Source organism: Strongylocentrotus purpuratus, unplaced genomic scaffold, assembly GCF_000002235.5.
Source record: "Strongylocentrotus purpuratus isolate Spur 01 unplaced genomic scaffold, Spur_5.0 spur5_scaffold_8, whole genome shotgun sequence".
Classification (NCBI taxonomy): domain Eukaryota; kingdom Metazoa; phylum Echinodermata; class Echinoidea; order Camarodonta; family Strongylocentrotidae; genus Strongylocentrotus; species Strongylocentrotus purpuratus.
The window spans coordinates 9,247,137-9,300,392 of record NW_022145614.1 but is presented as its reverse complement, the minus strand read 5'-3'; the positions used below and the strand labels follow the sequence as shown (position 1 = coordinate 9,300,392).

The window sequence follows — 53,256 nt, the reverse complement described above, 5'->3', positions numbered from 1 at the left end:
AAGAGATCTTAAGAGAGTATTTGTAATGTTCGAAGGGAAAAATCCAACTGCTAGAAATATTCTGACTCAAGAGATACAATGTACCACGAAAATGTTTCGAGAGGAAAATCCATGTGAAGATGAGGTAGAAGATGAGTTCGGGGGAGTATGCGGAAGAGATGGGGGAAATGGCAAAGGTGAGAAATGGTTTAGACGGAAAGTTAGACAGCCAATGAAGGAACTGTAGTTTAAAGAGACAATCTATTCCTAGAGAAGTGGATAAACAATGATATTATTTATTGAAGAGAAGTGTAGTTTATCATCAAGTTCAATACGTCAACGATTTCGACCTGAAGTGGAGAAAAGTCAAATTGATCTAGTGCCGCCTGTTTTGCAATAAGTTGCGATAAAACGCAATTCCGAAGGCGACTTGACATTCGGCCATTCCGAAAAGCGCATGTAGGATTTGTATTTAATTTTAGGGTTGCAATCGGTCACAATTATTTGTAAACTAAAAGGCGCTGTGGTCCGCACCCCGGGGTCCACCGTCCGATGCTGATGCGTTATTATCAACTTGTTTGCCAGAAACAATATTAAACGAGATTATATAAAAAATCATTGCCTGGTGTATTTTACTTTACAAAGCATGCAGTAGGCGCGATTAAAACCGATTTTTGCTAATTTTTCTGTATCCATACAAGAGCTGTTTTAAAGCACATGCAGAGTCTGCCCAACGTAGCATATTAGTTTGTTGTGTACTAAAGCGACCTGACCATTTCGACCACTGCAATGCATCCCTCCCGCCACGATCTCTGTCGACTCTTCGCGCACGGTGCAAATTGTGATATAGCGCCCCCTTGTTAAATACTTGGGAAAGTTGACCTGTATCAAGAGGTCGTTTATAAGATCAACAAATTTGTAAAACGCTTAGTTTCTCGTTAATAGTGAATTACTTTGGGGGGTATGTAATACATGACTTCGGACACTTTTCCCGTCAAAAGTATAACAATGTACACGTTCAAATTATTGTTAGTTGGAGAGATAGGATAAACAGATTCCCAAATCAAGCAATAATTGATACTCTACAGAAATTGACAATAACCAATGGCATTCTGGTGAGGGACAATTAAGAATATTGTTAAGAGTAATAGGGAAAATAGGACATGAAAGAAAGAAGGTAAGAGAGATAGAGGTAGACAGAAATGTGTCGAAAATGGTTTCCCTAGTACTAGTAGGCCTACATAACCTCTACGGAGATGGAAGCAGACATCACAGTCATCAAGAGCACGATAATTGTCTTCTTTATATATATATATATATAATTATCACATAAATTATAGACTTGGAATTTCGTGAGTCCGTTGTATCAAAAACAAAAAACACTATTAAATTGATAGGCTAGAAACTGATGTGCCGATAATATTATACCTGCTAACACAATCCACCCAGAATTATGACTCAGTCTCATTTTCATAATATATTCAGCATACCTGAGAAAAGTAGTTCCAGTATAGATATAAAAAATAGTAGGATGACATCATAGCTTCGAATTTCAATTATCTGAAGACGTGTGCTATACGAAGTAGGCCTATATTGTATAGTGATTTCTATGCAAAACTTGAGGTCGTTTGACCATTGTTTTGTTCATTTCCTCATATAGGGACTTAATTCACAAGTTCCTGATTTCCTTCAGGTATATTGTAAACAATGAATGACGGATTCGTGAAGAATTCATCTGCCATCCGACTTTAATAGAACCTAAAACAAAAGAAAATGGAAAAGAGGAAAGAGAAAGATTGAGAAAAAGATCTAAAGAGAGAGAGAGAGAGAGAGAGAGAGAGAGAGAGAGAAAGGAGCGAAAAAGAGGGAAAGAGGGGAGGAAGAGAGAGAGAGTGAAGAGAGAAGAGAGAAAGGGGATCGAAGGAATAGATAGAGAAGAAGGGGGAGGTAGAGAGAGAGAGAGGGAGAGAGGGGGGAGCAGGAATAGATTAATAAAGGCTTTTTTTTGGGGGGGGGGGTAAAGGACTCATCTTTTAGGTACGACTATCACAACTTCACTCGTTTGCTTTACAGAACTTTAAGTTTCGATGCTTCTTCATCACCACAGCAGCGTTTTCACCCCATCCCTTATAGACTACGTCATTGCAGGATGCCCCTCTCCCACTATAGTTCACACATGTTAAATGGATTTACTCCCATAAGTTTTAATGTACATGCTGTTTTAAAGAGGTGATACTTATAACTCAGTGTTGGACTCTATAATTACTTTTTTTTTTTTTTAATTATGCTAATAATGATTTATGGACATTATTGCCACCTAGTAATGAACCACGTTCTTGCTACTGCTTTATGCACTTTTTTCTGCAGGACCGTCTTGTTCGTCATTCTCTTTCCATTTAGATCCTGACCGAGATTTTCACAATAAACTGCCGTAATGAAAATAAATCAAAGACAGATCCAGGGACAAATTAAAGGGCACCTCCCCCCCCCCCCCTTATTTGGACGAGGGATTTGGCGGGAGAAATACCCACCCCCCCCCCCCCCCTCCACATCCCCTCTACACCCATGAGAGTGCATGCTCCGTTTATACAACCTTTGCATTATACACGCCATAGAGGAATTTTATGCTATCTATTATTACTTCACAGATATTATATTCGCGGAGGAAAAAATCATGAAAACGATGTCGCTCTAAACAATTTGAAAAATCACATTATAAACATATTCCGTGCATGTCTTTCTCGTAATCTTTGAATTAAGTTTTGTCACCATTTCCCTTATTGTGATGAGCCTTAATTGCCCTGCTCATTATCATCCATTCAGATGAACGTGTAAAAGGATCAAACATCGGTTGGATTCGTGAGTAGAGGTGTCGTGGACGAGTGGATATGTCACCGGACTGTGGATCATAAGGTTCGCGGTTCAAGTCCCACCGCGGCACTAATGTCCTTTGGCAAGACATTGATCTACATTTGCCACTCTCCACCCAGGTGTTAAATGGGTACCCGGTAGGATGCGAAAGCTAATGTGGTTAGATTAGCAAGTGTGCGCTCGTAAAAAAGACGCCTGGCTGGAATGCTCCCCAGGGAGTGGAGAATGTGCATACATTGTGTGCGGGTAAGCCTGAATCCTATGACCGGGGTAATTATCTGTAAAGCGCTTTGAGAGGGCCTTCGATCTTGAAAAGCGCTATATAAGAACTAGCTATTATTATTTATTATTATTCGTACAATCCAATCAAATTTATATCAATCATCGATGATTAGTTCAACAAAAATATCAAGCCCGAATTAATTCATCTCAGTTCTAGTGCACTCTATTTTACATGGCATTTTGATCGATTTTTAGGCTACTCCAAATAATCATGATCTAGATGATGACGGTCATGAGGATAGATAAGGGAAATATTCTTTTTATTTGTATTTTTTATTTGTCATGGCATGGACAGAGCTTACGAGAAACTGCATGGAAATCGAATAAGAAAAATACGAGTAACTTAATTACCAACAACAAAAAAGTAACGTGCTGAAGGAGTGGAGACTGGAGACCCCCCCCCCCCCCCCCGGGGGGGGGGTTGTGTAAATAATGAAGATGCATTTGTAAAACGATACTTCTTTGTCACCCAGGGGGGTAAATCTGTCAAAAAATCTGAATACTATACTTTTTTTTTTTTTTTTTTTTTTGTTTTTTTTGTGTTTTATTGGTTTTCAAGATACAAATCAACACATGAATCAAAGAAATCAATTTGAAAAAAAAAAAAAAAAAAAAAAAAAAAAAAAAAAAAAAAAAAGCAGCAATACAAAAATGTTAACATAGAATTGTCGCCAGAAGAATAAGACAAAATGATTTTCATTCATAAAAAAAGACATGTTAGGTGTTTTCCGCGTTACTTATATAACAAACATGGTACATAGTACATTGTACAGGGTATTTTTTTTTTTAAAGCATGTTAAAAGCAAAAATACAATTTGCAAAGGAGCTCAAAGGTAACATATTCAAATGTTAAATCTCCATTTCCGAAAATGAATAGGGAGTTTGTTATTTTTTTTGGCAATACAATACTCGAGTTCTTTATTGGCCGTAATATAGCATTTATAACCTTCGAAGTTTGGTGGTTTGCTTTGGAATTTGCATATATAAATATAATATTTAAGTAAAAGAAACAAATATGTAAGGAACCTATCAGATTCGCAACCGAACATTTTTTCAAATGTTGAGACATTTAGAGGTTTATTAGTTTTCTGAATAATAGCTTTAACAGTTTCATCCCAAATAGGCTTAACATTAGGACATTCAACAAAAATGTGACTATATGTCTCAGGGTCAGTATTACAAAATGAACAATTGGGGGAGACCTTCCTTTTAATTTTATACAAAAACTCATTCAAACCTATAGCTCTATGAAATAACTTAAAGTAGAAAGAGCGAATACGAGTACTTATAGTGCATTTAAAGTTATTCACATGAGTCTTTTCCCAATCAACTTCGTCAGGTTCTTGGAGGTCATTCCAAAATAAGATTTGACGTTCTGGAGAACATGACTCTAGCATTGTACTGTATGCATATTTTGGAATTTTTAGAGTTTTCAAGAGCTTAGTTTTAACGTCATCAAATATTTTGTCAGGGGTTAAGTCAGAAGTGACTAGCAAGTCATTTGGTATATTTCTCAATAAAAAATTGTATTTCCGCCTGTCTTTTTTACCAATATCATAATCCAGAATAAGCTCTTCAAAAAGTTTATTACCTGGGTGGGGAGGGTTGAGTAAATCACTGATATAGACAATTCCTTTGTCCAACCAATCTTCATATACAAAATAATGTTTTGATTTTGAACAGATATTTCTGTTAAACCAAATACACTGACAAGAGCCAATTGCGGAAAAGACTGTACCGAACTCAGTTTTAGCAAAATTTTCTCTAAATATATACCATGTTTGAAGGGATTCAGCTAATTGACATGAACCTAATTTGTTTAATATACTTTGAGGAGCATATGCTTTCCATAGTATATCCTCTCTGCTACTGAAATTATTTAAAATAGACATTTCAATGGACTTCCACACGCTTTGATATTTATCATCAAGAAGCATTTTGACCCATGACATTTTTTGAGCAATAGAGAATGTGTATGGATCTATCATTTTTAAACCACCCAAAGAGTAATCATTACACATGAGCCTTCTTTTGACCCTATCACTGCCACCATTCCATATAAATTTATACAGTATTGTATTTAACTGTCTAAAAAATTTCTTAGGTATTTTAATACACAACACAGAAAAAAAATAAAGAACTTGTGGCAGCAATAGGGTCTTTACGACACAGATCTTCCCGACCAGAGATAAATTTCTTGCGCGCCAACAATTTAGGGTGTTTTCAATGGATTTGAGTTTTATCTTATGGTTAAGGTCATATAAATGATCTGTGGTCAAAGAAAAGTGAATGCCTAAAGTCTTAAAAGTAAATTTATTCCACTTCAGACCTTTCTCACAAAATGGATACCTTTGACAACCCTTCAAAGAACCAATCCATATTGCCTCTGATTTTGAAATATTAAGTTTACAGCCAGAGCTCTCAGAAAAAAACCCAATAGTGTCGAATAATGATTTAAAAGAGTTATCTGAGCCATCAATAAAGCACGTAGAATCATCTGCTAACAAAGAAATTTTCAGTTCATTTTCTGCAACTGGGATACCTTGAATATTAGGATTTTGTCGAATAGCAAGAGCCATAGATTCAATAACTAGCAAAAATAAATATGGGGATATGGGACACCCTTGGAAAATACCTCTTTCCATATTAAGTGGTCTGGTCAAATTACCATAGTTAGATACATAACTTTTCCTACCGGAGTAAAATACTTTTATCCAATCAATGAATTCATTACTGAAATTGAATTTTCTTAGTACACAACATAGGAAATCATGGGAAACACTATCAAAAGCTTTTTGAATATCAAGGAGAAGGATTGCACCAGGAATTTGTTCTGATTCTGTATATTCAATTATATCAATAATTAATCTCACATTGTTTCCAATATTCCTTCCTTTTAAAAAACCAGATTGGTCTGGATGAATCAAATCTGAAAGGATTTTTTTTACACGGTTTGCTAAAGTTTTGGCTAAAATTTTGTAATCTACTGTTAACAGGGATATAGGTCTGAAATTTTTTAAGTAGGAGGCATCCCTGTCTTTTTTTGGAATCAAGGTAATAACTCCGTTTCTTTGTGAGCTAGACATTAGTCCATTCTGTAAGGAGAAATTAAATGAGTCTATAAGCATATCAGAAATATCTTTCCAAAACACAATATAAAATTCTACAGGTAATCCATCCAAACCTGGTGACTTGTTATGTTTCATTGAAGCAATTGTATCAAATAATTCCTTTTTAGAGATGGGTTTATCAAGAAGAACCTTATCAACTTCATTTAATTGAGGGAATTCAATAGAGTCTAAAAAGTCCTCCATTTCATTATCTGAATTATTGTCACCACAGTGTTTTGTGTAAAGGGTTTGATAAAATGAATTAATTTCCTCCAGTATAGCGTGTTGATTAACAATAATATCATCATCTTCATTCTTTAATTTGAAAATACTTTTCTTCTCTCCAGTTCTTTTTTCTAAATTACAAAAATATTTGGAGCTTTTTTCTCCTTCTTCAGCCCATCGAAGTCGTGAGCGAATAATTAAACCTTTGGTTTCCACATCTAAAATATCATTTAAAGCCTGGGTTAAAAAATCCTTTTCATTAATAAGCTCATTGTTATTTAAATCAGCACTTAATTTTTTCTCTATATCTTCTATTTCCGCCAAAAGGTATTTTTTTGCAAAATCCTTTTCCTTCTTTTTACGTGTACAATATTCTATACAAATGCCAGTAATGGTGCACTTTAAAGAGTCCCATAAAATATTTGGATTGCAATCGCTTTTGGAATGAATTAATTTAAAATCTTCTATTTTGTCAATGATAATTCTACTAAAGTCTGCATCATTATGTAAATATTTGCAATTCAGTTTCCAAAATCCTCGGCCCCTTAGTGGTTGAGCACCTTTAAAATTTAATGTAACAAGGGAATGGTCGGATTGGATTCCTGGGATTATTTTAGATTGCAAACAATTGGTAACAAAATTATCAGAAACAAGAATGAAATCAATCCTGGATAACACTCTAGGTTTTTTTTGATGTCTCGTATATTGCTTCAGGTTTGGATGAAAACTGCGCCAAATGTCACAAAGATTAAATTCATCCATAAGTGTTATTAACATTTCCTTTGATTTGAAATTTGAGTGGGTGTCCCTACCCCCTTGATAATCCATGGGCCCCAAAACAGCATTAAAATCCCCAGCGCATAGAATGGAGGTGTAATCGAGTTTATCCACTTTACTGAAAACTTCAAGAAAAAAATTGGGGTCATCATTATTTGGACCATAGAGATTAACTAAAATCACAGGTACCTCATTAATGGTAACAGATAAAATCAGGTATCTCCCATCGGGGTCAATAAAAGAAGAGTTAAGGACCAATGACACCCGATTTCGAATCAAAATGGCTACACCTCTACTATTTGAAGCGTGGCTAGAAAACCATGCTTTTTCACCCCATTGTTGTTTCCAAAATTGTTCATCTGATTTAGAAGAGTGAGTTTCTTGTAAAAATATTATGTCACTATTAATTGATCTTAAGTAATGAAAAATTTTTCTTCTTTTGACATGATCTTGTATACCCCGACAATTAAAAGTAGCTAACCTAACATTCATGGTATATACACATAAATACACACCAAATCACTACACTTGTAGATGAAGATAACACTGAAATAAGAATTGTGGTCATAAAAACCAGTCCTATGTAACAAAGCTGCAAAATACTGATTGCTGCATGATCATTTGAAATTAAAAAAGTAATTGACATACATGTAGATGTAAGCATCATCAAAACGACAAGATTAAGACAATAAAAAAGAGAAAAAGGTTGCACGAGAACGAACGGCAAAGGCTTCAAATCATAAAACAGCCCAAACCAAAAGTGCAAAGGCATGCAGAACAGTTCTGAGCAGAAAAAAGGGTAAAGTGACTTTTCGAACTCCCAATCTAACTAGGAAAAGAGCATTCTGCAAACATATAACAAAAAATGTCTTGTGTTGTTGGAGTCAGAGGGAGAAACAGTAAGAATTACAGACAAAATGAAAATGGCACAGAACTTTTATACTGTTGTAAATTGTAACTGACCAGGGCCACTTAAACTCCACATCTTGTAAAATAAACTTAAATTACACTCTTATATGTTTAAAAGTTCACCCTCACCAAATAAAGGAGAGTTAGACATCTGTCAATAACATCCAAGTTACTGTCAACTAGCTTGTTAATGCAAGTTCTTTTGTACAGATGACATGAACGTACGGATGTATATTCTCCAAACAAAGTAAGAAACTTTCAAATAATGTGATGAATAAAAAATGTTGAGTGCTGTAGACTCCACGGTGAAATAGCCAGAAGCAATTAATTCACACCTACGTGTATCTCCATAGACCTATATAGGAATTCTTCAGCAGAACGTCATAAAACAAACATAATAATCAGGGATGAAACTGGAATGTCACATGAATGATATTATCCCATAAAAGGAGGACAGCAGAAAGTTAAGCGATGATCATCTTTCCATCTGGATTCCTATGACATAACTTGTCCGGAAAAACGAAAAAAGGCCTTTTGCCCTCTTCCTTGAGACGCTTGAATGAACCAGCCTTAGCTTTTCTGAGTTGGAGAACACGTTGCGAGAGATCCTCCGCAACGAAAACCTTGTGGTCTTGGTATAATGATGTAGTAGCCTTAAGCTTCTTAATGCAGGCTTTTCGGGCCCTCTCTTTCGCAGTGTAGGCGCCAAAACCTAAGTGGATCCTCCTGGGATATTGTTGAGAATTCTCCTTTACCTGGGGCCGAAATGATGGTGTACGGTGACATCGTTGAATATCCTTGATAACATCCTCAGGCACCTCTGCAAAACGCATGAAATCTTGAATCACCTTCCTGCAGTCTTCCTTGTTATCTGATTCCTGGATCCCAAAGACTACGAGATTATTTCTTCTAGAACGATTTTCAAGATCGTCTAACTTGCTTTCCAGCTTTCCATTCTCTATTTGCAAGGCCTGTACAGCATCTTTCATATTATCAACTTCAAAAGACAGACATTTGATCTTCTCTTCATGATCTGCGACTTTAAAAGTAAGGTCACCCAGTTTTTTGTCGAGAAGTGACTCAATACGAGCCTCTTGTCTATTCTCAAAATCAGCAAAGAATTGTACGAACCATTGTGGTGGCTTGTTCATTGATAGGTCGGCTACTGCCGCTGGGGTAGAGTAGGAAACTGATGAGAGAATGTTCCGTTTCGCTGGGGGGTCGCACACTGTAACGTTCCCGGCGGTTGCCGGGGAAGCCTGGTGAGGAACTGCTGAGTCCGCGTGCTCATTGTTCAACTTTAGTTTCTTACTGAGTGGCGAGTTATTCTCCATGATTACGCATAAATCTGCTCGTAATATTGACTATAAGTTTAACACAGTATCACAGAAGAGTTGAAATTGATAGAATTTACCGTTTATAAGTCACACATATTCGTCACCGGTGATAAAATTCTGCTCAAAACTGCTCTCGACGCAAATCACGTCCACATGCGAAACGCGGCCATTTTCCTCCCTGAATACTATACTTAATACTACACTACTATAAAGTCTGTAGTATAGGCCCACTAATGGAGCGTAATTGAGTTCCGTCGCGAGACTTACGCTTGATTTGAGGGTATTGCAACTTTCTAGCACCGCCCCATATTTATAAGGCGCTGGATGGCCTGGCCTTGGCGAATTTACAAACACTGTACACATTACGGTATACGTACATGATTATGCATACACATGATATGTACCGCAGCGTATAGTAAACAACGTACCCGCATGTGTTTATCATGTGTAACCAACTACTTTAGGAGGTTCCAATCAATGTGAGTATACACCAAATTTCTTAATGTATACGTACATCAAGAAGAACGAAATTATAAAATTTTAGCTCCAAGTATGGTATGAATTGCATTGTTTTACACCATTGTACACTGTCATTACCAGTATCGAAACTAGACGAGTTCAACAACAAGCTAGACAAGTCCTGCAATTTGTACCCACCTAGGGCCTAGGCTTCGGCGAGGAACCTCATGTACGTGTACCGGGCTTTGTTCAGCCCTTACTTGCCTTAGGTGTAGCGCGATCCCTTTGACTGTAGCTGTAGATCACTAGAAACTTTCGCAATATGTCATATAAATAATTTTAAAAAAAACTTTCGCAATATGAAATTTGTATTGTATTGTTAACGTAGTAGAGGACGGCTGAGCAATTGCAAAAGCATTGAAGAATGTCAATTGTGATTCGAGTGAATGAGATTTGTTTTTTATTTTGCCTTTAGTGGCTTTACCTTTACCGCAAATAAATGCTGAGACAGCAGTTGAGCTTCCAGGTCTATCTTCTGTCATTCTCTTTAATAATAATTTTGCTGCTTGAAAACATCTGAATCAATAGCAGGCGCGGATCCAGGGGGGAGAGCGGGCCTTGCCCCCCCCCCCCCCCCCGCAAAAAAAAGAAAAAGAAAAAAAAGGAGAGAGAGAAAAGAGAGAGAAGGAAAAAAGGGAAAGGGAAAGAGGAGAGAAAGGGAAAAAAAGAAGAGGAAGAAGAAAAGAAAAGAGGGAAGAAGTAGATCGGGGGGGGGCAAAAGGACTTGCCTCCCAGGCTGTTGCCCCCCCCCCCCCCCCCCCCCCCCCAATCAAAAAATAAAAGAGAAGGAAGGAAAGGGAAAGAAAAAAGGAAAAGAGGAGATACAGGGAAGGAAAAAAGAGGAAGAAGAAAAGAAAAGAAGTGGGATATCAGTCGCAATTTTCTTGCCAACAACTTGTGGATCGGGGGGGGGGGGGGCAAAAGGAAGGAAGAGAACGTAGGAAAAAAACTGAATTTAGACAAAGATTAAGAGTCGATAACGACACAACAAATTGTCTTCTCTCTCTAATGATTTAATGAAACGTAAGCTTCCGCTTAGCGCGGGAGGGGGAAAACTAAATTCAGACGAGGATTATTTTTTGGGAACGGTACAACAAATCGTCTTCTTTCTCTAATAATTTATTGAAATGTCAAAGCTTCCGCGTTTCGCACCCACCAACCCCCAATTACGTCACTGCTGGTCAACCATTACGAACCAATATTTGGCTCGCATAATTTCAAATTTTGCCCCCCCCCCCCCCCTAAGAAATCCCTGGATCCGCGCCTGATGTATATACTAACGGCAACAGTTTCAATATAAAATGTAAGTTCTTCTTACTTAAATCATTGGTCTGGAAACAATTATTTGCCCATTGTTGTGTATTGTATTACATTTTCACTGACAATGAATTCACATTGTAATGCAATTTTCAAGTTTCCCAGGCTTATTGAAGATTGATATTGTTAAGTTGTACGATAACATCACTCAGTTTGATTTGATTGGAGATATATCTCATTAAAAACAGAATAAAGGCTATACAGTATCAAAAAAACCTACACCGTTAAACTTCAAGCTCACTCACACATGATTTATTGCGACACTTTCAAGGCTACTTATTATTTCAAGTTCAAAAGGGCAACAGCTTCAATATTAAACGTAATTAAATCATTGGTCTGGAAAATGTTATGCCCATTGTTGTATATTATACAACATTTTCCATAACGATGAATATACATTGTATAATGAAATTTTTTGAGGAAAACCATACTTGTCATTACTGTTATATTTGTTATATGATACTAAAGCAAATCGTTTCGCTTATCGATAAGATAAATAAATGTGAAGTACGTGTCAAATAATGAAATCATTACGTGCTATTTTTAACCGGACTAGACATTTGAAATGTATAAAAAATGTATACACTATTGACAGCAAGCAAATTTTTTAAACAAAGAATTCAAAAATTGAACAACATTGCACATTTTAGTCTACACGGCATGCTCTAGACCCTTAAACAGTTGTCTTCTCAAGTCTTCCATATAAATATAAGGAGGTCAATAATCATTGTGAAAGATTAAGAGTCGAAAACGATACGACGAATCGTTTTCCTTCTCCGACGATTTAATGAAACGTAAAAGCTTCCACGCTTCACGCAAGAGGGAAGGAGGGGGGGGAACTGAATTAAGACAAGGATTAAGAGTCGAGAACGGTACAACGAATCGTTTTCTTTCTCTAATACTTTAAGTCCTGTAGAAATTTTTCTGACCTGGAAAAGTTGATAAGTACAAGGTTTTTTGTTGATTCATGTTCTAGATGGGTATTGAAGTAAATTCAGCTTGGTTGCCAGCTCGGCAACCTTGAGCAACTTTTTTATAGCCTAATTAGCATAATCATCTAATTATGTGCAATATGTAATAATGTTGCTAATCTCAATCCAGGAAGCCTGAAAACATGGGTAATACGACTTTTCAAGGGTTTTCTATGACGAGGAATTCATTTATGACACCAGTTTTTATTTTTAAGTAATGCAATTGTCTTAAATATCATAATTAGCATAATGAGCTAATTAGGATATGTTCAATATATGGACTTCATTGTCATTGTTTATCTATAAAGCCTGAAAATGGTGCAATGCATCATTGTTAATCACTTTTGAATGACGACACATTAATTTCATGTGGGTATAGTATAATTTGCCAAATTAGCATAACAATCCAATAAGCATATATTATGTGCAATTTGTAGGCCTAATAATGTTGCTAATCTTAGTTTAGGAAGCCTGAAAACATGGATAATATGACTTTTCCAGGGTTTTGCATGGTGAGGATTTGATTTATGACACCAGTTTTTATTTTTAAGTAATGCAATTGTCTTAAAAATCATAATTAGCCTAATGAGCTCATTAGAGTCTAAGTTTACACCATTTCCAAAAGCCTTGGATGTACTACTACTAGTAATTGGTCAGGCCCAGGTCCACTCATAATATGGTTTATATGGGTGATGTTATTTGGGGATCCACTCATGTACATGTATGTATGTAGCTCCATGCCAATTTGTGATTGTCTGGGGGGAGGGGTACGGCCGGGGTAGTCTCATTTTTGCAAAAAGCCATGTATTATATGGAGTGTTTCAACAGGAATTTAGATACCGTCAAGTTCCAGATTTTTCCGGCAAGTTCACACTTCTATAAGACTAGAATACAGTAAATACACCATAATAGACCAGTTCACGGTTAGCACATTACTGCAATGACCCCGAATATCCACAGATCTTCAAAACATGAAGAGGTCCCACTTTGTACATTTTGAAATAATCACTCCTACAGCGATGGAGGTGCTTTATAAATAGCCTTTGTTTCCCCTTGTAAAGAATACTCTCCACCTGTGTATCATGGAGTGCACTAAATGTGCATTATGATTACATAACTTTCATGAGCACGTATCCAGTATATCGTCTCCGTGTATTTCAAAATTTGTTCTGCATTGACCTTTATCTGCTCATGCTCAGACTGCAACCGTGAACTAGCTTATTGGAATCCAATGACCTGAATTTATTTCATATCATGGTTTGTCAATGATTTGCATTTTTCTTTTCTTTTGATGCAGCTGGTTTGACTTTAGAAGAGACACCCTAAAATGATGCGACAATCAGATGACACAAGACCCTTTGCCCTCGTCGGTATGACGCAGGCAGAAAGGAAAGTCTTGCTGGATCTAGTTCGACAGGAGGCTCCTGATTTGCTGCACCCTGGAGCTGTTAAACGGATACGGTCTGGCACTTGGGCCCTCATCATGAAAAAATTCAACGAATCCTGCTCGTGCTATAGAACTGTGGCCCAGCTGAAGTCCTGCCTCCAGAACATCATGCGCAAAACCCTCCAGAAAAAGGCCGGAGGAGGGACCGCGCAGCAGTCATTTCGCAAGATCAACTTCACACTTTTCGAGAAGAATTTGATTCTCAATCTGGGAAAGCAGCGACCGGTTGTTTTCTCCAAGCTGAAAGACGGGCAGACGCAAGCGGTCAAGAGGAAAGCTTGGACTGAAATGATGTGGACATTCAACAGGACTCAGGGCATCAAGACACAGCGCACAGCGAGAGAGATTAAGAACTGTCTGGTCAACATGACCAACAGGAACAAAGAGGTTGATGAGTTCCTCAAGTCACAAATGCCTGAATATGCAAGGCAAAATGATATCCCTGAACAGCCACACTTAGATGGAACAGTGGTCCTTGGGGGTGTATCGCATCCTGTAACAAACGTCCATGGGACTCCTGTAACACAGAACCCAATGCAATCACCTACTAGTAGCGTGCAACGGAGAGGTACTATGGCTAACAACAAAAAATCTCAGCCGGCACAGAGTAATAAGCCTCAAGTTCCCAAACACAGATTCCTCTTGCCCAAACCTCTGAGTGCACCAGCATCTTCTTTCCCAAATAGGTCAACACCAGTTCTCATAGGTGCTGTTTCCCAAAATGTGCCAACTCCCCAAACAAGCATACCACAGAATAACCATCCCACCCTGACACACCCAGTTCGAACAATATCTGTCCCCCAAGTATCTATGAGTTCATCACAGTTATCGCCCCCAGTCTCAACTCTTCGGACACAACCTACCCAGTCAGCACTGCCTCACGTAATGCAGGCGGGTCCAGCTCAACAAGTACAATCATCACCAGCACAGCCCATAGTTCATGTCCAGACATTTTCATCATCTCAAATACAACCGTTGCAGCCCATGTCTGTTCAACAGACCCAATCTCACTGCTTGCCTCCTGCACAAGATTCTGACCTCGGATTATCCGGTTGGATTCCAGAAACTCAATCACAGCATCATCAAAACCCATCGTCCAGCAAGCCTGCAGTGGATGAGACCTTAGCGGAGACAAGAGATGATTGTATCATCGAGATCAAGGAGGAGAGTGGTTCTGATCCGGAAGAGCTGTATGGGCTTGAGCAACAGTTATCCGCAACACCAATGGAGATCCACAAATCCCCAACAGATACGTCACAGTTACCAAGATATGGAGATCAACTCATGAATTCAGGTAATCTTATTATGAAATGCTTTCCTTGGTACTCAACCACTACTCCAATATTTGTATTGCCCATAGGGATTGGGGAAATATTGACTCTTTGCTGTTTTGCAAGTACATGTACTTTAAGCATTAATTTTAAAAGCTTAATTTTCTCCTTTCATATTGTCAGCCTTGACCCACAACCTTAATGATTCCTATCCATAGAGTAAAGACTTTCTTTTGGCTAACAGCAGATGATAAACTATACAAGACAAATGTTTATTTCATGCATACATTGTACATGCAGTTGATGATTAATATGATGAAATACAGGATACTTATCATCAGAACATATGAATTTCTTCAATAGATTGTTCTTTTCTCATATATGTCTTTCTATGTCCTTCACTCTTAAATGAAATCCATCCTTAAAGCAGAAAAATCTGAGAAGTAGACTAGTGAAAGTTTGAATGAAATAAGACAAGAAATAAGAAAGTTTTGAATTTTTGAAACTTCTGATCACTACACATATATGGGAGCTTCAAATTGGCTGAATCAGTACTGTCAAGTACTGTGAAAAAGCTACGTTACGTACAACCTTTCCATCTGTCCCAACACACAAAATAAAAAAATAAATGAATAGCAACTGCAGGGTGGATATGTGCGCTATATAAATATCCAATATTATTATTATTATTTACCTACAGGTATGTCTTGTGAGATACAGAAACAGTAAGCTTAATGCATTTTATGCCATAAAAAACCTGTTGCAATTTACCAACTCATACGTGTATATGATTATAAAAGAGGCCTTAGTTTCCTAATTCGTCTATTGTCTCTCCAGGCTCTTTGTCCCTCTATCTGTCTAATTGTTTCTGTTGCTTTCCTCCTGTTCATCAATATGGCTTTTAATTAAAATCTTGCAGGTGTAAACAGAAACCAACTCCAAGTACCACCTGCCAAGTCTACGACACCGCAACAACCAGAGGAGCTTTCCAGTGAGCAAGATGGTATGGGAAATGTACAGATCAAGGTGCACAGAGATCGTGGGGAGAGCCAAGTAGGGCAGAACCAAGCTTTCCCTTCATCCAGCTTTACATCCTCACTCCCAACTGAAGAGAACCATCATCATTCCTCTGGCTATCTCATTCAGACCAGCTCTCAGTTCGCCTCTCAAAGCCAACTTCTCTCTCAAGATTCGAGCTGCTCCACGAACGGGCTAACCACCGATCTTTCCACCGAGATACAGGATAGCGGCATCCACCGGTCGGAGCCCGGCAAAGACGCAGACGGCTCTCGCAGGGCCAGGCTCAAGAGGAGAAAGGAGAGCGTCGGCACTTTGAAGAAGCGTCTTTTGCAACGGGAGCACGATCTTCGAATTCAAATGTCGAGAGAGGAGCATGCCTGGTTGTTGGAAGAACACATGTGGAAGCGAGAGGAACACGAGCTACGCATGAACATGATCAGGATCAACTCAAAATTCTCATAAATGTTTACAGAGGCTGGTGTAATATTATGGTCAACGCTTTCTCGGCTTCTGAACAAATTTGAAATTTGGAATAAATTTTGGAGTAAAGAGAGAACAATCTAGTTTTGTCACACCCACACATATAATGTAATTCTACCATTGTAACAGTAGGCCTGTCTTCGTCAGACCAAAGTTTGCAAAATAACCGCTATTTTAACTAGCCCGATCTCAAATTTTCATCAGCCAGCAGTTGCAATTAGTGGGCTATTTGGTCGAGAAAATATCCTGAAAAATTTTGGTCATGTTTCCAAAATAGCCCGATATTTAGGAAGTAGCCGGCTAATTTGCGCTAGTTTGTGATGAGCATATCGGTCTGGTGAAGACACAATTACGAGCTTCAGGAAAAAAACATCCCGAGTCTAAAGATAGCGAGTTAATTTGCAACTTCAGTGTGATATAGACAGGCCTATTGTGTCAGTCTTACCATCTTTTAATCCACAGTGAATAAAAAGCTTAAATGGCGTTATGAAGGGATTTACCACAGGAGCCGGGTTTATATGCTGAGTTCTGCTGAGCAAAGCATTCCATTTAGGTGCGCTATTAAATAAATACAGAAAGCTTGATTTTGATTGCTTGTCTATCCTTATTCTCTCAAAACTCTTGAAGGCAAAGTACTGTAGTACATGTACTTGTTGAAATAGATTTCAGTTAATGTCATATATTTAATTGGACATTATAGTGCATATTCTACAGTTGGACCATTTTCATTGCCAATTTTTAGTGTTAAACTTGCCAAGACCAAAGTTGTCATGCTGCAAATCATTGTCTTTTAAACAATAATTTAAGGTAGGTTTGTAATTGTAAGATATTATTTTTTCTCGCAAATCTTCCTTTGACTGATTTTAAAGGACAATCCAATCTCTTCTTTTGCGTGAATAGAGAGGAGAAAAATTAGAGAAACTGATTTTAACATAAGTGGACAAATTCAAAAAGGTTATAGTTAAAAGTTGAAAAGACCAATACCGGTAAGCTGCAGCCACCCACCCCCACCGAGAAATTTGAAATTCCCAGTTTCCCACTATTCGTGCTCTTGGCACCTCATTTCGGGCAGCGAGGTCGTCTGTTGATTCTTTATTATTCATGTAATATATTGTTACTACAATATTACACTTTTACAATGAAAAACTCAAAAATTTTGCTAGCTATCTCATTCTTGCAAAATTAAGAAAATGGAAGTTCATATTGAGGCACAAGACCTGTCAGTACCCTGCCGAAATGTGCATGTATACTAATGAATGGAGTAAGACTTCCCATGAATGTAGTGTACATCATTGAGTTTCCCTACATATCACCATCTCATAAGCTTGGTGACTTTCAAAGATCAATTAAACGTCCATACATTTTTTCTCCAATATCTTTTCCTAGTTTTCTACTACATTTGGAGTAACTTGTGGTCAGAAAGCCAGTTAAAAAGAAGAAAAAAATCAGTGTTTTTTCTTCATGTTTTACTTGTTTCATGTCCTGATTTTACATTTACCAGTAAACATCATTTTTACTTGTACAGTACTTTGTGCATTTTGTTATCTTTGGATTATAAGCTGTGTGATGTGATGATATATTTCTATATCATTTTATGGGGTAAACTGGTGGTCTCACATGACAAGATATTTGCTCTGTTGCTCCACACTAATGTTATTGTTGTTGCTTTAGAAGACAACAGTGCAAGGCAGTGTGTACTACAGAAAAAATAGTGGCTTGGCATCTACACAGACAGGGGAACAAAATCCTGATATCCCCCTCAAAGCCATCCAATTGAATTATAGGTTGGCTGGGAAATAAAGTAAATTGTTGTCACATGCAAATTATAGTCTGATGATCATGTGTAAATAATTATAAGAAATGTGTCTTTCAGTGAATGTTATATCCAGTGCTAGATTCTTAAATCCATTTGTACAACTCATCAACTGATCATTTCAATTTCATTACATCAACTCAAGATTAGCTTTTTAAAATCACAGATGAAATTAGATGAAAGTTTAAGAGAATTGTAATATGTTTTAAATATTTCTAAGGAAATTAAGATTTGGGCAGAATGCACATTTTTCAAATTATGTCTGAAATGTGGTTTTTCTTACAATAATGCACAAAGCAATGACAAAGAATATGTACATTTTTCATAACAAATTTATTATTGAATGTAAAAAAAAATAATGTACAGGTATGTTTATTATCCTTGAAGTAAACAGTTATTCCATTGATTCAGTAACTTTCACAACATTTATGCAGAAAGCAAAGATTGCATGCAAGTATTTTCCAAAATGACTCCTGGTAGACAGCAATTGTGAGCACTGCCAAATTCCTTTTGGTTTTATTTACTAAAATTTACACTCTAGTTACCTTAAATCAAGTCAATGTGGTGATCTGTGCAAAGGTATAACCTTCATATAATATCATGATCAAAACTAGATATTTCTGTCTACAAAATTACATAAAAACATTATCTTAAAATGTTTGACCACATTTAATTTATTACATTACCAGTACATGAATTTGAAATGTTCAAGTACATGCAATGTAACCTTGAAATTTACTCAATTCCTTATTGCCAATAAATGTATGTATTCTCCTTGATTGAAACATCTTTGTGCGTATCTTTCCATTTTTAATTGAAAAAGAAAGAGCAAATTTAGTGCAATTCTTTCTTGTAAAATTATCAGTGTACCACTAGGCGCAAAAAAGAAAGGTGTTGTATTGCTCCCTTTGCGACCGACCCAAAAATGTTAAAATCTACAGTCGGCTTTTTTTTTTTTTAATTTTCTTTTTTAACGTTTTTAGAAAAAAAATGGTTAACAGATAGAAAAAATTGTATTTAAAGCATTCAAAACTGAGAAATACCAGCCCAAAGAGGGAGAAGAAAAAAAAATTTGTTTTTTTAAATATTTCGACTGACCGACCCATGTGTTTGCACGTAAAGGGCAATACAACATCTTTTTTTTAGGCCCTTTGTTGAAACGTAACAATGGAAAATGAAATAAATACATATGTATATGTACTTTTTCCGTGTGAACATTTATCTTTTATTTGCAAATAAAGAAAGCCAGTGTTATTGAAATTAGTTATAGTTGCATTTGTCTTTTATTTCAAAGTATTCTAGACTTCAGTCAAATTAAATGGTGTTTGTTTTAAAATTGATATACTTTTTGGACAAACTTTGTGGACAGACAAGAAAAGATGAAAATTTACTCTGGATTTTCTTTTTGCTGTATCATTTGATGTTTAATAATTAACACTTCACTATTGATAAAAAATATGCCTTTTATAATCGTGTCTAGAATTACACGTCACTTTTGGTAGATCATACACATTTTTTGTTTTTTTCTATAGTGTTAATCAGAGCATTTCCTTGGTACATCTACTGTACATGGTCTGATACCAGAATGAGTGTGGTTTCTGATGCTACCCCCTTAAATCTGAGCACCTTTATTGTGGAATAAAGAAGAAAAAAATAAGAAGAATTGTGGAATAAATTGTCCAAAGAACCCTGCTCCTTTCCAAACATAAACAGGTCAAGCTCAATGCATAGTGTCTCTGTTGGTGGACGAGTAACAAAATCCTTGATCCTTGAGTTTTGTTTGAAAAGTTCATGAACGATTTTGATACAGCACCCATGGTCCCATCAGGTTCAAAGGTCATGTCTGAAGAAGGAGATCCATCTTGTGATACACAAGCCTCTGACTCATCTCCAACAGTCCACCAACTGAATGGGGAAGTGGTTTCAGCTAATTTGGTCGGGTCTTGATGCCACGCAAGTGTTAAACTAGATGGAATTCGACTGCGCGCAGTCGAAAATGATGCCTCCGTTATAGAGCAATTTTACAAACCAAAACAGAAAAAAAAAATTGAATTCACGTTCAATGGTAATCCATTGACAGGTTCTCAGAATATTGTGATTACAAGCAATTTCTCATATACATATATGACCCTTTGATCTTTGACCTCATGACCATAAAATCTACTCAGTTCATTGGCTCTGCAAGATGTTCTGAGTTAAATAGTAATCCATCTGTCAGTTCTAATGAGAATGCGTTCACAAGCTATTTTTGCATACATAATGGGCCCATGACTTTTGACCTTTGACCTTATGAACCAAGAATCTACTCAGTTCATTGGCTCTGAGAGTAACAAACATGACCTAATTTTGGCATGAATCCATCAATCGGTTCTTGAGATAACACGATCACAAGCTGTTTTTGCATTCATAATGTGCGCTGTGGCCTTTGACCTTTGACCTACGTGCTCCAAAATCTAATCAGATTGTCTTCCTATGGTGATACACACTATCATTAAGTTTGAAGTTTTTACATCTCCAGTGGTTGTTGAGATATCATGATAACAATCTCAATGTATGGAATTTCATAAGTTGACCTCTGTGACCCTTGACCTTTGACCTACGTGCTCCAAAATCTAATCAGATTGTTTTCCTATAGTGATACACACTATCACTAAGTTTGAAGTTTAAATCTCCAGTGGTTCTTGAGATATCATGATAACAATCTCAATGTATGGAATTTCATAAGTTGACCTCTGTGACCCTTGACCTTTGACATACGTGCTCCAAAATCTAATCAGATTGTTTTCCTATAGTGATACACACTATCACTAAGTTTGAAGTTTAAATCTCCAGTGCTTCTTGAGATATCATGATAACAATCTCAATGTATGGAATTTCATAAGTTGACCTCTGTGACCCTTGACCTTTGACATACGTGCTCCAAAATCTAATCAGATCGTCTTCCTATGGTGATACATACTATCCTTAAGTTTGAAGTTTAAATCTCAAATGGTTCTTGAGATATCGCGCTAACAAACTCAATACAAGGAATTTCATAAGTTGACCTCTGTGACCTGTGACCTTTGACCTACGTACTCCAAAATCTAATCAGATCGTCTTCCTATGGTGATAAATACTATTCCCGAGTCTTAAGTTTAAATCTTAAATGGTTCTTGAGATATTGTGATAACGGTCAAACGGGACGGACGTACGGACGGACGGACGGACGGACGGACGGACGGACGGACGGACGGACGGACGGACGGACGGACGGACGGACGGACGGACGGACGTACGGACGGACAACCCGAAAACATGATGCCTCCGGCACCACCTTCGGTGGCGGAGGCATAAAAAAGGTCCACTCGTCGGCTGAATTCATGAGAGGAATGTTTGAGTTCAAAGTCCTTGCGCTCTCTGGTGTCAAAACTTGTCCGGGTTGGCTTTCATTTCGTCTGTTAACCTTTTTTCAACAAGGGATACCATCAGTTGGTCTACTACGGGAAGGCTGCAACTCACGAACACCTGCTTGCCAGTCGATTTGGCTTGACAAATAAAACGATAGATATTATTATATACCTCACTTAAGAAATCCAGCCATCTGATTGGTCGAATTGCATTCATAAACTTCAACTGTTCCTGTAAAATTCCCGGTAACCATGCATAAAACATTTACTATTTTTAATAACCATGGTTATTAAAAAAATAGGTCAGCCTCCATGGTTACCCCATAGGTTTACATGTTAAAAAATGGTTTGAGCGATCGAGGATACCGTATGTGTGCGAAGGATTGGTCGGTAATTTCAATACAATTGAATCTCGATCGATCTTACCGACAATTTTATCTTGCATTGTTGACATGAAGACGAAAATAAACTTCCAAAAACAAAAAAACAACATCTGCCGATAGATCTTGATCTAAGTTCGTGCCAATATGCATTGCAAAAGTAAAAGAAGGGTGCTTTTGCGAAGCATTCATCACGCCGAAGCCGGTTTCAATCCACTTTAATGTATATATTGTACAAAACTGCCAAGCTCGCGAACAGCGCGCGATGGCCGAGTGGTGTAAGGCGTTGGTGTAAGATTCATCACTCATTGTACGCGAGAGTTCGACTCTCACCTTCGACAGAAAAAAAATTATTTTTTATTTTTTATTTTTTAGTCTATTTTTTTTCGGCATATAAAAGTATTAATGACTGCTTTAATATTCGAGAAATAGTTGTTTTCATACGCTCTCGGGAAGGTTAGAATTGGGCTATTCCCCTCGGCAAGCCTCGGGGAATAGCACAATTCTAACCTTCCCTTGAGCGTAATAAAACAACTATTTCTCTCAAAGCAGTCATTAATACTATAATACAAGATAACATTGAACATTCAGGTGCATTGATATGACTTATATTACACCTTTAGTTTTATTCAACAAAGTATATGAAACAATTGACTTTTCTTCACCACATTCTAAAAATGATTAGCTAAGTAAAGCTATCTTACTCAAGTTCGTCAAGGAACATTCTTGACGTCTTTATACATTAGCCTTGAAGACTTGATTGATATCATACATTTATTACATTATTTATGAGAAATTTTCCAGCTTTTCTTGTAATATTTCATTTTCCCTTTTTTTTTTTCTTTTCTTTTTCAATTCTGTACCTTTCCTTCAGATTATCGTAAGAGGCTTAGACGTTGCTGAGACCTCAAATCATTTGGAATGGCTTCAAATTATTGGTATTTCTGAATTTAAGCAGTTGACAGACTTGAGATGGAATTCTTCTTACCTAATTTTTGGGCCAAAGCTGTGGGCTGAAGATCTGAAACATCACCCATCAACAAGCTACTGCTGGGTACACTATCCTGTTTGAAAATGAAAGTGGAAATATTAGAAAATTATTTATAAATTCTAAAAAATTTGACTTCAATTTTTAAGTTATCATTATGAAGATTAGATATCCAAAACATCGTATTAACTGATCATCAATTGTAAAGCCTCACGAGATCATGAATATCATTGATTATAACATTTTTCTTTTCTTTTAAAATTGATTTCAGGTTGTAAATTGTAAATTTGTTTCAATGATCTTCGATTTCCACTTTGGTATTTGATATTTTGTTATGTTGTTAAACAAAGTATGAATTCAATATTAGCTGTAAAATTTTGGGGATATTGAATATGTACCCATTTCACTAAATATTTATTTCTGATGCTTAAAAAATCACATACCGGTACTTAAATATTCCATAATTTAGAACAAATTTTTCCAATTCAGTTGACTGCATCATTCCTATTCTTGTAGACATCTTATGTAAATCATGCCCAATATATATTTAGAGATTAAACTCACAAATTTGGTATCAATGGCCACTGCCAGGTTGTTCATGCTAGCTGGTTTGTTTCCAATCCATAACATGAAGCAGTCCTTCATCTTGGTCACATGAAAGAAAACCTCTTTATCCATCAAACTTTCTGAGAAACTGTGCACAGATATCCTACATTCAGCAGGTTCAATGCTTAAGGTCTCCTTTGTTTTAACTTCTTCATTCGTCATCCTGACTTGCCGTGCTGTACTGGTCTTCTCAGCAAATTCACCTCGGCTCTACAGCTGTGAGGGGCAGACAGTGTTAATATTTTGGGTAGTTACTGAACCAACTTCTGCCAGATTCAATCACTGTTACTCCCTCCTTGGTCTTTGGCTTGTATTATGAACCTTCTGTCACATTTAGTAAAGTCCTGCAAATATTAAAGAGGGAAAAGAGCGAATAAAAAGTCACATAAAAACATTCATATTATTATTTAGGTATGAATTAAAGTGCCCTAAAGTCAAGATGGCAATATACTTGCATAATATTGTGTCTTATAATCTAAAGCAATGTAACACTACTGCATGCCCCAAAGAACTGGATTTGGGAAAAGCAAAAACGACATCACAATAATTTATACCAAATCTCATAATTCAAGTACAAATTTCCAAACTTCTTTTGACCAGGACCAGATGATATCCTCTCCCCATTTAGACTCGAGGCCTAGACCGAAAAATTCTGTCTCTTTCGTTCGCCAGCCTCTAATTTGGGTAGGGTTGGCTCTAAATTTGTGTCTCTTCTCTTTCGTTCGCTAGCCTCTTATTTGGGTAGGGTCGGCTCTAAAGAAAGAAGCCTACCTAACTAACACACACACACACATATAAAATTTATCAGTGATAAAACCACATGCAAACATCACATGCCGCCAGAAGAGATTGTATGCTAACACAGTTATCAACATGTGGGGCATAAGATTGATCACACGAAATGTGACATTGGCAAATTCTTCTTTCACGAGTCATTTCGGATGTTAGACATTTTCAAGTGTGTCATGTATTCATTCAATGCATGAATTTCATAAATACCTTTGATATATTGCTCTTTTCTCCTCAAAATCTCTCGATTAATGCCGCGCCGTTGACCAAAGACTCTTTCAATTTTATGATCTTTATGCTCTAGCCTTTGTTCAAGGCAGCGAATTATTCATGTAACATACTTCTAATCAATCAAGGGTACCGGGTACAGAAAGGGTAAGAAGACATTTTTTTTTTTTTTGGTCCCAAAAATTTCGCAACGGCTCAGCCAGCCGCTGAATAAGCGGGGGGGGGGGGGAGAGGAGGGGAGGAGGGGGGAGGGGGAGGGGGGGAGGGGGAGGGGGGAGGGGGAGGGGGAGGGGGAGGGGGGGAGGGGGGGAGGGGAGGGGGAGGGGGGAGGGGGAGGGGGAGGGGGGAATAAGAGGACATTTTTTTTTGGGGGGGGGTCCCGAAATTCCAAAATTTGACCGATCGACATTCCGTTCCGTTTGGGGGGGGGGGGGGGTAAGGTCATCTTTTTTAGGTCATCCATTAGATTTTCTTTTCTTTTTCTTTTTTAATTATTACAAAAGGGTCAAAGGAGAGGTTAACCCCCCCCCCCCCCCCCCCCCCCTGCGTACGCGCCTGCTTGGCTTGATTCTCTTTTTTATTTTTTCTCCCTCGAACAAGAAATCAAGCATTCCTGAGGGATCTCCTAGAACGTCTATTGAACTTACTTTCTTTGTATTCAACTTCATACAAAGTCCTTTCAATGCTTTTAGGTCTATTTGGACTATCAATTTATCGAAAGAAGGAAATACAGATCAGGAATTATTCAATTGAGGCATGAACTTAGATCCCATATTAGCCCTCTTGAATAGCAGTGTGGTCCTAGTTACTTTCAAGATAAATGGAGGGGTGCTACAAGAATTAAATCAAATCAAATTACATTACAATTCATTTCATTTTTCATTTCATTTTATTTATTAAATTAAATTAAATTCAAATTTGATTGATTAAAATCCAAACAGATAGTATAATTTCCCGTTTTTTTTTTTCTGACAATGGATAACAAATTCCATATGTAATTGAGTGCAAAAGTCAAAATAACATAACCGGGAATGGCAAAAAATAACGTACCACTTCCCAACATTCTACCCTTCATTTGTAAAAGTTATACATTGAATTCCTCCTATTTCGCAAAAAAAGTATATACTAGTTTCACATCGTACTTTCTTCACAAGAAGGTTGATAAAATATAATATATATATATATATCATATAAGTCAATAAATGCAATGCTAGATTTTTTCCCGGGAGTTGACGTCATTTCCCCCGAACAATCTAAGCCTCTCCCCCCCCCCCCCCCCCCTCTCTCTCTCTCTCTCTCTCTCTCTCTTCTCTCTCTTTCTCTCTCTGTCTCTCTCTGTCTCTCTCACTCTCTCTCTCTCTCTGTCTCTCTCTCTCTCTCTCTCTCTCTCTCTCTCTCTCTCCCTCTATCTGTCTCCCTCTCTCTCTCTCTCTCTCTCTCTCTCTCTCTCTCTCTCGCCCTCCCTCCACCTCCCCCAACTCCCTCCCTCTCTCTCTCTCTCTCTCTCTCTCTCTCTCTCTCTTTACCCCTCTCTCACTCAACCACTATATCTCCCAAATACTTCAACCAATGTCCATGTCATGTTTTTATAGAAACTAGGCTAAGCTGGTATGTTAATCGACAGAGCGAACCTAGCCTCTTATTGGGTGAAAATAATACATCTCTAGCATCATTATACTCAAGTAAGGATCATCCCCACCCCCATCACCCTTACCCCTCCAGCCCCTAGCTAGAACGCTCATATCCCCACCAATAGCTCCCTTACCCCCTCCCCCTCCCCACCGGACTTACTATTATCCTATCTCTCTCGATGAGGCACTGTTGATGGAGGTCAACCTCGGTTTGGCAGGGGGCATGGGTTTCCTGTTTGTTTCCTGAGCGTGTAATCAGCTGTTTGAATCACCATATCAGTTAGTACCGGTCTAGCGGTGGGGCTGTTGACTATGGTGGCCCTGAAGGGACATCGCGAATAGACTAAATCGTGAAAAATATGCGATAAAATTCACGATATCGTCAATTTTATCGCATATTTTTCACGAAGAAATTCACGAAATTGACGATATCGTGAACTTTATCGTGAACTTTTCACGATGAAATTGACGATATCGTGAATTTTATCGTGAAAAGTTCACGATATAAAGTTCACGATATCGTCAATTTTATCGTGTACTCTATCGTGTACTCTATCGTGTACTCTCCTGACGGGCGCTTCGTAAACAAAACCAGCCCTAGCTGGGGGAGACAGAGAGAAGGAAAAAAGGGAAAGGGAAAGAGAAGATAAAAGGAAAGAAAGAGTAATAAGAAGAAAAGAGGGAAACGGGGGGGGGGCGAAGGGCTCTTGCCTCCTCCTCACTCCCCCCCCCCCCCCCCTCCCCGCCAAAAATAAATCAGAGAGAGAGAGAGAAGGGAAAGGGAAAGGGAAAGAGAAGATAAAAGGAAAAAAGAAGAGGAAGAAGAAGAAAAGAGGAAAACGGGGGAAGGGCGAAGGACTCTTGCCCCCCCCCCCTCCCCCCCCCCCCCCCCCCGCCAAAAAATAAATCAGAGAGAGAGAGAGAAGGGAAAGGGAAAGGGAAAGGGAAAGGGAAAGAGAAGATAACAGGAAAGAAAGAAGAGGAAGAAGAAGAAAAGAGGGAAACGGGGGCAAAGGGCTTTTGCCTCGTCCCCCCGCCCCCCGCCAAAAAATAAATAAGAGAGAGAGAGAGAGAGAAGGAAAGGGAAAGAGAAGAAAGAAAGAGAAAAACGAAAAAGAGGGAGAATAGGAAAGAAAGGAAAAGAAAGAAAAAAAAGGAGGCAAGAGCCCTTCGCCCCTGTTTCCCTCTTTTCTTATTCTTTTTTCTCTTCTTTCTTTCCTTTTATATTTTCTTTCCCTCTCCCTTCTCTTTCCCTTTATGGCGGGAGGGGGGAGGGGGAGGTAAGAGCCTTTCGCCCTTCCCCCGTTTCCCTCTTTCCGTCTTCTTCTTCTTTCTTTCCTTTTATATTTTCTTTCCCTTTCCCTTTCCCTTCTCTCTATCTCTCTCTCTCTCTCCTATTTATTTGTTGGCGCGGTAGGGGGGGAGGAGGCAAGAGCCCCTCTTTTCTTCTTATTCTTCTTCCTTTCCTTTTTTATTCTCTTTCCCTTTCCCTTCTCTCTCTCTCTCTCTTATTTATTTTTTGGGCGGGGGGATGCAAGAGCCCTTCGCCCCCGTTTCCCTCTTTTCTTCTTCTTCTTCCTCTTCTTTCTTTCCTTTTATCTTCTCTTTCCCTTTCCCTTTCCCTTCTCTCTCTATCTCTTATTTATTTTTTTGGCGGGGGGTGGGGAGGGAGGAAGCAAGAGCCCTTCGCCCTTCCCCCGTTTCCCTCTTATTCCTCTTCTTTCTTTCCCTTTCCCTTCTCTCTCTCTCTCTCTCTCTCTCTCTCTTATTTATTTTTTTGGCGGGGGGGGGGAGGTAAGAGCCTTTCGCCCTTCCCCCGTTTCCCTCTTTCCTTCTTCCTCTTCTTTCTTTCCTTTTATATTTTCTTTCTCTTTCCCTTTCCCTTCTCTCTCTCCTTATTTATTTTTTGGCGGGGGGGAGTGAGGAGGAGGCAAGAGCCCTTCGCCCCCCCCCCCCCGTTTCCCTCTTTTCTTCTCATTATTCTTTCTTTCCTTTTATCTTCTCTTTCCCTTTCCCCTTTTTCCTTCTCTCTGTCTCCCCCAGCTAGGGCTGGTTTTGTTTACGAAGCGCCCGTCAGGAGAGTACACGATAGAGTACACGATAGAGTACACGATAGAGTACACGATAAAATTGACGATATCGTGAACTTTATATCGTGAACTTTTCACGATAAAATTCACGATATCGTCAATTTCATCGTGAAAAGTTCACGATAAAGTTCACGATATCGTCAATTTCGTGAATTTCTTCGTGAAAAATATGCGATAAAATTGACGATATCGTGAATTTTATCGCATATTTTTCACGATTTAGTCTATTCGCGATGTCCCTTCAGGGCCACCATAGTTGACAGCGTGGCTTGGGTGCACCGAAATACCTTAGCCACACCAATGAGATTGACACGAGACCGAGAACGGGCCGAATAAAATAATACATTAACCTGAATGGGTATTGGTCGGTTTTGGGATTGGGGTTTGCGGTGTGACTGAGTTGTCAGGGAACCACGCAACTAGAAGAACGATGCTCGTAATAATCCCGGGCATTCACCCGAAGCTTTGATAATAGTGATTATCTGAATTCTAGAACCTGAGAAAAATTAAAAAGATCAAAATGGTACATGAAAATTGATTGTATTTTTATTCATGAGATACGTCAAGTGAAACAAAAAATTAAGTCAGATCAGGGATATGTAAACTCACATATCCCTGGTCAGATTTATCAAACTAGGCCTGAGTTGAAAACAAAATCATAACAGACCATCGCCCGCCCCTCGCATTTTCTCAACAGAGTAAGCCTGTCAGCCCCCTCCCCCTCCTGTATGTTTACAGTCCCACGCTAACGCCTCTGTCTTCATGTTTCCATCACTTCAGTACATTTTTTAAAACTTCAATTACAATGTACAATTACCAAATATCTAGTATAGGGCGAATATGAATTGAACAAAATGATAGACAACCAACAACCAACAAAAACAAAAACAAAAAAACAGAGAAGAAGATAAAAGAAACAAACAGGCAAACAAATGAAAAAAGTAAAGAAACAAAGGGGGGATGATGAAAGAAAAAAATAGAAAAGAAAATAAAAGGAAAAGAAAGAAAGCGCAAAGTCATGTTCAAATCATCTTCTCTACGTGACCATCTCGTTTCTGATCTCAAGAGCAACGTATACGTTTGTCGAATTATAACGAATGACGCATGGAACAAGTGGATGCCAGCACTGATCTGGCTTGTCTTCCTCGTTAAGTAGAAAAGGATGTGCTGATCGAGCGAGGGCTCCATTTGGATGCCTGGATCTTAGAGCAGGTTGAAACACTGCAGTGACTTAGCATACAGCGAGGTGGAGTATAGCGCGAGTGCCGATTTGAGAGTATTTCGTCCGATTTAAATCTTGGAGAAAGCAATTGGTAAGTTGGCTCATTTCGATATCTTTTGAATTTTGAATTTCATTTGCCGGAATGTTTAACCAATGATCGTGATGAAATGCTTTAATGGTGTCAGGGAGTTGGTGCACCATTTATTATCGGAGGAACAGAGAAAATTGTTCATTTTGTAGCCAGAATAACATGCCGATTTAATACAGCTTTTTACAATACCCTCAAATTGTTTGCACCACATTACATTCAAATTCCGTAAGGTGCCTTCACTAATATGAATAAAACAGTTAAAAAAAGATAAATGTACTAGATCGCTCTTTTTTTTGTCTGTGTAATGCTTGGTAGTCATCAAGAGTTTTTCTTTGAAAGTGGAAACATCAATTAGATTTGGTCCGGTCGATTGTTACGTTTTCTAATACAACTCTGGTAATGATGTCTACGATTATAAACCAAAATTATTATGTTTCAAATCACGCCGTATTTCCGTTTCGGTTTAATAAAATTTGGAGTGGACTATTAGGCTAGTAATACTATTATTATTATTATTATTATTATTATTATTATTATTATTATTATTAATATTATTATTATTATTATTTATTATTATTATTATTATTATTATTATTATTATTATTATTATTATTATTATTATTATTATTATTATTATTATTATTATTATTATTATTATTATTATTATTATTATTATTATTATTATTATTATTATTATTATTATTATATCATATCAATTAGTAAATAAATTAGATTTATGATTTTACATTCATTGGGTGCATGCAGGACAAAATGATAAACGTTCAATAACTTCAGTATGAACAAAGGAAATGCTACACTGAGTCTTGGTGAACCAAGTAATAACTATATAGGGGCCTAGATGGTAGTATTATGGCGGCTATCGTGTCATAAGAATAATAAATGTTTAAAGATGCATGGTGACGATGATGAATGGCAACTAATCAATAATCAGATACTATCGCAACTTTGATCGTTGATGATAAAGATCATGATAGTTTTAAATATTTTTTCACATAAAAGTACCGAAGCCCGCCATTTTTGGAAAGAGGTTATTCTTTTTAATGAGTGACTTTCCTCAGAGCTGAGCTGAGCTCTCCTTATCTTCATATACCATCTGGTAAACTCTACGTCATGCACGGAAATTTGAATTATGCTCTCGCTCTCTCAAAAATCCCCATTTCCACTCTAACAAAGAATGGTCTAAACTGCAGTTGGTTCTGCCGTTTTATCGGTATTGAACTACTATAATGATATACATGATGCAGTTTAGTGCTATATCGGGTAAACTTAGGTCAATGAACTTACGCATGGGTTTTACTTTTGACGTCTGTGGAAGAAACTCTAGAGGGGGAACGATAATTTATATTCATTTTCTATTGGGATCAGGAGGAGATGATTATGATTTGTATTTCCTCTCTCTTTACCCCCTCAACACCCTTCCCCCCCCCCTCCCCCCCCCCCCCCCCCCCCCCCCCCCCCCCCCCCCCCCCCCCCCCCGATCGAGTCTATTATGTATGCCTCTCTCATCCACCCTCTCGCCCTCTTTCGCATACATGCAGTTGCCAGGGAAGATTCCAGGGCAGTAGCGTTTTACTTGGAAATTGTTGTCCGGGATGAAGATTAGAGGTAGAACGTATAAAGTTCTCTATCAATCTGACACACCAAACCCTTCATCAGACGTCCTATTTTAACCTCGATATTACTAACTATTTTTGTTCTTCTTTGAAATATTGTTATTTCGTCAATTATCTTACAGAATAATCATGCGTGAAATAGTGCACATCCAAGCCGGCCAGTGCGGCAACCAGATCGGTGCCAAGGTAAGCTAATGGGCATCTAATGACACCTTTATTTACCCATTATCATAATCACTCCGACAGTTCATCATCGTCACCCGGTCCCCCCCCCCCCGCCACCACCACCACCCCCCCCCCCCCCCCGCCACCACCACCACCGCCACCCCCCCCCCCCCCCCCCCCCCCTCGTTATGGTAAGGCATGTCCCCTAGTCCCCCACCAAGTAGCTTCACAGTATACTGTGAAGCATGCATGAGCATTATAAACAAGTCACGATGACATTTTTGCTTATTTTCTTATGAAGTCAGGAAGATGAAAGATAGTCTCAAAATCGCTTAGGAAGATTATGGGTCATCATGACTCTTTTTGCCATCTGTAAGAGCGCCCTCTTTAGCTGATAACGTCATATTCTACGTTCATTTTTAATATTATTTTGGAATGCGTTGCAATGATCACTTTCAGTTTAGTACAAAATACCTCAGCTAATTTATTTTTTGTAATAAATAATTAATAAGGAACACCTACTTTTTGCCTTGTTTGGATATCGAAATAAATTCAAATCGGAAACAATAAAGCCATAAATATAAAGGCAAAGGCCTATATAGTGTAATAGAGACGAAGCGCCAATCCACTTTTTAAGGAGGGGGGGAGCATAGGGCAAGCACATTATTCAGAAGCACATCTAAATACTAAAATTATTCCTTATTTGGATTGGCACCCCTGATGATTGGTAAATTACGATTTGTTAGCTGAGTCATACCACTTTTCTTAAACCATTGTGAAGAACTCCTGGTTTTAGTACAATACATTGTGGATTTTTGTTAATGCTTCCATACTCCAAATATAGCCAGAAATATTAAATAATCTTGTGAAGTATTTTAATCTGTCAAGTTTGTCATTAAGCAATATCGATCTGTGAAGCCTCAGCAATAATTATTTTTGACTTTGCAAAATTCAGCAGAATTTATGATTTGGAATTTTGGATGGTTGTCAGAAACGCATTATACCCCAATAATAATAATAGGCTGACATAATTTAGCTGTTAGAACTATATTCCTAGACAGCTCCTTTTAAAATGCAATGCAACCAATAAATACCCCTTTTACAAGCGTTTGGAGTAAGGCCCACTTTTATTGAACTGGACTTTGTTCCGCTCTTTTCTTCTGAATAAATATTGTGTAGATTCAAAAGCAGTCCCCAAAGTATTATTGATAGTTCTATCTTTGTAGTGCTTTTGTTAACACTATTTGTACATGCAAAAACTACCATGCCAAACAAACCGTATATTGTATTCAAGAACTATAATCTTCAAATAGAGCCTCTCAAAAGTGAAGCCATCTATAATGATTATGTCGGACTGTGTTCTTTCGTACTTGTGTAAATCATGAATTAAATAAAAGCCCTTTTCAATAGGCTAGGTTTGCTACCAGGAATCTTTGTACAATCTTTTGAAAACTAAAAGAAATTTGACAATAATGCCTCGCAGATTTTTTTTCCTTTTTGTCTACTGCTAGAGTTCAATTATCATCAATCCAATAATTTACGCTTATCATTTTGGTTTTCTAACTTCTAAGTCTTATTGCACCCAGCTCCATGCTCGACTGTATTGTACGAAATATCCCAGATAGGTTTTTGAGCAGAGCAGGAAATTTAGTTAGGATGTCAGTCATGCCACATTTCCGACAAGAAAGGAAAATATTCTTGTGGGAGATTTCCTAAGCCTTGAATCACAAACAATCGAACACTCTTTTGATCAAAATCATTATTGAGGGGGACAGTTAGCAAATTACAAAGTGTTTGATATTTGTATCTATTACATTTTCGGCATATCTTATCATGATTATTTAGTAGGGTGGGCCGGTGGGGGTTAAAGTGACTCATTAACTGCGCGTTTGCAATCTACATTTGCGAGTTTCGGGTCTCGGGGCACGGGAAATGAGTTCCCCCCCCCCCCCAAAAAAAAAAAAAAACAGCAAACAGCAAAACCCCATGTATGGCATACTTTGTTATAGGTACACAAAATATAAAAAAGTTGCGTCTAATTGTGTTCTTGTACCACCCTTTCAAATGTTTTAATCGTTGCATATACTTGTCAGATATTTTTCGGAACTGTGCCCCCCCCCCCCCTTTCCCTTTAAAAAAAAATCACGACTCCACCCATGATACACAACAATGCATCTCGCCCAAATTTGTTGGTTGTAACACAGCATTTCCTTCTTCTTCTTTTGTCTTCTTCTTTTTCTTCTTCTTTCCCTTTTTTTCTTCTTCTTCTTCTTCTTTTTTTAGTTCTGGGAGGTAATTTCCGATGAGCATGGTATCGACCCTACAGGGGCATACGTCGGGGACAGTGAGTTACAACTGGACAAGATAAACGTGTATTATGGATTGGCATCCGGTGAGTATATTGAAATGATGAACAAATAAAAAGGGGGACAAAGGGAAAAATGAGGGGGGGGGGCATTAAACCCGCCCCTCTATGCTTTAACAAAAAGGAAAAATATAAAACATCACAAGCCCCTTCTGTTCAAATATAATGGTCTTAAAATTGCAATTGTAATAATTATCATATCGACGATAATAAAGTAACATTGCGATGTTTGGATGAGAGCCGTTGATAAGTAGAGTTTGGCCAACCCCCGGTTCGAGTTATACGGCGAATACTGCTTTGTTGGGCAAGCATAAAATAATAGACCACATGCTGGCCAAACTTTGTGTATAATATATGGCTCTGATTTGGACGACGTGTATAGTGTAAATGGGTCTTCTAACAAGACGTTCATCAAGTTTTGATTCTGACGATGTTGTGTAGAAAATTTGTTACAAGACAGCATAATATTCATAATTCATTTGTATGCAGTAAATTCGGCTATACATGCAACGAGAACTGAACGGTCGTCCTTTTTAAGAAATCATAAGGTATCAAAGATAGTCATGATCTTGCCTGACATAATAATAACGGGTACATTTTTAAAATTGAGATAAAGACCGCAATATAATTATTTATAATAAACATAAATGAAATGGCTTGGCGAATGGTGCTGAAGTATTTGGTGAGAGGTATGTAATACTAGTAAGGGGTTGAACAGCTTGAGTCTTGCCTGCAAAATGAATAATATAATATAGCCACGTATCATGTTAGATTAAATTGCTCAGGTAGACGCATCAATGACTAATTTAATTTCAAATTGCTTTGATGAATGATACATGACCGCATACAAACAAACTAAAGGTTGTCACCGGTAACAATGAAGCGGGAATAGGATGGTAATAATATACTTTGCTCCGATCAAAGATTGATTGACTAGTTGATGATTAATGCCAAACGCATGCACATAATTATCTTTGTATTTTTCTTTAGAGGTCATAGAACCTCCAAGATAGAATATTATCTTGTTTTAATTTGTATAGAATATTATCATATTTTAATTTAAACAAATGAACTGAAAGGACAGCGATCGAATCATTATTTTCGTCTTCTCCAACCTAACAACAGAATAATATACTCTTAACTGTTGGAAACTTATATAATTATCAACTTACTGTAAACATAATAAGATCAAGATCACAACTACAATGTACATGTCATATGAGTACAGCTGTATATAGTTTACAGTATGCTGTTGCTATACGACTGTGTTCACAAAACGTGTTCAATAAACTTTGTCCGGGCACCTTAGTTACAGCATGCACTATAAGAGTTAATGCGAATGAAAACTTTTGGTGATTCAACTATATAGACACGGCCCGACGGCCGTATGAATAAAACATGCATACAAAGCGTTGTCACCGGCGACAATATTCTTTTGTTCTTTTTTAGCATTATCCTCTGAATATGGACAGTGTGATTTTGTACTTCGAATCTAAATAATATTGCAGCCTCATGCAAATGCCCTGTAAAGCAAAGGCTTTATATTGAATTATTTTGAATTCATGATTAGAATCTATCTTGTGACCTCTGATTCTGAACTTTGGAATCATTATGAAAATAACGATTGGATATCGATATGGACTATGGAGTGATTGTTATGAAAAGTAGTTCCGCGCCTGTCAGTCATACCGAAATGATTTCGAAATTCTTAGTCTGTTTCCAGGGGCGTGTCTTAAATACATTGGATTCATGGTGGGGGAGGGGGGGGGGGTAAACAATAATTTTCATTTCGGTGAAGAAAATGATGGGCCTTGGTTCGGGATGACGCTATAGCAAAAAGATAATTTATATATTTCGACTTGTACGATGGAACACCCTTATATTCAAAAGTGTTGTTTTTCATAGGGGTTTATAATAAGCCTAATAGTCGAGTTGTTTTGCCCCAAGCAGGATATCTTGTTTCAGAAGAAAATAAAGAACCCGTTGGTTGTTGAATCCTTCGCAACCTATTTAGGAGGAGTGATATCTTCTTTCACGATCTCTTTGAACTTCTATTTTCTTTTAAAGGCCCACTGCACTACTTGTAGCTACTTGCGCCCTCTATAACAAACAATGCCTAATCGGTGACCATTGGTCCCCCATGATCCTCTTTTTCTTATGTTATTTGAGAGCTGAGTTGATGAGATAACCACCTGTCCAGTGTAGGCTGGTCTAATCTCTCCTTTACACTAGTACTGATAAGCTTTAAAAGGGAATGTCATATACTCATAGTACATCTTTGGGTACTTCAATTCACGAACGTCTCCTTGAATGAGCCACCCTCTCCGGCCTTGCCCAAAAAATTGAATGTCCTGAACGGCGCAATTTTTTTCGGCAAATTTGAACTTGACAGGCCCTTTCAGATGTTCTATACGATTCCCCAATATGCATTATGACAGTGTCCTCCACACAAAGAAATTTCTGTGGATTAGAGAAATGACACTTACCATAATTAATTTTGTGTGGAGCGTCCATATTGTGGCAACAAATAGCTTTAAAAAATATTTTTAGCCAAGTTAAGTGGCTTTATTTGCCATTTGTCCCAGCTTCTGTAGAGGCCAACAATAGTTTTCCAAAAGTAAATATTTGCATTCGTTGTTAATGTCAGAGGGGTCAAGTTTGGGGTTTTATTTTATTTTTGTATGAATTTACAAGATGCCGCTTGAGTTCTAAATCATACATGATGAAGTTCTTTGTACCTCTTTTCATCTTTGGTTATACAGAAGAAGAACAAAAAAAAAAAATCACAATTTGGTTTGGGATATCAGAATTCAGGGGCCGGACCAGAACCAAGGCTGGTCCGATACAGAACACTGAAGTCGGGAGAATGTTGTGTCTGAAAGTTCTGCACAAATTAACTCCATTCGTCAGTCGATCTCCTTTAAGTTGTGTCGAGCCACTCCGAACCATCCCGAATCAAACCCTAAGCCTGCCTCATTTGCTCTGTACCAAACTAGCTCACAGAGTCCAAACTCGGCACCCAATTCGGCTCTGTTGGCACTTGCCGAGTTGGGTGACGAAGAGGGATCCGAGCTATCTCGTTGCAGCTCATAAAGCGCTTGGAGAGAAGGAGGCAGCGCCAAGTGGCTCTGTGTTTCTTCCTTATATTAATATGATGACTCACATATGTTTTTTTACATGAACATAATTTCCATAAAAAAGGTTGCTTCGCTTCCTGTTGAGTTGTGTCGACATGTTTCCCTACATTTTGATATTATATTTCTTTGCCCCGCCATCTAGAAGAGAAATATGTTCCTCGTGCCATCCTGGTGGATCTGGAGCCTGGTACCATGGATTCGGTCCGATCTGGACAATTTGGGCGGCTCTTCCGTCCAGACAACTTCGTCTTCGGACAGAGTGGGGCAGGGAACAACTGGGCCAAGGGACACTACACCGAGGGAGCAGAGCTGGTGGATGTTGTCATGGATGTCTTAAGAAAAGAAGCCGAAGATTGCGACTGTCTCCAGGTAAAGAGATTAATCCATGATAACAACTTCAAAATATGTCCATTATAGGTGTCCCTAGAATTTGGCAATTATCATCCACAATTTCATTAAAATCAGATTAAAGTGATTCAAACAAAAATTAGTGATAAAAAATATGGCTTTAAGTTGGCTGTCCGTGCATGGATTTCACGATTGTCCGAGATAATGTTTTTAACAAGACGCTTCTCTGTTGGTTTCGTTATAACAGGGCTTCCAGCTTACACACTCCCTTGGTGGTGGTACCGGTTCCGGTATGGGAACCCTTCTCATCAGCAAGATCCGTGAAGAGTACCCAGACCGCATCATGAACACATTCAGCGTTGTGCCATCACCCAAAGTATCAGACACTGTTGTTGAGCCTTACAATGCCACACTCTCAGTCCATCAGCTGGTTGAGAACACAGACGAGACCTACTGCATTGACAATGAAGCCCTCTACGATATCTGCTTCCGTACCCTCAAGCTGACCACACCCACCTACGGAGATCTGAACCATCTGGTCTCTGCCACCATGAGTGGTGTCACCACCTGCCTGCGATTCCCTGGCCAACTCAACGCTGATCTCCGCAAACTTGCCGTCAACATGGTTCCCTTTCCACGTCTTCACTTCTTCATGCCTGGCTTTGCACCTCTGACCAGTCGAGGAAGCAAACAATATCTTGCCTTGACCGTTCCAGAGCTCACTCAGCAGATGTTCGATGCCAAGAACATGATGGCTGCCTGTGATCCTCGTCATGGTCGCTACCTCACCGTTGCCGCCATCTTCCGTGGGCGTATGTCCATGAAGGAGGTTGACGAGCAGATGCTCAACGTACAGAACAAGAACAGCAGCTACTTCGTCGAATGGATCCCCAACAACGTCAAGACCGCCGTCTGTGACATCCCACCACGTGGTCTAAAGATGTCTTCCACCTTCATCGGCAACAGCACCGCCATCCAGGAGCTCTTCAAGCGCATCTCTGAGCAGTTCACTGCTATGTTCAGGAGGAAGGCTTTCCTTCATTGGTACACTGGTGAGGGTATGGACGAGATGGAGTTCACAGAGGCTGAAAGCAACATGAATGATTTGGTCTCTGAGTACCAACAGTACCAGGATGTTTCTGTTGATGACGACGGCGACTTTGACGAAGAGGATGAAGAAGAAGACTTGGCATAGAGCCACCCATTCAAACCGATACTTAAATGTAATAATTCTTTGAAGAACATTCTTGCTGTATTGGTAAACAATGGTTGTTTATCAATACCGAGCTCAAACATTTTATTGTGCAGTATTGCAATATCACCATTTTTGTTGATCGATTTGAAGATCAAAAGTAATGTTTACAAGAAAAAATATGAATGCATGACGTTAACGGGAGCATCTAGTGTCGATTTTTTTTTCTAGACATCTATATAGTAATTATTAGATCAGTATAGTCATACTCACATTAATGCATGCCCTTCTATAGCTCAGGCTTAAACCAATGAAGACTGAGAATTCGCATGTAAACAATTATCTTGTCTAGAATTAGTATTCATAAAATGGTATTAACATATCTCTATGATAACAACTTTATTATAAATCACAAAAAATACACTTTATACACAGTCCAACAAGCATGATAACGACTCAGGAACTTACCAAGCACTGTATGCCAATTATGAAGAAGGAAAGAGATTGACATGGATTTGGGAAAGTGGGAGCAGTGGCATTTTGGTGGGGGCTCTTGACTCTCGTACATTGATTGCAAGAGGACTGGTCACGGGTTCGGTCTTGCTCGACGCTTACATCATTGGACAAGACATTATTTGACCATGCACGCATGCACTTTATTTTGCCCCTCTCTATATCGCAGGTGCAATCAAAATAATGGATATACCTGCATACTTGGATGATAATTGCATGGACCGCATGAAGGGCCGTATTGACTGATGGGGCTACCTCGCTGGGTAAATAAGACCAAATTCTCAATTGTTAATCATTGTTCCCTTTTGGGTCTGAATTACGGATACCATTATAATGAGCTTTGGCCAACAAAAAATGGAGAGCGTGTCACAATCGTTATTAAAATCACGTAATCATCATCAATGAGTATCTTTAGTCAGCTGAAAATTAATCGCCTCAGTTCAAGTCTGAGTGAATATCATTATCATCAGTCGAGAAATAGATTCTTTTCCTTACAATACAAAATGTGCTAAATAGAGAAAAATCCCCTTTCTAAACGCCTTTCTGCTCTCTAAAAAAAAATCGAGTGATCACTGACGTGACTCCTCTGGAGAGTGAAAATAAAGTGAAAATAGAGTTAGCATTAACTCTTTTCTTCTTAGAGAGAACTCTAAAATCAATCGATATTCCATCCTAAACAAGTGATCACTGACGTGACTCCCAGGGGAGTGAAAATAGAGTGAACATTCGCACTTTTTTTTTCTTAGAGAGTGCTTGAATATCTAGCAAGATAAGAGGTCTCATGCAATATCATTCAGGGATACCTTTCTTTACAAAAATATGGAATCGTAGATAAAAAGTAAAATAAAAAGAATTATACCTCACTCACTTGTTTTTGTTTGCATGTTTTGATGATGTACATGCATGCAGAAGAAAACAAAATGAATTGATACAAGACATAGTGATAGAGATATATAGAGAGAGACTGTGAGATGAAAGTGAGATGCAGGAAAATAAGCGGAGAGAGAAAGAAAGAGATAGGGAAAAAGATAGAGAGAGAGAGAGAGAGAGAGAGAGAGAGAGAGATTTTACTAGCTAGTAAAATCAATCATGAGGCAAAATGACCACGAGATTACTTCGTTGCCCGGATATCCTGCAATGCTGGATACCGATATATCAGTCTCTGATTTTTAGAATTCTTTGTTTCACAGGTGTGCAACCCCCCCCCCCCCCCCCCACAAAAAAAAATCTTTGGGTAAATCTTAAATTTGTCGGAAAATCGCACAAAATATAAAAACTGACTTTCTTGTTTCTTCTCCTGACAACAAACTCTATATCATTATCGGCATATTCAAATATCATGGGATCGGGAGGGGGAGCTTCAAACAAAAATCAGCTAACTAGTCGGCAAATTTGGTACCGATATCCCTACCCATTCAGAATGGCTTCGTATAAGCCTATATGAAAACGTTCGTCTGTTAATGGCAATTTTTTATTAAATGGCGGGGGGGGGGGCAAGAGCCCCCAGGCCCCCACCCACAAAAAAAGTTATGATAATAATAATTATACTGATAAATTGAAAGAGTGCCAGTATTGCGGGAACGACCACGTAAGAATGGTCTTATATTATTTTGCCTCTAATGGAAAAAAAAAGACATGGAGATGCGATTAATGCATAAGACTTTTACGTTGAAGGTATAAGGTTGTCCCCCCCCCCCCCCCCCCACTACCACCTCCTCCCTCTCATTCACTTGCCTTCCCTCCATCCACTCCATCACTCTCTCTCTCTCTCTCTCTCAGTCTCTCTCACGCTCTCTTCCTCGATCCAGCTAAACTGAGGCTCCCTGTCAACATTAAACGACGTAGGAGGAGATGAGGTACGTATGCCAATTCTATTGATTAAAATCCAAACAAATAGGATCATTCTCAACTTTGTTTATAACATTGGACAACAAATTTCAAAATTATAGTGTTAAATAATAGTGCATAAGATTAAATATTTAATTTATAACAGCCAGGAATAGCAAAATTTAACGTACTATACTGCATGTCTGTTCTGGCATATAATACAAGGACATTTCATAAAACTTGTTATCAATAATAAGTTGTAATAACTGTTATATAAGCTACTGAAATCATGACATTTGAATGGTTTAAAGCAACTTTGTCATAGAAATTTAACATTTGTTATTGATACACTGTAACAACTTTTATGAAACAGGGCTCAGGGGTGAAATTACTCTTAATACCTTTACAATTTTTTTCTTCTTCGTTCTTTTCAAATAAAAAGGAACAAAATACAACATAATAATAAAATAATGTATATGCACCTGTATAATTATTATGTTTTATGTTTACCAAGGGGGGGGGGGGGACGTCGTAAGCCTTTAAATTTATAACCGACTATTGTTTGTGTTCGTCTCTTCCTCGTTCCAGCTAAAGGATCCCTGACAATTAAAAGGGGTCAAAGCGGGGATGACGTTGTATTATGATCGATTTTTGTTAGTGGCCGTCGTCAGGCCTGTAGCCTTTTCAAACCCCCTGTTGCGTAACGCTATCTATACAGCTATACCTGCCTCGTTTATCCGCTCACTTCAAGTCCCCATAGCAACCATACCCATGTAACTCCTCAACCACAGCAGTTCAGGGGACGGGGGTACGCCTCAGTTATGCAATAACTAAATGCACCCCTCCCCCTCATGACTTCCCCAATCGTGTCTTTTTATGGTATTGCAAGATCATTGGTTTGTTTTGTTTAAGAATAATATAATAATTTATTGTTCATCTCCCTGGTTTATCATATTTTGTTTGTTATCATATAGCGCTTAGACACTTCGGTGGAAAGCGCTTTATAAATCACCGTTTTTTATCATTATTACTGTTTTATATTCTCTCTCTCTCTCTCTTCTCTCTCTCTATTACTCTCTCTCTCTCTCTCTCTCTCTCTCTCTCTCTTTCTCTCTATCTCTCTTGGCTCTCGAATGATTTCGTTAATCAAATCATGCACGGATATAATATAGGCCAGGCTGGCACTGCTGTACACTTCAAACAGATTTTGAAACTAATGGCCATCGCATGCATAGTAGTCCCTATATTATCTATCCAATTATTTACCCCCCCCCCCCCCCCCCAAAAAAAAAAAAACTTTCCCCATTTCTTTTTCCATATTACTATTACTCACTTCTCTATAATCAGAGAAACGCCCACATTTGTTAATAGATGATGAAAGTGGTAAAGACATGTCTTTGGAACTTGTCATTACTTTATTTTGGTTGTGTGCGACCATATAAACTTGAACTCATAAAAACGAACTTCTTCTCGGAGATTAAAAAAAAAAGAAGAAGATTTCTGTACTTTATAGGCCTAAAAACTAGCATTGATTCACAACACTGAGTTTGATGAGTTCGTGTACTTCGGCAATGTAGCTACAGGGATTAAATTTCAAATGATTCATCCCTTTTGCTATTTCTTGGCTTCTCAGTGTTGCATTGGTTAACGGGGAAATGCCGATTAGCGATTATGTTCCACCAGTTGCATTACAAAAGGAGACAAAAGGCTTCCCCAAAATTTGTTTTTATCCGCCGATCGGAGCGGGAGCGAGGCGGTCGGTATCCCTTGGTTTCCTGTATGGAAACCTAGGGTCCATGGTTTCCACGATCCCCCATCTTTTGTTTGGCTGACCTACCCATGGACCGTTGAGCGGAGATGTATTTTGTGCGAGTTGCCATAGCGCGGTAAATCTTGACCAATTAGATCGCTTGAATACGTCTTACAAATATTGCTCAGGTATGAAGTATCATGATTGGTCAATCGCTTGTCTCCTCACTTTGGGGATCGCCTTAAAAAATCTGTACACAGAATTACATTCAGATTTACATCTTTGCATATTTTTTTTTTGTAAAATGAGCTTTCAACTCATAAAATTGAAATATATTATTTGAATATGATATCTTTAATCGAAAACCAAAGTTACATTCAAAAGAAACACTCGAAAACTATATTTTAGACCGAAATTAAATCACAAATGAAATGAAATGAAAATGGGAGAAACAACGTGGTCCCTGAATTCAAATGTTTATGCGGGTTGCTAGGCGGAGGAATATCGATTGAATGAAATCGCATTTATTCCCAAGTAGTTCCAATCTCACGTCAGATTCCCGCTAAACGTCAAACTGAACGTGTCAATTTTACATTTTTTCCTAGACAACTCGTAACTTTTATATCAATCATGCGTGAGATCGTCCATATGCAAGCTGGCCAGTGCGGCAACCAGATCGGTGCTAAGGTGAATATTATTCTTCAAAATAATGTTTTATTTTAAAGTGTGCGAGTGTGACATTTATGATGATGAGTGACTGAGTGTGTGGAAATGGTGAACGTGTGCGTGCCATGTCATGATGATGATGATGTTCATGCTTGTCGTTGAGACTGGTGTCCGCTCATTCACTGCAACTAATTTTGTCAAATAGTCTAACTGTTAGATCTATAGTTCTAAGAGGAAATGGGTGCTGAGGCATGGGGATTGGTGAATTGAATGGTGAATTTATTAAGGATTGGAAAATTCGTTAATTTCATGAAAATACGCAACCTTCAAGTTCATGAGTTTTGGTGCTGACATTTTGGCTTCATCATGAGACTGAATGTGATTGTGCCACTCCATGGCATGAATCATGATTTAATTTTTTTTCAGGGAATGAATGGAACAAATAGTTTGTCAAAAATTTGTCTATAAAAATCCTCTTGAGACTCTACTCTCTAGACTATTCTGTATTCAGGCCCAGGGTGATCGAGCTTGCAATTTGGGGTCGCTCGTTGGCATAAGTTGTGTGAACTTGTGTCAGAATTAAAAGTTAAAGTTTCATCATTCATCATGCCTGGATATGGTTGAAAATAAAAGATTTAGGTCTAGATCTACTCCAAACGTTACGGTTAGTTAAAGTTCAAAACAAGTGTCAACATTAAATTTATGTTTTTTCTTTTTACTTTTCTTGACACAGTTCTGGGAAGTCATCTCAGATGAGCATGGCATCGACCCCACCGGTACCTACCACGGAGACTCTGATCTTCAGCTCGAGAGGATCAACGTCTACTACAATGAGGCCACCGGAGGCAAATATGTCCCACGTGCCGTCCTCGTCGATCTGGAGCCAGGTACCATGGACTCTGTCCGCTCTGGACCATTCGGACAGATCTTCAGACCAGACAACTTTGTCTTTGGACAGAGTGGAGCTGGAAACAACTGGGCCAAGGGACATTACACAGAAGGTGCTGAGCTGGTAGACTCTGTTCTCGATGTTGTCCGCAAGGAGGCTGAGAGCTGTGATTGTCTTCAGGTAGGCATGCTTCACCTTTTTAAGAGTTTAGTTCTTGATTTTATTTCAACAGAAATTTGTGTGTGATCTTTAAAAAAAAAATGCAGTTTCATCATTTTGTGGGGGGATAATTTGTGGGAAGTATTTGAAGTAATTTGCAGGTTACACTGAAGAAACGAAGGGGGGGGGGGGGAGAATATGATTTTAGATGCATATCAGTTCATCTTTTCTTTTGTAGAATATTACTTATTGAATTTGATTTTAACCACATGTTCTCCTTTTGGTTTGCTTTGTAACAGGGCTTCCAGCTTACACACTCCCTTGGTGGTGGTACCGGTTCCGGTATGGGAACCCTCCTCATCAGCAAGATCCGTGAAGAGTACCCAGACCGCATCATGAACACATTCAGTGTTGTGCCATCACCCAAAGTATCAGACACTGTTGTTGAGCCTTACAATGCCACACTCTCAGTTCATCAGCTGGTTGAGAACACAGATGAGACCTACTGCATTGACAATGAAGCCCTCTACGATATCTGCTTCCGTACCCTCAAGCTGACCACACCCACCTACGGAGATCTGAACCATCTGGTCTCTGCCACCATGAGTGGAGTCACCACCTGCCTGCGTTTCCCTGGCCAACTCAACGCTGATCTCCGCAAACTTGCCGTCAACATGGTTCCCTTCCCACGTCTTCATTTCTTCATGCCTGGCTTTGCTCCTCTCACCAGCCGTGGCAGCCAGCAATACCGTGCCTTGACCGTTCCAGAGCTCACCCAGCAGATGTTCGATGCCAAGAACATGATGGCTGCCTGTGATCCTCGTCATGGTCGCTACCTCACCGTTGCCGCCATCTTCCGTGGACGTATGTCCATGAAGGAGGTTGATGAGCAGATGCTCAACGTACAGAACAAGAACAGCAGCTACTTCGTTGAATGGATCCCCAACAACGTCAAGACCGCCGTCTGTGACATCCCACCACGTGGTCTGAAGATGTCTGCCACCTTCATCGGCAACAGCACCGCCATCCAGGAGCTTTTCAAGCGCATCTCTGAGCAGTTCACCGCTATGTTCAGGAGGAAGGCTTTCCTCCATTGGTACACTGGTGAGGGTATGGATGAGATGGAGTTCACAGAGGCTGAGAGCAACATGAATGATCTGGTGTCTGAGTACCAACAGTACCAGGATGCCACTGCTGAGGAGGAGGGAGAGTTCGACGAGGAGGAGGAAGGTGATGAGGAGGCTGCATAAATACAGGACAATTAGAAATGGACAGATATAGCTGCAATTCATCGAATGATTTTTATTCTGGTCTGGCACCACCAAAGATTTGAAACCCTTTGGGATGATAAACTAGTCTACCAAGTACCAAAGATATATTTATTCAAAATCCCACCGTCACTAAATACTCCAAATCGTTCATGTTGAATTTAACTTCAAGGTGTGCTCAATATTGTATATGTTGACAAAGTCGAATTCAAAACAAAATATTGTTGATCACAAATATTCCAGAACAAATGTTATCAAAATATACCAGTTTACAACTTACTACAATGTGTCTCTGTGTTATTGATTTCAAATATAAGGAGTTGTGATTGTGTAAATGGTTATGTGGTGCATTCCGTGATGATGGCAGGTTAACGGAATGGCAATTAAAAATCGATGCTGATTTAGTTAATTTATTCATAAGTAAACATGTATCAGTAATGTGATGCATGTATTTGATATATTAATCAAGATCGATTTTTAAAAGTATGAGAATAAAGATTGGCGATGAGAGGTGAGAGAGTGACCATTGGAGGATATCTAGATGAAATGTTAATTCTATCCATTGATTTGGCTTGAGTTTGAAATTAGAAAAGGTGATTGTTTGATGTGTAAATGTACTAGGTCCACGGTTGGAATGAGGCAATGTCAATAAGTGCCAAAATATATCTTTCTCTGAAATCATTTTTCATCGACTTCTCGCACTTGTCTTTTCTTTGCGATTCACCAAGTACCCCCATTAATTTTGTGTACACGGTTCTAAAATTTTATAAAACCGGGACAAGAAATAAAATTGATTTTCGTCATTAAACTCCCTTTCTTGTCTGTAAAAATATTCTGGAATTGCTTTCATTACTTTCTTTTCTGTTTCTTGGTTGATATGAAAAAGGTCAACTTAAAGCCCCTTTAAAGAGTAGGGACCCCAACAAATTTAGATGGCAAAATTTCACTTGAATTGTATCATGACGTGAATGAGGATATAGAGACATTTTTGCAGGCATTTTTAAAAAAGTGTGATTGAAGTCGAATATTGATGAAAGAATACAAAATTTAGGTTTTCTGTGTGCTACAGAAAACCAAAATTGTGTATTCGTTTTATCAATATTTGTCATCAAACACATTTTTTTTTGAGGGGCAGGGGGGAATCTTTGCAGAAGTGTTTCTTAAATGACATCCTCTTTCACATTATGACACAATTTAAGTAAAAGTTGGGAGAATTTTTAGGCCCCCAACTCTTGGAGGGGCTTTAAAACCCAAATAAAGATCCAGGATAAAGATACATTCGATTAAATGGGGCCGTGTAATCCTTTCAAGGGGGTCTTTTTTTTTTTAGGGCTCTTGCTATGACCTTCATACTGGGAGTGAAGGCATTCAAAACAATATAATGTTGTAAATAGGGTCCAGTAAGTCGAGTACGGGGGGGGGGGGGCGGGCATGGGTCACAGGTCCTCTGCAAACAAGGCCGGCCATATTTTGTTGGGTGTTAGAGGGGGGGGGGGGGGTAAGATGTCTTGATTTCATATTATATACCCTTCTCCCTCTCCTTTTTCATCCCCTCTCTTGACCTTCACTTCTCCCTCCCCGCTTCTCTCTCTCTCTCTCTCTCTCTCTCTCTCTCTCGGTCCTCTCGATATGCCCCTCCCTCTAATTCGCCTTTCGACTGGAGTCACACCGCTTATCGGAGGCATTTGCTTGGCAAAATACATTCTTATCCTTTTTTTTATATATTTTTTTTTAACCCCTTCCCACTTTTCTTATTTCTATTGTCCCTTATCTTTCCAACTCTTCTTCTTTCTTTCCCTTTTTCTCATTTCATTTCTTCTCCATTTTCTTTTTCTTTATGTTGTTGCTGAAAGACTAAAGGGCATCTTTGTATTTAACCCAAAAAATGCGGGGGCCCTCCCCCTCCCCCGGTCTGTCCTTGTTTACCACCCTGGTGGAATATCAAAACATGATCATTTGCTCTACCAATCTCAACATTGTTTATTTTTTTGGTATTTATTCTATTTATTGCCTCTGGATATTAAAGATTGAACAGGCCCTCACCGAGTCATTAATTTATTCGACGGTTATCTACGGGGGGGGGGGGGGGCTCCATTCCAGGTTATCATCTTTGACGATCATTGAATTGAATTAAATAGGCTTACAAAATAATGAAAAAAAATGAAATCATCATCATCATCATTACTGTTTTATAATATAATTGTTTGGCTTTGTTTATATAAATTCCTATCAAATAAGGTAGGGGGCGGGTCGGGATTTTGAAGGCCTCTTTCCTTCTGATCTATATTAAAACTAGTCAGCTCTTTCGAGCGACCCTGTTAACCATTGGAGGGGTTAATTATATAGTCCGTCTACTAAGTTAGCTCTTACTTTCAGACACTCGATTAAAGAAGAGGCGCAATTCGTTGCGTTGAGATAATTCCATGTTAAAACATTAAACAATTTCGAGCCAATTTTCTCAAAGTAACGTCACCATGACAACTATCCCTGGACAGGACTAGCCTCGGACCAGTCCTCTTTGGGATTTCACCATTGGTATGCAAATTTAAAGGGGCTGTCAAGCATAGTAGGCCTACGAGTGTGACATAGCAACGCGGACGCGTCCTGTAACTAAGCATTTTAAGGCGACCAACTTTCTTGAAGGGAGAATATAATTTTGATATCGAAAAATGTGAAGAACTAAAGTTTCAACATCAATTATAAATGTGATGATGAATCACGGACTAAAATGATAAATAAGATATAAAACAGTATAGTAAATGGAAACTTATTAACCAACAGGTACGCGTATACAGTATCCATCCCAAGCATTACAATAACATAGTTCCTTTACTTGACAACCAAGTGAGTGGTGCGTCCAGCGTGCCTGCCAGCCACTGTTACTATGGTGTCAAAATATACAACGCGCGTACTATATAAAGCGCACCTGTTGCTGAAACCACACTCTCATATTCTACAGCCAGGGAAACTAGGTGTAGCAAACTTGTCTTTATTTTCATTAATTAGAAACAAAACTAATCAAAGATGCGAGAAATTGTTCATATGCAGGCTGGCCAGTGCGGTAACCAGATCGGTGCCAAGGTAATTAATAACTGAGTTTCCTTTTTACTTTCTTTTTTTTACCGTTATTTACTTGCTAATTTTCATCGAAATCGAAGTGACATAGGCCTAGATCTAGGCTATTGCCATTGGCATTGGATTTGCGTGGAAGTGGAAGAGTCAGTGTGAAATGCAATGTCAGCGATGTTGTCTTGTCAAGTTTGATCATGTCTCAGAACAGTGAGACAATCAGAATACAAACCATCTTCTTCGACACTAGACGATCATGATAAGTGGATGAGAGTTTTACAGTAAATTATTGGCTAGACTCTGTTCAATTCTGTTAAATAAACGTCTTTATTAAAATGATTTGTCATGATTTGAACCAAATTCAACCTGATTATTAATTTGATGATTGATAGTGCAACAATTGGGGAGCATTCAATAATATACCCAAGGCAATCTTACAGACACAATGCAACATGATTGTCTAGAAATAAAATGATGATAGGCCTAGATCTAACATTTTAACAAATTCCTACTCTTTATCTTGACACAGTTCTGGGAAGTCATCTCAGATGAGCACGGTATCGACCCCACCGGTACCTACCACGGAGACTCTGATCTTCAGCTCGAGAGGATCAACGTCTACTACAATGAGGCCACCGGAGGCAAATATGTCCCACGTGCCGTCCTCGTCGATCTGGAGCCAGGTACCATGGATTCCGTCCGCTCTGGACCATTCGGACAGATCTTCAGACCAGACAACTTTGTCTTTGGACAGAGTGGAGCTGGAAACAACTGGGCCAAGGGTCATTACACAGAAGGTGCTGAGCTGGTAGACTCTGTTCTCGATGTTGTCCGCAAGGAAGCTGAGAGCTGTGATTGTCTTCAGGTAGGCAAGCTTCACATTTTTAAGGGCTTAGTTCTTGATTGTATTAAACAGATATCTGTGTGTGGTCTCTTAAAAAAAAGAAAAAGATGCAGCTTCATCATTTTGTTTGGGGGAAAAAGAATTAATTTGCAGGTTAAACTGAAGAAACAAGGGGGGGGGGGTAGATCGAGGGGAGGAAAATCTGATTTAAGATGCATATCAGTTCAACTTTTCTTTTGTAGATAAACTTTAATTTATTGAATTTGATTTTAACCACATGTATTGGTTTTCCTTATAACAGGGCTTCCAGCTTACACACTCCCTTGGTGGTGGTACCGGTTCCGGTATGGGAACCCTTCTCATCAGCAAGATCCGTGAGGAGTACCCAGACCGCATCATGAACACATTCAGCGTTGTGCCATCACCCAAAGTATCAGACACTGTTGTTGAGCCTTACAATGCCACACTCTCAGTCCATCAGCTGGTTGAGAACACAGACGAGACCTACTGCATTGACAATGAAGCCCTCTACGATATCTGCTTCCGTACCCTCAAGCTGACCACACCCACCTACGGAGATCTAAACCATCTGGTCTCTGCCACCATGAGTGGAGTCACCACCTGCCTGCGTTTCCCTGGCCAGCTCAACGCTGATCTCCGCAAACTTGCAGTCAACATGGTTCCCTTCCCACGTCTTCATTTCTTCATGCCTGGCTTTGCTCCTCTCACCAGCCGTGGCAGCCAGCAATACCGTGCCTTGACTGTTCCTGAGCTCACCCAGCAGATGTTCGATGCCAAGAACATGATGGCTGCCTGTGATCCTCGTCATGGACGCTACCTCACCGTTGCCGCCATCTTCCGTGGACGTATGTCCATGAAGGAGGTCGATGAGCAGATGCTCAACGTACAGAACAAGAACAGCAGCTACTTCGTCGAATGGATCCCCAACAACGTCAAGACTGCCGTCTGTGACATCCCACCACGTGGTCTGAAGATGTCTGCCACCTTCATCGGCAACAGCACCGCCATCCAGGAGCTCTTCAAGCGCATCTCTGAGCAGTTCACCGCTATGTTCAGGAGGAAGGCTTTCCTCCATTGGTACACTGGTGAGGGTATGGACGAGATGGAGTTCACAGAGGCTGAGAGCAACATGAATGATCTGGTGTCTGAGTACCAGCAGTACCAGGATGCCACCGCTGAGGAGGAGGGAGAGTTCGACGAGGAGGAGGAAGGTGATGAGGAGGCTGCATAAATCAACTGATCTGAAATTTCCCAACTGAACAAAAGACTCGACACAAACCCATATTTTTCAACATTCCGTCCTTATTTCCTATCCTTTGCATTGTCAATTCTGTAATATGTTTTGAAAAAGAAATTGCAACTGCCTTCCGGATCTACATTGTTTTATTTTAACTCTGCCAAGAACTGAGTTCAAATCGATCATGAATATTCAAGAATGAATTTATTAAAAAAGAATTAAAGCAATGTTATGTCATTTGACAGATTTGGATGTTTTTTTCATGTTAGAAGGAACAGAAGGAAACTATCATCACTGAAATTGTTTAGAAAAATTATTGAATAAATTTAATAGTACAAATATACTTTGATGGTTTTAGATTTTTCTGTGATATTCTTCTTTGTTTGATGTGACTATCAAGTGTGTTGAAGTTGTGATGATGTTGCATTGCCATGAACGTGCATGAGAATGTATCATTCACTACCCCCCCCCCCCCCCCTGAGTGAGGAGAAAAAAGTTTGCATGTAATTCACTGTAATTCAATTCAAATCTAATTGATTTCAATCCAAACAAATATGATTAATAATTTTGAAATTTGTTATCTAATGTGACCAAAAAAAGAAAAATGAGAATAATCATTAGACCTAATTCTCATTTTTCTTTTTTGGGTCACATTAGATAACGAATTTCAAAATTATATTTATTAAAATTCAGTGTATGAGTAAAGATGACAGGAACGAGAGACTGTGTTTCGATATGTTTAAGACTGTGTGAGTGGATATGAGTTTCTTGTCTGTGAGTCGTGACTCTTTTGTTCCCAAAGGCAAAGCCATTGTACATGTATATGCAGTCTGGTCAACTCTGACCATGGCCAAAGTTTCTATGTTTGGTAGATTTAAAATTGGGTAACAAAAAATCAATATAATAATACAGATAAAGTCCAAGGACAATTACCACCCTAAAAATATCTGCTTTTATCAAAAACAAGTTATTATCAGAATGGACTTCCCCTTTAATGAACAGAAGGGGGGTGGGGGTGAATTTCCTTGGGGGGGGGGGGGTGGTTGTCCTTGGGGGTAATTTTCAGGGGGGGGGGGTTCTAGAGGGTAATCGTTTTTCTTTCTTTCCCCTCTCGCTCTCTACTTCTATCTATCCCTCTCCCCCCCCCCCCCCCCTCCCCCTTTTTCAAAATAAAGGAAATTCAGATACAAAATAAAAAGTACATTGTACAGAGGGCGCTATACCAGTTCCAGCTCTTGAGAGTCATCAGAAGAGCATAATTATTGAGAGAGAGAAACTGAGTTACAGTAGTTTCCTGCATATAAGTTCACAATATGACTACGACTTCTCTTCACACTTCTCTCCATTCACCTCTCTTCTTCAATCTTTCTCATTTTCTCTGGCTCTCTTCCTCTGCTTTTCCTTATCCAACGAACCCCCCTTCCATTTAGCTCTCTTCCTTTCTTTAACCACCTCGATATCCATCATTTCTGCCCGTTTTCTTCACCTTCCCTCCATCCTCTCCCTCTTTCTTTCTATCTCTCTCTCTCTCGTTCTCTATCTCCCCCCCCCCCCCCCCCCCAAGCCCACTCTCTCTCTCTTTCACATTCTTTCTCTAAAAATAAAGGAAATAGAGATACAAAATAAAAAGAACGTTGTATGTAAAGTACAGAGGGCGCTATACCAGTTTCAGCTCTGAGCGTCATCAGAAGATCATATCAATTTATCATATTTGTCTTCATGCAAATTCACACAATATGTAACCATACGACTTCTCTCTCTTCTTCTTTTTCTTACCCATTGAGCCTCCTTTCCATTTTTGTACATTCTCTCTGCCCTCTTCCTCTCTTTAACCACCTAGATATACATCATTTCTGCCATTTTTTATATTCACCTTCCCTCCACACCCTTTCCCTTTCTTTCTGTCTCTCTCTCTTTCTCTGCCCCCTCCCCCTCTATCGTTATAACTGGTAACAAAGATTAATACGACCCAATTTTTGATCACCATGGAAATTTCATCTGCTTTCACCAGATGATTGAATTTACAGTCCAAAGATTTCAATTTCACTTGTTCTTTCACCCATTCTTTCTTTATTTCTCTTTTTTCATTGGCCTTATTTATTCAAAAAGTCCAAGGTATTTGATCATTTGGTGTCCCATTCCTTATCAAGTTTTGTGATGTTATTAACACAAGTTGACTTAAAAACAAAAGGATGATTTTAGTTCATGTTTGGTCGGATCCAAGCTCTACTCAGGCTTTCAAATCAATAAACATAAATTAAAACCTTAGATGTGGTCGGTACATATGGGATGAAATAGCTCGGACTCGCCAATATATTCTATGAACTGGGTGTGCTTTGACAACAAACAAATAAAAAGTGAAGAAAAAAAAGTCACAACAAATTTGTACCAGGTAAACCAAAGCATTTTAATTACATCATGGCAAACTGCAGG

At 38.8% G+C, this 53,256-nt stretch overlaps 4 protein-coding genes across 6 annotated transcripts; all 4 read left to right on the top strand.

Annotated features, from left to right (window-relative positions):
• The first annotated feature begins 13,608 nt into the window (after window positions 1-13,608).
• On the top strand, window positions 13,609-17,042 carry LOC100891767. The gene is made up of 2 exons (XM_003727192.3): window positions 13,609-15,038; window positions 15,935-17,042. Exons 1-2 carry the CDS (start codon window positions 13,625-13,627, stop codon window positions 16,495-16,497), a joined length of 1,977 nt encoding a protein of 658 aa, XP_003727240.2. The 5' UTR covers window positions 13,609-13,624; the 3' UTR covers window positions 16,498-17,042.
• A 14,453-nt stretch (window positions 17,043-31,495) lies between these two features.
• LOC373275 (beta-tubulin (SP-beta1)) lies at window positions 31,496-51,166 on the top strand. Of its 3 annotated transcripts, XM_030975749.1 has the most exons (4): window positions 43,209-43,357; window positions 44,070-44,405; window positions 44,684-45,625; window positions 50,809-51,166. In XM_030975749.1, the coding sequence occupies exons 1-4, from the start codon at window positions 43,301-43,303 to the stop codon at window positions 50,815-50,817; spliced, it is 1,344 nt and encodes a 447-aa protein (XP_030831609.1). In that variant the 5' UTR covers window positions 43,209-43,300; the 3' UTR covers window positions 50,818-51,166. The 3 variants fall into 3 exon arrangements, with proteins under 3 accessions (XP_003727239.1, XP_030831609.1, XP_003727238.1); XM_003727191.3 differs by lacking the exons at window positions 43,209-43,357; window positions 50,809-51,166 and adding an exon at window positions 31,496-31,559 and having other exon boundaries at window positions 44,684-45,768; XM_003727190.3 differs by lacking the exon at window positions 50,809-51,166 and having other exon boundaries at window positions 44,684-45,931.
• Window positions 37,608-39,575, top strand: LOC115920279 (tubulin beta chain-like). Its single transcript, XM_030975750.1, has one exon. It carries the CDS (start codon window positions 37,681-37,683, stop codon window positions 38,581-38,583), a length of 903 nt encoding a protein of 300 aa, XP_030831610.1. The 5' UTR covers window positions 37,608-37,680; the 3' UTR covers window positions 38,584-39,575.
• On the top strand, window positions 48,584-51,166 carry LOC577036 (tubulin beta chain). Its single transcript, XM_011682867.2, has 3 exons — window positions 48,584-48,733; window positions 49,251-49,586; window positions 49,867-51,166. The coding sequence occupies exons 1-3, from the start codon at window positions 48,677-48,679 to the stop codon at window positions 50,815-50,817; spliced, it is 1,344 nt and encodes a 447-aa protein (XP_011681169.2). The 5' UTR covers window positions 48,584-48,676; the 3' UTR covers window positions 50,818-51,166.
• Window positions 51,167-53,256: the final 2,090 nt, after the last annotated feature.

Bases quoted from the DNA above. Each gene is read 5' to 3' on its own strand.
- LOC373275 (XM_030975749.1), top strand. From the start codon at position 43,301: ATGCGTGAGATCGTCCATATGCAAGCTGGCCAGTGCGGCAACCAGATC. The intron at 43,358-44,069 runs GTGAATATTATT...TTCTTGACACAG, and splicing joins GCAACCAGATCGGTGCTAAG to TTCTGGGAAGTCATCTCAGA. The intron at 44,406-44,683 runs GTAGGCATGCTT...GCTTTGTAACAG, and splicing joins AGAGCTGTGATTGTCTTCAG to GGCTTCCAGCTTACACACTC.
- LOC100891767 (XM_003727192.3), top strand. From the start codon at position 13,625: ATGATGCGACAATCAGATGACACAAGACCCTTTGCCCTCGTCGGTATG. The intron at 15,039-15,934 runs GTAATCTTATTA...AAAATCTTGCAG, and splicing joins AGATCAACTCATGAATTCAG to GTGTAAACAGAAACCAACTC.
- LOC115920279 (XM_030975750.1), top strand. From the start codon at position 37,681: ATGGGAACCCTTCTCATCAGCAAGATCCGTGAAGAGTACCCAGACCGC.
- LOC577036 (XM_011682867.2), top strand. From the start codon at position 48,677: ATGCGAGAAATTGTTCATATGCAGGCTGGCCAGTGCGGTAACCAGATC. The intron at 48,734-49,250 runs GTAATTAATAAC...ATCTTGACACAG, and splicing joins GTAACCAGATCGGTGCCAAG to TTCTGGGAAGTCATCTCAGA. The intron at 49,587-49,866 runs GTAGGCAAGCTT...TCCTTATAACAG, and splicing joins AGAGCTGTGATTGTCTTCAG to GGCTTCCAGCTTACACACTC.